Source organism: Dasypus novemcinctus, chromosome 10, assembly GCF_030445035.2.
Source record: "Dasypus novemcinctus isolate mDasNov1 chromosome 10, mDasNov1.1.hap2, whole genome shotgun sequence".
In the NCBI taxonomy this organism is placed as follows: domain Eukaryota; kingdom Metazoa; phylum Chordata; class Mammalia; order Cingulata; family Dasypodidae; genus Dasypus; species Dasypus novemcinctus.
Window position 1 is genome coordinate 52,842,184 of NC_080682.1, and position 72,089 is coordinate 52,914,272.

A 72,089-nucleotide genomic window follows, 5' to 3' on the forward strand; every position below is an offset into this window, starting at 1 on the left:
TTGACTTCCTCAAACCAAAGCTTTCTCGTTAGTATGATTCTTTGTTTGATAAAGAATAAACCTACTAACAAACACCTTACTTTGCTCAAGTATTTGAACCCCCCTTACTGTTGTAATAGTCTTTATTCACTAGTTAAGATTCGAAGAGAATCACAAAACTTTGATGAGAAAAGAGTATTGAAAGAAGTTTCCATAGAACCTTATGCAATTTTTTCAGTGTTCAAACCTGATAGAAAAATTTGGAAGTTGTGTTTTGCCAGATGTTATTTTCCAGATAACATTTTCTGATTGACTTCAATGTTGTGGCCAGTATTTCTTAATGGGCTTGAAATTTTTTAATGATTTGGTGACAAAAGTTTGTGTTCTTGTTCTTTCTTGTTTTTTCTATTTCTTAAAAGTTCTTGAATTGAAGTAAATGAATTGAATTATGTGATTTCTTACACTGTGTACTCTACCATCTGTGGTACATTTACCCAAATGAACTTAAGGGCAAAAATGAGCATAGCTTTTGTGGTAGCAGAAAGGACACTATCTCTATATTACGACTTTAATCTCAGATTTAACACCACCTTCTTTACATTGTAAGGAAAACTATTCTTTTTTTTTCTTCCCTGCCCCCTCCCCTGCCCTACTTTATTTGCTGTCTGTGTCCATTCGCTGTGTGATCTTCTGTATCTATTTCTATTTTTTTGTCTTCTCTTTTTTCTCCTCTAGGATTCACCAGGATTTGATCCTAGGGACCTCTGACGTGGAAAGAGGTTCCCTATCAATTGTGCCATCTCAGTTCATGGTCTCTGCTGTACTTCACCTTGATTCTCCCCTTGTCTCTCTGTTATTGCATCATCATCTTGCTAATGTCTCACTTGCACGGGCACTGGCTTACTGCATGGACACTCGGCTTACTGCGCAGGCACTCATGCTTGCTGAGCGTGTACTGACTCACCATATGAGCACTCACTCAGGCACTTGGCTCACCAAGCAGGCACTCATATAGGCACTCAGCTCACTGCATGGGCATTGGCTTGCTGTGCAGGCACCCATATGGGCACCTGGCTCTCCATGTGGGCAGTCATGCAGGCATTCAACTCACTGTGTGTGCACTCGGCTCACCAGGTGGACACTCAGCTCGCTGCACAGGCACCCACATGTGCACTCAGCTCAATGCACGGGCACTCAGCTCATCACATGGGCACTCAGCTCAGCACATGGGCACTGATTCACTGCACAGGCATGCTTTCTTTTCTTCTTTTTCACCAGGAGTCCCCAGGGATCAAACCCAGGTTCTCCCACATGGTAGGTGGAGGCCCCATCACTTAAGCCACATCTGCTTTCCGAAAACTACTTTTGATTCCACTGATAATTTCTCTCAGGAAGCTATTGTTTGTACAATGGCAATAACTAGAACCTTAAAATACTGAGTTCACAAAACACACATTATTTATTTGGTACGAGAAATGCACAGCCTAAGATTACATCCAAGTAAATGCCTAAAGGGTAACTATGAGCCATACAGTTGATTTGTATATCAAGGATTAATTTCTACATTATGTTCTTTTTAAATATTTTTATTTGTTTTAACAAATCAGTTTTACTGATGCATATTAATAAAGCATAAGTCTATCCAAAGTGTAAAATCAATGGTATTTGGTATAATCACATATTTGTGCTTTCACCACTTCAATCATTCTTAGAGCACTTAAATTATTCAAATAATTATAAAAAACAAAAAACAAACAAAACTCATCACCTCACAATCTTTCTGTGCTTCCGCTTACATACATAGCTGATATTCCAACTTTTTACCAATTCTGCACAGACTAGCCCTCAGCTTTCTATTCTCTACTGTCCTATTTTTTGGTGACCTATATTCTAATTATTAACTCCATGAGTTACACAATATGTTGAATTCGTAATAGTGCAATAATACAGTATTTGTTCTTTTGTGTCTGGCTTGCTTCACTCAACATAATGCCTTCAAGGTTCATCCAAGTTGTCATAAGCTTAATGACTTCATTTATTCTTACAGCTGCATAATATTCCATTGTGTGTATACATCACAGTTTGTTTATCCATTCTTCATTTGATGGACACCTGGGTTGCTTCCAGCTTTTGGTAATCATGAATAACACCACTGTTAACATAAGTGTTCAGATATCTGTTCGTGTCTCTGCTCTCAGTTCTTCTGGGTGTATACCTAGCAATGGTATTGCTGGATCACGTTAAGACTATATTTAACTTCCTTAGGAATTGTCAAACAGTCCTTCACAGTGACTGTACCATTCTACATTCCCATCAACAGTAAATAAGCAATTGTGTCTCTCCATTCTGCTCCAACATTTACAGTTTTCCAACTTTTTAATAATGGCCAGTATAATAGGTGTGAAATGATACCTCTTTACAGTTTTGACTTGCATTTCCCTAATTGCTAATGATGTTGAATATTTTTTCATGTGTTTTTTGACCATTTGTATTTCCTCTTTCAATAAATATCTATTTAAGTCTTTTGCCCATTTTTAAATTGGATTGCTGCTTTTTTATTGTTGAGTTGTATGATCTCTTTTTATATCATGGATATTAAATGCTTACCAGAAAAGAAAAACAAAAAAAAATGATTATCAGATATGTGATTGCCAAATATTTTCTCCCATTGAGTCAGCTGCCTTTTCACCCTTTTAACGAGGTTCTTCAAGATGCAAAATGTTGAATTTTGAGTAAGTCCCATTTATCGATTTTTTTGTTTGTTGCTCATGCTTTGGGTATAAGGTTTAAGAACTTATCACCTACCACATGATCATGAAGATGCTTTCTTTTATTTTCTTTTAGGGCTTTTGTGGTTGTTACTTTTATAGTTAGGTCCTTGATCCATTTTGAGTTAATTTTTGTATAAGGTACAATATAGAGGTCTTCTTTCTTTCTTTTGGATATGGATATCCAGTTTACCCAGCACCACTTGTTGAATAGCCTGTTCTGGCCCAGCTGGTAGTGCTTGCCTTGTCAAAAATCTCTTGACTGTAGATGTGAGGGTTTATTTCTGAGTTCTCTATTCCTATTCCATTGGTTATTGTGTCTGCCTTTATGCCAGTACCATGAAGTAATGTGCTTTAAAGTCCGAAGTGAGAGTCCTCCAACTTCATTCTTTTTTAAGATCTTTTTGGCCATTCGGGACCACTTACCCTTACAAATAAACTTGATAATTGTTTTTTTCAATTTCTGCAAAAAATGCTGTTGGGAATTTCGTTGGGATTGCATTGAATCTGGAGATCAGTTTGTTTAGAACTGGCATATTTAGCATTCTAATCCATGAGCACAGAATGTCCTTCCATTGATTTAAGTCTTCTTCAGTTCTTTCAGCAATGTTTGTAGTTTTCTGAATATAGATTCTTTATGTCATTGGTTAAGTTTATTCCTAAATATTTGATTGTTTTAGTTGCTATTATAAATGAATTTTTTTTCTGATTTCCTCCTCAGATTGCACATCAGTAGTGTATAGAAATGCTACTGATTTTTGTGTATTAATCTTGTATCCTACCACTTTCCTGAACTACTCTATTAGTTCTAATAGCTTTGCTGTAATTTTTTCAGGAGATTCTAAATATAGGTTCATATCCTAAATGAATAGTGAAAGTTTTACTTTTTTTCCTATTGGGTGACTTGTATACCTTTATCTAGCCTAATTGCTGTAGCTAGAACTTCTATCACAATATTAAACACAGTGGTGATAGTGGTCGTCCTTGTCTTGTTTCTGATCTCAGCAGGAAAGCTTTCAAATTTTCACCATTGAATACAATGCTAGCTGAAGGTTTTTCATATATGTACTTTACCGTATTGAAAAAGCTTCCTTCTATTCCTGTCTTTTGGAGAGTTTTTTTATCAAGAAAATGTGCTATATTTTGTCAAATACCTTTTCTGAGTATCATGTGATTTTCTTCAGTTTACCAATACAGTTTATTAAACTAATTGATTTTCTTGTGTTGAACCTCTCTTGCATACCTGGGATAAAAACCAACTTGATTGTGGTATACAATTCTTTTAATGTGCTTTTGAATTCTGTTTGCAAGTATTGTTTTGAGGATTTTTGCATCTATATTCATTAGAGATAATGGTCTGTAATTTTCTTTTTTTGTAGTATCTTTATCTGATTTTGGTATTAGGGTGCTACTGGCTTCATAAAATGAGATTGGTAGCATTCTTTTCTGTTCAATTTTTTGAAAGAGGTTGAGCAAGATTGGTATTAGATTGTCTTTGAATGATTGGTAAAATTCACCTGTGAAGCTGTTTCTGGCCTTTTAACCTTGGGGAGGTTTTTGATTTACAGTTTCAATCTCTTTAATTGTGACTTTTACTGCGGTCTTCTGTGTCATCTAGGGTCAATGTAAGTGGTTCATGTGTTGCTAGGAACATGTCCATCTCCTCTACATTGTCTAGTTTTTCAGCATATTTTGTTGAAATTACCCCCTTTTGATCTTTCTTATTTCTGCAGATTCAGTGGTAATGCCCCTTTCTCATTTCTGATTTTATGTGCATCTTCTTTTTTTCTTTGCAGTCTAGCTAAGGACTTGTCAATTTCGTTGATCTCAAAGAAGCAATTTTTGATTTTGTTGATTATTTTCATTGTTTTATTTATTTATTTATTTTTGTTCTCGATTTCATTTATCTCTGCTCTGATCTTTACTATTTCTTTCCTTCATCTTGGTTTCAGATTAGTTTGCTATGTTCTTTTACTAGTTCCTCCAGGTGTGCAGTTAGATCTTCAATTTTAGCTCTTTGTTCTTTTAAACTGTAAGCACTGAGGGCTCTAAATTTCACTCTCAGCAGTGCCTTTGCAGTGTCTCTAGGGTTTTGACATATTGTGTTCTTATTTTTGCTTATATCGAGATAAGATATTTGCAATTTCTCTTACAATTTCATCTTTGACCCACAGATTATTTAAGAGTGTGTTGTTTAATCTCCATATATTTATGAATTTTTCCTTGTTCTGTTCATTAGTGATTTCTAACTTCATTCTATTATGATCAAAAACTATTTTGTATAATTTCAATCTTTTAAAATGTGTTAAGGCTTGTCTTGTGACCCAACAAATAGACTATAATGGAGAAACTCTTGAACACTTGAAAAGGTTGTATATCCTGCTCCTTGGGGTGCAACACTCTATAAATGTCTGTTAGGTCTAGCTCATTTATCGTATTATTCAAGTTCTCTGTTTTTTGATTTACCTTCTGTCCAGATGTTCAATCCAATATTAAGAGTGGTGTAGTGGCAGGCCGCGGCGACGAGAGGCGGACGACGGAGCTGGGCCGGGCCACTGTAGCGAGCGGAGCCAGGCGGAGCCGGGTCGGGCCGCGGCGGCGTACGGAGCCGGGCGGGGCTGGTCCAGGCCACGGCGGCGGGAGGTGGACGCGGGAGCCGGCTGGGCCGCTGTAGCGAGCGGAGCCGGGCGAAGCTAGGCCAGGCCGCGGCGGCGTAAGGAGCCGGGCAGAGCCGGTCCAGGCCTCTGCGGCGGGCGGAGCCGGGCCTGCGGAGGGGTTTTTGTTCTTTGTGTTTTTTGTGGTTGTTGTTGTTTTTTTGTTATTGTTTTTTTTTTGGAGCATCTGCAGTACTGGGGAGTTCGTGGGCCCTGGGCAGCCTATTGGGGGTTTGTGGGAAGGGAGGTGCTTACAGACCCATTTGGGCAGACAGACGGGGGTTTTAGGGCAAAGCGGGGGGAAGTTGTTGTTTTAGATAGTGTTGCAATTGTGACACGTGTATACCTGTATCTCTCTTCCCCCTATCCGTTCCCCACCATTTGCCCATCCGCTTTTTCTTTCTTCCTTTCTTCTTGTCTTTTTTTTTTCTTTATTATAATTAGTTTTTTTTTTAGGTTTTCTCTTTCCCTCTTGTCCCTCATCTTCCACTTATTTTATTTTAATTCAAGTATACAATAGGTGATACAGGGAACACCTCACATTTGCTGGGTTTTCCCATTCTCCACTGCCTCATTTCTGTGTGAACTGATTTAGGCTACCTACACTATTCCCCTTTCCCTGCATCTTGTTATCCACTATCATCTACTGTCTCTCCTATATTCCACCCCCCACCTCCCGTTCTTTGATCCACAAAGTGTCTAACTCTTAATTTCTAATACCTTTGTTCTGTTTTCTGTCTGTTATCCACTCTTGAAACTATTACCTCTCTTTTCTTTTTCCCTCTCTCATGAAAACAATAGCTTTGTAGTTCATACCATATTCCTCCCATATTCAGTCATCTACTTCATAAAAGGTACTCTACCTACAGCCATAACTCTATACAATCTACATAAATCTAACCTCCATCCTCCCAGATCTCATATTCTTGCTTTGTTAACATACATCACCAATACTACCTTACACTTTTCCCTTGCTTACACAATTGCCTTTCCCCAACACTAATACTTTCCTCTAAAGTGAACTTAACCAACAACAAGTAACTAGAATAAGAAGAAAAAAGTGACAAAGAGAAGATATAACACCTATGCAAAAATAACAACTAATTAACCTCCAAGAGCAGACAAAGAAGCTAAGGAACTGATTAAATTCGTCAAAATAAAGAGATGACCAGAAAGCAATAAAAATCTACAAACCAAACCAATAATCAGGAAAACATGGCTGAATCCAACTAACAAACCAATTATCATGAAGGGGAGCAAAACTTGGCACAAGCAATGAAAGATCTCAGAATATTTATCACCGACAAATTTGATGCAGTAATGAAAGAGGTTAACAACATGAAGACATCACTTGGAGGGGAAATTGCAGACATACGCAAAAACATAACAGATATGATGGGAATGAACACCACAGTTCAGGAAATCAAAAATACACTTGCAGCAAATATCAGCAGACTAGAAGAGACAGAGCAGAGAATTAGTGATGTGGAAGACAGTACATCAGAAATCAAACAGATAGTAGAAGGGGTCAATAAGAAGATAGAAAAAATCCAATTACGATTTAGGGACCTGAATGACAATGCAAAACACTCAAACATACGTATTATAGGCATTCCAGAAGGTGAAGAGAGGGGAAAGGGGTCAGAAGGAGTGTTGCAGGAAATAATGGCTGAAAACTTCCCAAATCTACTGAAAGAGACAGATGTACATATCCAAGAAGCACAGCACACTCCACAAGTCATAAACCCCAACAGGCCCACCCCAAGACATATACTTGTCAAATTATCCAATGCTCAAGACAAAGAGAAAATCCTAAAAGCAGCAAGAGAAAAGAAAACCATCACATACAAGGGAAGCTCAATTAGATTAAGTGCTGATTTCTCTTCTGAAACCATGGAGGCAAGAAGACAGTGGTATGATACAGCCAAGGTACTAAAGGAAAAAAATTTCCAACCAAGAATACTCTATCCAGCTAAACTAGCATTCAAACATGATGGAGAGTTCAAAATATTTGCAGACAAACAGAAACTGAAAGAGTATACCAACAAGAAACCTCCCCTTCAAGAAATTCTAAAGGGAGTTCTGCAGGAAGAAAGGAAAAAACAGGAAAGGCAAAGTTGGAGGAGAGTATAAGACCAACAACAACAAAAAAAAAGACAAAAAAAAATATACAAACAAAATATGACAAACACAAATCCAATCAAAATATGGCTAACACAAATAATTCCTTGATAGTAATAACACTGAATGTCAACGGATTAAACTCACCTATCAAAAGATTCAGACTGGGACATTGGATAAGGAAATATGACCCATCCATATGCTGTCTACAAGAGACACATCTTAGACCCAGAGACGCATGGAGATTGAAAGTGAATGGCTGGAAAACAATCATACAAGCTAACAATAACCAAAAAAAGGCAGGAGTAGCTATATTAATATCAGACAAAATAGACTTTAAATGTGAAACAATTGTGAGAGACAAAGAAGGATACTACATTTTAGTGAAAGGGAAAATCTGTCAAGAAGATCGAACAATCATAAATATCTATGCCCCTAACAAGGGTGCCTCTAAATACGTCCAGCAAACGCTGGAAAAATTAAGTGAAAGAATAGATACATCTACAATTATAGTGGGGGATTTTAATACACCAGTATCAACTCTGGACAGAACATCTCAAAAGAGAATCACCAAAGAAACAAAACATCTGAATAGTATATTAGAGGAGCTGGATCTAATAGACATATATAGATCGCTACACCCAAACACAGCAGGATATACATTTTTCTCAAGCGCACATGGATCATTCTCCAAGATAGATCATATGCTAGGCCACAAAGAAAGGCTGAACGAATTCAGAAAGATTGAAATCATACAAAACATTATCTCTGACCACAGTGGAGTCAAGCTGGAGATTTGCAAGGGACAGAAGCCCAGATTTCACACCACAATTTGGAAATTAAACAGCACACTCTTAGAAAAATGGTGGGTCAAAGAGGAAATCTCAAAAGAAATCAATGACTACCTTGAAACAAATGATAATGATAACACAACATACCAAAATTTATGGGATGCAGCAAAAGCAGTACTGAGAGGGAAGTTTATAGCCATAAATTCACATATCAAAAAAGAAGAAAGAGCAAAAATTGAAGAACTAACTGCACATTTGAAGGAATTAGAAAAACAACAACAAAGTAACCCAACAGGAAGAAGAAGAAAGGAAATAACAAAGATAAGAGCAGAACTAAATGAAATAGAAAATAAGAAAGCACTTGAACAGATAAACAAGACCAAGAGCTGGTTTTTTGAGAAGATTAACAAAATTGACAAACCTTTAGCAACACTAACAAAGAAAAAAAGAGAGAAGATGCAAATACACAAAATAAGAAATGAGAAAGGCGATATCACTACTGACCTCACAGAAATAAAGACTATCATAAGAGGATATTTTGAAAAACTATATTCCAACAAAAATGACAATCTAGAGGAAATGGACAAATTCCTAGAAACACATAAGCAGCCCATATTGACAAAAGAAGAAATTGATGATCTTAACAAACCAATCACAAGCAGAGAGATAGAATCAGTTATTAAAAATCTCCCAACTAAGAAGAGCCCAGGGCCAGATGGCTTCACAGGTGAATTCTACAAAACATTCCGGAAAGAACTGACACCAATCCTGCTGAAACTATTCCAAAACATTCGAAACAGATAGAACATTACCCAACTCCTTCTATGATGCCAACATTACCCTAGTACCAAAGCCAAACAAAGACATCACAAGAAAGGAAAATTACAGACCAATTTCTCTAATGAACCTAGACACAAAAATACTTAACAAAATACTTGCTAATCGTATTCAACAACACATTAAACGTATTATACACCACGACCAAGTGGGATTCATCCCAGGTATGCAAGGATGATTCAACATAAAAAAATCAATCAACGTAATACACCATATAAACAGATTGAAGGAAAAAAATCACATGATTATATCTATTGATGCAGAAAAAGCATTTGACAAAATACAGCACCCTTTCTTGATAAAAACACTCCAAAAGATTGGAATACAAGGAAATTTTTTGAACATGATAAAGAGTATATATGAAAAACCTAAAGCCAATATTGTTTACAATGGAGAAATCCTAGACTCCTTCCCTCTAAACTCAGGAACAAGACAAGGATGCCCACTGTCTCCGCTCCTATTTAACATTGTCTTAGAAGTACTTGCTCGAGCACTGAGGCAAGAACCAGAAATAAAAGGCATTCAAATTGGAAAGGAAGAAGTCAAAATTTCATTATTTGCAGATGACATGATCCTATACATAGAAAACCCTGAGAGATCTACAACGAAGATTCTAGAACTCATAAATGAGTTTAGTAAAGTCGCAGGTTATAAGATCAATGCGCAAAAATCAGTAGCATTTCTGTACACCAATAATGAGCAAGATCAGGAGGAAATCAAGAAACAAATACCATTCACAATAGTAAATAAAAAAGTCAAATACTTAGGAATAAATTTAACTAAAGAGGTAAAGAACTTATACACCGAGAACTATACAAGATTGTTCAAGGAAATCAAAGAAGACCTGAATAAATGGAAGACTATTCCTTGTTCATGGATAGGAAGACTGAACATTTTTAAGATGTCTATCCTACCAAAACTGATCTACACATTCAATGCAATCCCAATAAAAATCAACGCAGCCTTCTTTAAGGAACTAGAAAAACTAACTATGAAATTTATTTGGAAAGGAAAGAGACCCCGAATAGCCAAAGACATACTGAAAAAGAAAAACGAATTTGGAGGAATCACATTACCTGACTTCAAAACATACTATAAATCTACGGTGGTGAAAACAGCATGGTATTGCCATAAGGAGAGACACATAGACCAATGGAATCGAATTGAAAGCTCTGATATAGAACCTCACATATACAACCACATAATATTCGATAAAGCCACCAAACCCTCTCAACTGGGAGTGAGTGGCCTATTCAACAAATGGTGTCTGGAGAACTGGTTAGCCATATGTAGAAGAATGAATGAGGATTACCATCTCACACCTTATACAAAGATCAACTCAAGATGGATCAAAGACCTAAATATAAGAGCCAAGACCATAAAAACCTTAGAAAGCAGTGTAGGGAAACATCTACAGGACCTTGTAATAGGAAATGGATTTATGAATATCTCACCAAAAGCATGAGCAGCAAAAGAACTAATAGATAAATGGGACTTCCTCAAAATTAAAGCCTTCTGCACCTCAAAGGAGTTTGTCAAGAAAGTAAAAAGGGAGCCCACACAGTGGGAGAAAATATTTGGCAATCATATATCTGATAAGAAACTTATAACTTGCATATATAAAGAACTCCTATATCTTGAAAATAAAAAGATAAACAACCCATTTAAAAAATGGGAAAAAGACTTAAACAGACACTTCTCCGAAGAAGAAATACAAATGGCAAGAAAGCACATGAAAAAATGTTCCAAATCTCTAGCTATCAGGGAAATGCAAATCAAAACTACAATGAGATACCATCTTACACCCATAAGATTGGCAGCTATGGAAAAAACAGAAGAATACAAGTGCTGGAGAGGATGTGAAGGAAGGGGAACACTCATCCACTGCTGGTGGGAATGCAGAAGGATCCAACCATTCTGGAGAACAGTATGGCGGTTTCTCAAAAAACTAGCCATAGATTTGCCATATGACCCAGCAATACCACTGCTGGGTATATACCCAGCAGAACTGAAAACAAGGACACAAACCGATATATGTACACCAATGTTCATAGCAGCATTGTTCACTATTGCCAAAAGTTGGAATCAACCCAAATGCCCATCAACAGACGAGTGGATCAATAAAATGTGGTATATACACACAATGGAATACTACTCGGCTGTAAGAACAAACACACTACAAACACATGTGATAACATGGATGAATCTTGAGAACCTTATGTTGAGTGAAGCAACCCAGACATTGAAGGACAAATACTACATGACCTCAATGATATGAAATAAACAAGCTGCCCTAGATAGCAAGAGACTGAACGATAGGCTTACAGGAAATCGGAGGGTGGAGGAAGGATATGAGCCGATTTCTGCAGGGGTGGAATTTAAGACGAGATGGTGCTATAAGTATGAACACAAAGAAAAGATAAAAGGGGGGCAAGGGGTTGCCTTTGGTTGGGGCTTTGCGGGTTTGAGGGTGGCTGGGGAGGGACGGATGGGTAACGTTGCCCAAAAGTGGGGGGAGGGAGGGGTAGCATACGAACACAGGAGAGGGTCAGGTGTTTGTGGAGAGTAAAATGCCGAGAAAATCATATCAAAATATAATAAAGAGGGTTACCTGTTTAGAATGCTCGGAGGGGAGGGTCTGATGCAGGAAGGGCTCCTGGGGAATGTCTAAATGCTCATTCTGCCAGAGTGGGTGACACCATGGGGTAGAAACCCAAGTAGTGAGAGTGGGGGTGGACCCACATCCTGGGGAGGTCTAATGCCATCAAATAGAGGGAACTGTATCCCTCGAGAGAAAGGGTGGCTCCCAGGGCATTGAGGCAGCTGAGCAAGTTAGGCCCTGAACACTATTCAATCTATCTCTGGAAGTGGCTCCTCAAGAAACGGAGGTTGGCTGTCACTGTGGGCACCAAGGTGGAAGGGAAAATGGACGTTAAATGTGTGGAACCAAAGTAAATAGGGGGTAAGAGAGGAGTTTCTTGAGAGTACACAAGGATGGATATAAAACATGTAATATTACACCATAACATATAGGAGATGACAGACTGATAATGTAAACCATAATGTAAAACATAGGATAACTAAAAATGTAAAGAACTGTGTATCCTAAAGTATGCACCACAATGTAAGCACAGATGTCACCTTGTTAGAAAGCTAATGTCTCAGACTCTGTACATCACTTTAAGTAAATATGATATGAATAGGGCGTAAGAGTATCACTGTGGAAGGGAAAAGGTTTTCTGGTGGATGTGTGGGAGTGCTGTATATTATATATATACATTGCTGTGGTCTAGGACTCCTGTGAAGAAAAGCTGAATAATTAGGGAGGGGGGGGGGAAAGAAAAAAAAAAGAAAAAGATAGGATGTGGAATTTTTTCAAGTCAACATTCTTTATCTAAGTTCTTTATCTAACTTTATCTAAGTTCTTTATATATCCTTTAAACCCATCGCTATATGCCATTCCCTAGTAAGGGACCATGACATTATATTGGGCTTCAAATTTCGGGGAGTTCTGGATCACAGAGTGTTTCAACAATGGCAATGGAGGGATACTGGTATGGGATACCAATGACAGGTGATATATGGCTGACAGGGAGCTGTACAGAACATATGTCCAGGGTGCATGGTAATGTATGGATATACTCATAGTGGCAACAATTAAAAACCACAGTAGGGGGGGGTACTGGGTTCCTGGCTAGTGGTGCTCTGTTGTGGTCCCTAGGGGAGCAGCGACAGTCTCCCAGGTACAGTGGCGGGGACCGGGAGGGAGTGAAGGTTCAACAGTGAGCCCCTGATGCTAATGACTATGCTTGTGAGCTGATAAACCTAAAATAAGAACAAGGCCTAGAGCAACATTGTGCCTGGGAATTCCCTCCTGTCAGCCTTCATGTTACTCAAATGTGGCCAGTCTCGAAGCCAAACTCAGCATGTAAATGCAATGCCTTCCCCCCAGCGTGGGACATGACACCCGGGGATGAGCCTCCCTGGCAACGAGGGACCACTATCAACTACCAACTGATGATGCAACTGGAAAATGACCTTATACGGAAGGTTCAATGTGGATCGGCAGAATATCCATGTCTACATAAAATACCATGACTTTAAAATGCTGTTTGACCTAAAATATTGGGGAAATGGAAAGGAGAAATGAGTTTATATGGCTACGAGTTTCTAAAAAAGAGTCTGGAGCCTGGCAGAAGGATTGCCCTCATGCACAACTGAGCAGAGTCAGAGAGACAGATAAAGCAGATACAACCCCCAGATATTGGTTCCTGTGAGGGCTAAAGAGACCCATGGGAGTTATGGTCATGGCCAATGGGGTTAACTACCAGGGCAGATGGCCCCTCTTTGGAAAGGGTGTTTATGTGTGATGAATCTGGACTCAGATGGGATCTCCCTTCATAAGACTTTCATGCTAATGTGCTGGATGTGCAGTTAATGTTGGGGTTTAAGATATATTTATGGGATTTGAATCTTTGGACTGACAATGTGATAGCCAGGTCCTGAGCCTCAACAGACTCCAGCACCTACAATCTGATCTATTGGACTTACCACACTCAGCTAAGATGGAGTTGAAGAAGGACAACCACCACACCATGGAGCCTAGAGTGATTACAACTGAAAATGGGAGGATTGCATCCAGCATCCATGTGGAATCTGAGCCTCCTCTTGACATAGAGGTGCAATGGACACAACCAATCCAATGTCCACATAGAAGAGGTGGCATTGGATTGGGAAAAGTGGACATGGTGGCTGATGGGTATGGGGAAAGGCAGGAAGAGATGAGAGGTGGAGGCATCTTTGGGACATGGAGCTGCCCTGGATGGTGCTTCAGAGGTAATCACCGGACATTGTAAATCCTCACAGGGCCCACTGGATGGAATGGAGGAGAGTATGGGCCATGATGTGGACCATTGACTATGAGGTGCAGAGGTACCCAAAGATGTACTTACCAAATCCAATGGATGTGTCATGATGATGGGAACAAGTGTTGTTGGGGGGGGGAGAGGGGGGGTGGGGGGTGGGGCTGAATGGGACCTCACATATATATTTTTAATGTAATATTATTACAAAGTCAATTAAAAAAAAAAAAAAGAGTGGTGTAGTGAGGTCTCCAACTATTACTGTAGAAACATCTATTTCTCCCTTCAGTTTTGCCAGTGTGTGCCTGATCATCTTGGGGCACTCAGGTTAGGTGCATAAATATTTAATATAGCATAGTTATTTCTTCTTGGTGAATTTATTAATATAAATAAATTAATATTTATTAATTTATCATTATAAATTAATTCTTCATCTCTTATAACAGTTTTACATTTGAAATCTATTTTGTTCAATATTAATATTGCTATTCCAGCTCTTTTTTTTTTTTTTTTTGGTTACTATTTGCATGGAATATTTTATCCAGCCTCTCACTTTTAACCTGGTTCTGTCCTTATGTCTGAGGTAGGTGTCTTATAGACAACATATAAATGGCTCATGGTTTTTAATCATTCTATCAGTCTGTGTCTTTTGATTGGGGAATTCAAGCCATTAACATTCAATGTTATTACTATAAAGGCATTACTTATTTCATACATTACGTCCTTCAGCTCTCTGTTGTCATATTGTTCTATTGTCTGTTTTCTGACTCTTTAGTTTACCCTTCCTAATAAAGTTCATTTCTATACTCTCCTCCAAATCTCTCACCCCCCTTTTTTTTTTCCTTTCAGGCTGTAGCATGCCACTTAATATATCTTGTAATTCTGGTCTTTGATAATACATTCTATCAGTTTTTGTTTGTCTGTGAAGATTGTGAACTCACCCTCATTTTTAAAGGACAGTTTTCCCAGATACAGAATTGTTGGCTGGCAGTTTTTCTCTTTCAGTATCTTTCATACATCATATCACTTTCTTCTTTCCTCCATGCTTTCTGATGAAAGGTTGACATTTAGTCTTATTGAATCTCCTTTGTATGTGTTGCTTTGCTGTTCTCTTGCTGCTTTCAGAATCCTCTTTATCTTTGATATTTGTCATTCTGAATAGTAGCTATTGGGGTAGGTCTGTTCAGATTTATTCTGTTCGGGGTACATTGTCCTTCTTGGATATTGGTATTTATGTCTTTCATAAAGATTGTGAAGTTTTTGGCCATTATTTCCTCAAATATTTTTCTCTCCCTTTTCCATTCTCTTCTCCTGGGACACTGATAATGCGAATATTTCTATGTTTCATTGTTGTAGTTCAGTTTCTTGAAACTGTTCTCTTTGTTCTCCTGTCTTTTCCAGTTCAGATGTTCTGTCTTTGAAATTGCTAATTCTGTCTTTGAGCAATTCTAATCTGCAATTATATGCCTCTAATATACTTTAAATCTCATCTATCATATCTTTAATTCCCATAAAATCTGTTACTTTTCATTGCAGGCTTTCAAATTGTCCTACATGTTCATCCAGTGTCTTCTTAATATCCTTAATCTCATTATTCATATTTTCTTTAAGTCTTTGAATTCATTTAGGAGAGTTGTGTGATTATCACTGATTAATTGTCTTAAATCCTGTATCTCTTTAGGATATTTGGTTTATTCCTTTGGCTGAGCCATGTCTTTCTGTTTCCTAGTATGACTTGTGGTTTTTTTGCTGATGTCTAGGTATCCCTAACCCTCTTTGTAGTTATGTAGCACTGTTCTAGTCTGCTGACCCCAAAAGGAGGTCCCTGGGATAGCTTTTGGCTCTTTCACCATTGTTTTTGTAAGAGCACTGAGCCTTGTTAGCCTGACGCCATCTTCCCACCCCTATGTTCTTTTTCACTATACTTCTACTTTTGTCTTTTCTTTGGTTGCCTTCAATTTTTATGACCTCAGTGATCAGCTCAAGTTTACCCTTTCTTCCTCCAAAATAAACCTGGCTAAAATTTTTTAAACCTTACAGAAAACCTGTGTTTTAAGCCAGATGAAGGTATAATGGGGCAACACATGGGAATTGCACAGATTTCTTTAGAGTTTCAGAGGTTTGTGATAGCTATCTTTGGATTCTAAATAGTCAATGTAATCAGCCTTTGTAAACTTGGAACTCTAGCTGAGGGTAATGCAATAGCAGCAGCAGACCTTAGTCGAGTAATTAATATGTGATGGGCAACTTGCTAAACATTTTTAATGAGTAATTTCATTTATGTCTCACAGTTGTAATTATCACCGCAGGAAATGAAGACTTGGAAGGCTTAGGATGCAAAACCAGCCCATAGATGGTAAGTGCTAGATCCAGATCTCCCAGAGGTTAAGTGTCCTAAATTACTGACCAGCTTGAATGCCCCACATTTGCAACACCTACTCCAGCTTTTGCAAATAAGCCTGTCAATTTAATTGAGGAATTCACATGGAATAGCAGAGAGATGCCCTGTAAATAGGAAAGGACCTTTGAGGCTAATTCTGGCATATCCTGAAATTGGGAATTGGGAGAATTGAAAATCTCCTCTTTTTTTTTCTTTTTTCTACAACTGAGGAGTCACTGGTACCTACATACCTGAGTATATGTGATCTCTCTCTAATGCACTATCAGTTTTCACTGGACATTTAAATATGTGTTGAATATGTAGCCCTAGTTTATATATGTGTGCTATAATACCCTTTATATTTTATAAAAGCTTATTTTCTAATACCTGTTAATACAATTTATCAAATAATGCACTAATATGATAATAGTATTATAATTAATATAATGTATGAGTTTCCTTTTTGTATTATTTTAGTTTAATATAATAATTTATGTTAGTTAAGGTCATATTTCCCTTGGGAAAGATCATATTTCTTTGTATAAGAAACTGAGCTACAAAATTATAGTGCCCAAAGCAATCTTGAGAGAAAATTCATAATGTATGGCTGTGTTGAGAATTGAGTCAAAAGAAATTGTCATCATTTACACAAATTAAACCCTACCTTACCAGTAGTATAATATATAATATTATATATAATCACATATATCAGTATATCATGTTATGATAATATGCAATATCGATATAATATATCCTAATATATTTTTGTGTCTTCTTATTTCTGTCTTTATAAGGGGTTCTAAACAAATAGAGACTCTTTGTTTAAAAGAGGTATTTAAAATTTGAGAAAAAAGATTCATTCTAATAGAATATAATGAAAGAATGCTTATAATTATTTCCTGATTTAATTTCCCAAGACAATTATTTCTGGTATACAACAAATGAATCAAAATGCAGGCAATATGAATGCTACCAAAATTGCTATTACATTTTTCATATAAATTGGTATCCTAACAAAATTGACTGAAATTAAAAAGTTCTTTCATTTTTATAACTCCTTCATCTTTGACTTCCTTACAGATTTTAGTTTTTATTGCTCTATTTTATTTTTTGTTATTATTGTTGTTATTATTTTGTTTTTCACATCTTATTCTCTTCAATGCTGCTGAACTGGAAAGGAAAATCTTAAAATAACACTTCTCTATTTCTTCTTTCAGTAGCTCTTGTTTCTTTCCTTCTACACCACCACATTCCTACCTATCACCCCATCTCACTAAAACATGGATATCCTTTTTGTGAAATTATATTAGATCTTTGTCCAGTGAACTTTATTTCTACTAGAAAAATTTCTCCAAGTGTACTATGTGTAAAATAAAAAAGAAAGAGCTGTCAAGTGACAGAGAGACATGACAGCAATGACTTTAAAAATGAATGTAGTTGGATTAAAGATTAAAACCTGAAAAGAAAAGGTAGCCAATAAAAGAGTGAATAAAGAGATTTGGTGAAAATTCACTTTGCTTCCAATCATAATTAGGGAGATAAACAAGAATGGAAAATATGCTGTTTCTGCTAAGGTATTTTAAGCATCTCAATGAAATTGGAAGCAGGATTATTTGAAGAATTTGCTTGTGAAATATTTAAAACTATGAAGAACTATCACTTTATTTCCTGGAGTCTCCCCAACACTGACTCATCCTCACTGACATAACAAAATGTCAGTTTGTGCCATTCAGGCTTTGTTACCCATTTTTCAGGCATATATAATCAAAAGTTGAAATCCAGTAAGGTTAAGAAGATGTCTTTCAAATATTCTTAGGATCTGCTAGAACACAGCCTAGTTTAAACTGACTCTAAAAAAAAAAAAGATACTTGAAAGACAAAATGAAGGTTAGAGAAGGTTACAGAAATTCAAGAGTAGAGGAAATTAAATTACAACCAAGTCAAAACTTATACAAGATCCCTTTATCACTAGATGATTACTTATTTTGTTTGTATTCTCAAATGTATAAAACAAAATAGATGGAAAATGAGATGGCTAGAGAAATAGAATTCTTTTATGTTGGTTCTTTAAGAGTATACATTGAACACTCAGTTAAGGCAAAGGGAAAAAAATGAAAGCAAGTGCTAGCCATATATATATATCCATCTAACCTATTTTATAAAAAGGCACGTTTAAATTCATGCTTGCTGATTCTCTTCTCCACCCCAAAGAATTTGCATCTGGAGGAAAGAAAATGTAGGGTTTTTTTTTTTAATTTTTAAAAATACATTCAATTTTCATACTCTGTGTATGAAACTAAAGGTTAATAATTGAGAAGATAATTTCACATATGCCTCACGCTTAGATGACTTTTCTATTCTTTTATCCTTTGTAGAAAACAAAAATATCAGATTTAGTTTTGCAAGTGTGGCATTTTAAATATGAGTATAAATTAGAAACTTAAAAAGTGAATCATGTATCATTTTCTTAAATTTGGACTGAATTGTAACTGCTTTGAGCAATAACATAGCAGAAAAGATGACACACCAATCTAGAACCATGACTTCAAAAATTCATCTAGTTGGTGCCTTGGTCTAGTGGAGCCCTGAGCCAAAATGAAGCTCTTTGACTATTCTGCCGAAGAGATCATTTGGAGAGGTCCTGGGACTGCATGGAGAGGATGAAGGGCCCCCTGTGTCCCTTCTCTCAGCTGTCCCTTCCAAGATGCTGTACGTGTGAGGAAAATAATATTGGACATTTCACATCAGCTCAGCCAATAGTTGAACTCCTCACATCACCCCAATTAATCCCATGTGAAGCAAAACCAAGACCTGTCTGAATTCCTGGCCCAATCAATTAGAAAATATGAGAAAAAATGTTGTTTAAGCCATTAAATTTTGGGTTAGTGTGTTATTTACCAAGCATGAATGGAGGAGTGGCACACAGACTTACTTTAAGCAAAGGCAACCATGCCTGTGAAGTTGTTTTCAGAGTCAAGGGAAAAAAAATGCTTTATCTAAAAATCCAACGCAAAACTGAAATGAAAACAAAATCATCCCTTCATCAATTTAATCCAGTTGGAATTCCTTTATCTCTGAAGTAAGAGGGATTGGCTCCTGTCAGAAATGAGGATAACAGGCAAATTTTAAACTTCATGTTTGAAAAAAACTCAAGATGATTCAAAATATGAATGCTTTTAAAATTGTAAAGGAGGTTACAGAAAGCAATTCTATATCATAGAGGTTTTGTAACAACTATATGGAAATGTATGCACATACCTAATAAATTATTTTGCAATATTAATTGACTTTCCAAGTGACCTTATGATATAATCAATATTACTAAATAGATAGGTAGCTAAATACTTTATAACTGTCCAAAGCATTATGGTACCCAAATATGTGACATTGTATTTCACTGAGTCTAATAGCTGCTCTTGTTTTTTAGTCTTCTCTACAATGATCATATGTTACTTGTATATACACAATAAAACAAATATAACTGAACACCTTCAGTAAGTACACTGAGAATATTGTGCTTAATTAAAGGTAAAATTGCATATGACTATTTTCTTTTAAATCAGGATAAATAGGAATGAGAATTGCTCAGGCTATCTCAAGAATAGAAAAGTGGCTTGAAAAGGGAAGGTTAAAAAAGAGACATTACTCATAAATCTTCCTAGTCCAACCCCAGAATACAGTAAAGCATTTTTATTTATAGCTATGATACACTAATGAACTTTGGGAGGTGGTTAGTTAGAAAAGAGTGTTAAAATCTCATTTAATGGACTAGTATAAAGAATCTCTGAGTACAAGTATTCCTATTAATATTTATATTCACACTTGATGTGAAGGAACAAATTTGGTGCAGCCAGGTCACTCATGCATATCAGAAGACTCCCATCTCATAAGAACAACTTCCCACCACAATCTGATCAACCTCAGTGACCTGGAGGTAATAAATGAGTTAGTGAACAAATAAACAACATATAAATAAATCAACTGCCAATAACACTCTGCCAAGCTGTCTAATCCCCTGGGATTGATATGTTTAATTAAGGAAAATAAGTTATGCTATGTTGAATCACTAATGATACTGTGAATCAAATGGTATTTCAATGATTTGTCTTGCAATATTTGTGCACTAATTATATCATTCAATACTATATGAGCAGGGGAGATAAAAGAAATAGAAATAAGACTCACTTTATCATATGGAGAATTCTGCTTAATTAAATAACCAGCAATTAACTACTTCTTGAATCTGAACAGGAAAAAGGGAATCATTAGAGCCCATAAAAATTGCTTTTGCTACATTCACATGCACAGTGGTGGATGTAGGGTGACATTTTGTAATGAGCTTCAGAGACTAATAAATTTGGTCATTATGGTGAATTCCTTCCATACTATCAGTGAATACATTGTGATTAAATTAGAATAACGTGTTCCACATGACTTACATAAACAAGCAGAAAAGAACAGGAAAAAAGTAACTAGACAACAAAAAACATAATAAGCCGTCTATTGGCTCATGTAAATAAAACTTGTAGAGGTTCATGGACGGCTTGACCAAATTAAACAATTTCTTATAGGAATTGTTTCCTTTCTGTGTTTTCTAAGACTTTCATCTGAAAGTCCATATGATGACCTCCTTTATAGGGTATATATTGTAACTTGTACTCTAGAATCAGGTGCCTATGTCTGAATCACTGTGTGGCTTTGGCTTCCTTGTTTAGGTCCCAGACTTTTCCTCTGTAAGAGGGGATAACAATATCATTGTGAGGTTTAATGAATAATATGTGTAAACCTCTCAGTGAAATGTCTGACAAAACAAGTTCTATAAAAGAGTAAGATTTGATTATTAGTTGTCATTACGGTCAGAAAATAGCTGAAATGGTTTGAGACTTCACATCTTCCTCAAATACCATCCACCAACAAGTCTGCAATTTTCTTCTAATAGCTCCCAGGATTTCTGAAATTTTACTTTTTTTCTTTGTCACAAACCAAACCCTGCTGGAAATTCTAAACTAATTTCTATAAATAGATTTTTTCCCCACAAGCTTAATCTCACCAGGACACACCTTTAGTGTTGGGAGTTGGATTAATCCAACCTAAAACAAAATATATCCCCCTGAAGTTCAAGTATGGTTTATGGGTACTTAGTATATTCCAATATCTGAACCTGAGAGCAGTCTCAGATTTATGAATTTAGATAATTCATGAGTATGTATGTGTGTGTTTATGTATAAACATTCAAAGCCCAAATATGTACCTTTTGGAAGGGAAGAAAGAATCATTTTTTTTTTATTTTTTCACATATTTGATAAGGTAAAAAATCGAGTATGCTTTGACTAGGTAGAAATTGGGAAAAATTTAAAAAGGAGAATAGATCAACAAGGATGACACAGGAATTGGGGGAAAAAATCATATGAGGATAGTGAGAACGTGTATGTGACTGCAATAGATAGTGAGTGTTAAAAATGGTAGAAAATAAAGATGAAGGAAAGATGTGTTTTACAGTCAAGACAAAGAAATTGGATTTCTTCCCCAAGTGGAGCCAAAATAAGTCCTTAAGGTCTTCACCAATATTATGAAACCCATGTTTCAGAAAGATCAGTCTGATTGAAATAGACAAAGACTAACTGAAGTTAAAGGAATCATATGGCAGATTATTGTTATCATTTAGCATTGAGGCAATAGAACAGTGAACTCAAAGGAGCAGCAGTGGGACAAGCAGAAAATAATCGAGGGCAGTCCTTAGTAAGAAACTGAATTTACAAGATGAAGGGAAAATGTCTAAATAAATATTATTTTGAGTTATTAATTTAGTAAAAAGAAAAATCATGGAAATGCTGACATGAAAAGGGGTATGGAGAAAAAGTCAGTATTCAGGAATTGATTCCAGTTTAATATCTGGGTTTTTATTTCTTGAAAGGAGAAATTTCAAGTGGAGAAAACCCAGCAACAATTGGGTATGCAGGAGCATGTTCATGTGAGAGGTCGCATCTGGGGTATTTCATCAGATTCACCAATATCTATACACATTTCCAAAAGCTAGACCAAGAGATACTACACTTTTGATTTTCAAACCAAGGAAAAGCTCATTTAAAGTGTCTCCTTTTGTTACATCTCCGTTTATTAAATCCTTTGAATTATCTAGTGAAAGACATCAAACTGTCTTTTCACAGAATGATTCGAACTCACACAATATTTATTCATTACTGCATTGCTGGTATTTATAGTCAAATTCAATAATTTATACTAGTAGTAGTAAATAAGAGTTTGTATCATCCAAAATGTATGTTTTGTAAAGTTTTTCTTAATTTTTCAGAGAGCCCAGCACATGGTCTAGCTTGTGGAATCAGCAAGTTTACTTTGAATTAAGAGAGAAATCAAAGTCACAATCCATTTAATGTCTTCTGCTGTCAGTAGTAAGCAAGAGGCACATCTTGCCGTATGGTGAATGCAAAACAGATGTTGTTCAGTGGGTTTGACCGTGGACTATTTCCATTTTTTATTTTTAAGACAACATTTAAAGATGCCAGATTGTTCCAATCACAAGTGTCAACCATTCATTAGTTTAATGGAAAAAGGTAACAGATTATGTATATAATAGTCACCCAGGGAGAAGATATACATTTACGACCCATAACACTTATGTAGATAGATTGTAGACATAATAATCTGCCACAGGAGGGAGAGAGACAAACAATTACTCTAATGGAAAGCAAGAGAATGTGATTAACATTAAACGCTACTGAAAGATATTTGTGGTGGGAATGACAGAGAGGCTAGCTGTCTTGCCTTTTGGGCAATAGAGATAGGGAGTGTAACAGATGTGTTGGGTTGTTTCAGTTGAAGAAACTCATACAGGTTTGCTCTTTATGCTTTGAAGGAATCTTTTTTTTTTTTTTTCCTGCTCCTAAAGATATCTCATCCTGTCTCATTTCCTGTGAACACTTCTTTCCCTGTGAATGTCATGATATACATCAACTCCATGTTATGTTATGTTGTGTTATGTGTCACAATTAACCTAAAGGGAGGATGATTGTGACAGTGGACCATATCTAATCATATGGTCTTATAAAAGAGAGAACTTTGTCTGATGGCAGAAGAGGAAGTCAGAGATATGTAAAGCATAAGAATTCAACATACCTTTCTGGGGTTGATAATAAGTGTTCCAGGTATAAAGAAATTTGTCAGTCTTGAGGAGCAGAGATAGACCTCTGGCTATTGTTGAAAGAAGCTGAACTCTGCCAATAACTAATATGAGCTTGAACTAGATCTCGAATCTCCAGATGAGAACACAGTTGGCCAACTCTTTGCTTTTGACCTTGCGAGACCTGAGAATAGAACCCATCTGAGCCTATCTGAATTTCTGACCTAAAGAGCTATAAGATAATAGATGGGTATTGTTTAAGCTATTAGTTTTGTGATGCTTTTTCTTTTTTACACAGCAATAAAAAATGAATATACTTAATATTTTTGTAGGTATCACTGACAGGGAGTGGTGTTAGTTGAATTCTGTTCCCCAGATTATATATTAAAGTTCTTACATCCGGCACTATGAATGTGACCTTATTTGGAAATAGAGTCTTTGCAGATGTAGTTAGTTAAGAAGAGGTCATACCGGATTAGGTTGGGACCAGAAGGAAATTTGGATACAGAAATTGACACACACACAGAGAAGACAGCCACGTAATAATGGAGTCAGAGATCACAGTTATGTTACCACAAACTAAAGGATGCCAGGACTGTTGGCAACCACCAGTAGCCAAAAGAGGTAAGGTAGGGTTCTTTCCAATGAGCATCAGAGGGAGCGCGACCCTGCTAACACCTTGATTTTGGTTTTCTGTCCTCCAAAACTGAGAAATAATAATTTTTTGTTTTTTTAAGCCACCCAGTTTGTGGTAATTTTATATGACAGTCCTAAGAAACTAATATGGGGAGAAGGGGAAGGAAGGAAAGAAGGGAGACAACTAGTTCTTTGCTAAGAAACAAGGAGGAAGGCACATTCAGGAGAGGCACATTCCTTTCAGTTTAGAAAAGGTAAATGTTGATTTTAAAAATTTATGATTTTATTAGAGCTGGAAAACCAAAAATTTCTCCATTAAATGTCTGAATTATCAAAATAAAAGAAAATCACATTCAAATATACAATGTAAATAGCCATGAATAAACAAAATGAAGACATGCCATCTTTCAATATTAGTTTAAAGGGGAGATAGTCAAGAAGAATGCAAAAACTGTTCATTTGGAATAATTGTTCATTTGGAATGCTGAATGTTAATTTGAAAACAGATAATTTCAAGAAAATATATTTCTGACTTCTATGAACTTATTTTTCAATGGGTGATGGAACTCAGTGTATCACTAAGTATAAATTTTGAGTTTGCCTTTTTTTGAACCATTACACCATATTATTAAGTATCTAATTTATTTGTACTTGTATGTGAGAGAAAATAAATTTTATTTTTGATCTGTAGTTGTTTCATGGTAAGTTTTCCTCTTAATAAAGGAGTTTTGACTGCAAGTGTGATTATAAGAGAAAATTAATATTTATTTCTACATTCAAGGATGTGCAATATTAGGTGTGCTATGGCAGAGGGCAATCTGGAGCTTTGTGAAGTGTCCTTGTGTTCTAACATATGCAGGAGATGAAGAATACAGTGGAAAAATCACTCAACTGTAAGAGAACATATCTTTGAGTCAAGATAATGAGGAATTTTGAGGTTTTAGTGACATATTATGATTTCCCCTCATCCTTGTTTCTTTTCTGAAAACTTTGTGCTTCCTGTAATTTTTGTCTCTCGTTTATTGCCATTCATGCCTAGGAAAACATATCTATTATTTCCTAAATTTGTAGTGGGAAATCATAATACCTTCAATTTCTTACCTCATCTTTTTTTTTTTTTTTTTTTTTTAAGATTTATTTATTTATTTAATTTCCCCCCCCTCCCCTGGTTGTCTGTTCTTGGTGTCTATTTGCTGTGTCTTGTTTCTTTGTCCGCTTCTGTTGTCGTCAGCGGCACGGGAAGTGTGGGCGGCGCCATTCCTGGGCAGGCTGCACTTTCTTTTCACGCTGGGCGGCTTTTCCTCACGGGCGCACTCCTTGCGCGTGGGGCTCCCCCACGCGGGGGACACCCTTGCGTGGCACGGCACTCCTTGCGCGCATCAGCGCTGCGCATGGCCAGCTCCACACGGGTCAAGGAGGCCTGGGGTTTGAACCGCGGACCTCCCATATGGTAGACGGACGCCCTAACCACTGGGCCAAAGTCCGTTTCCCTCATCTTTTTCTTTCCCCTTTCTTCCTTGCCAAATTATAAAGTTTTGTGAGTCTGTTGGTTGTGAATGTTTTTCTATATTACTATACTGGTGAACATAAACAATATTAACATTAGCTTTTCTTTTGCTATGTTATGGTTGTTCATTTTAACAGCCTTAATAAAAGTGATTACTGTTTAAAATGACAATTATAAAGAAATAGATGTGACTTGGTCTCTATTAGATTGTACAAAAGAATCATGAAAATTATTCTGTATGACTTCTAGATGGCCAAATTAAAAATCAAAGAAACAAATTTTAAATTGCTATGAAGCTGATAAGCTGTTCTCAGTTCACTTTCTCTATTTTCTCACTTCTCAATGAACTCCAATTTGGCTACCTCCTATAACATTATAGGTAAGCAAATCTCAGTAAGATAAAAAATCTGTGTGGCTAAAGCCAAAATACATTTTTGATCCCTTTCTTATGTAACCTTCTGTCATTTGATACTATTGACCATACCTTCTGTCTTTAATCTCTTTACCTCTGAATATCCTGTTTGTTTGTTTTGCTTTGTTTGTTTAATTATCCATCTCACTCCTCAGTAGTTCCTTGAACTCTGCAATAAAATCTGATACCAACTATAAAACAGTTCTCACTTGGCTGAAGATAGGTCAGTCAGCAGAGGTTAAGGTCACACTTCCAAGTCTGCCCTCATTTCAGACACTAGCGGTAAGCTTGAGGGCTTGTAGGTCACTCAAAATTCTGACCAGTTGGTTACAATTACAGAAGTTTCCACCACCCACTCAAGTTCGATAATTCGCTAAGACGACTCACAGAACTCCTTAAAAGTACTTAGAATTATCTTTTCTGTTTGTTTGTTTGTTTTACAGCAAATAGTTAAGAATGTGATGGATCCAGAATAGATACATAGGGCAAGGACTGGGAGGGCCATCAGATGCAGCGCTTCCATGTGCTCTCCCCATAGATTTAGAACACCTTTCCCAGTATGTCAATGTATAAGGGAAGCTCATCCAAACTTCTTATCAGAGTTTGGATTGAGGTTTCATTTCATAGGATGATTGAGGAATCAGTGGCCGTGTTGTTGAACTTAATGTCCAGTTTCTCCCCTCCCAAGAGGTCAGATTTATGTCATATGCATCAAACCCCTAATCCCTTATGCATATGATTGGTATTTCTGGTGTGGCTGGCCCCATATTGGTGACCTCATTAGCATAAACCATCAAGTGTGGTCTAGGTCCCACCAGGAATAACAAGACATGTAGATCATGAGAAATTCCAAGAATTTAGAAGTTACTTCTCAGGAGCCAGGACCAAAGCTCTTTTAGGAAGTAAAATTCCTTACTATACTTACTCCTATCCTCTTCTCCACAGCCATTAAACATTGAAGTCCCCAAAGCCTTCTCACAGGCCTAATTTTTTGTCATTCTCTATACCCCCTTTAGGTGATCTCAACTACAATTATGTTTACAATCCCACTATTTTGCATATCTAACCCAGAACTCTCTCCTCTGAACTCCAAGTGGGTGTATCTAACTGCCAATCTGTAATCTCCTCTTGAATCCTTGACAGCATCCAGAACTCAGTATGCTCCAAACCAAATTTACAGACTACCTAATTATGTTAATAATCTACTCTTGAGTAACAAATTATATCAAAAAATGACAGCTAACACAAAATAAATATTTGTTATTTCTCGAAGTTTCTCTTGGTCAGGAATGTGGGAGTAACTTGATTAGGGCTTGAGTTCTCTCATGAGGTTTATTCAGATGTTGTCCAAGACTGCATACATTTAAAGACTTGACTGGGGCTGGAGGATAGAATTCTAAATTATCCTATTCATGTAGGTGGTATACCAGTACTGGCAGTTAGCATAGGTGTAGTTCCTCTCCACATAGGTGTATCCTGAGAATTGCTTGAGTGTCCTCACAACAATATGGATGACCTCCCTCACAGCAAACAATTCAAGAGACCAAGAAGGATGCTACAATGTCATTTCTACAGTACTTTTTTGATTATTCAGGTCAGTCATGGCTCAGTTTTGGGATGATACAATGATGTGACTACCACATGACAAGGAAGATTGAGGCCCATTTGGAACCTTCCTACATAACTGCATAAGCTTATATTCTTCCAGTTTTTAATGTACCTGTCTTAGTTTATCAAAGGCTGCTAATGCAAAGCTCCAGAAATGGGTTGGCTTCTATAGTGGGAAATTTAAGAGGGGTAAACTCTTAGAGTTTTAAGTCTGTGAAAATGTCCAAATCCAGGTACCATCAAAGATCTTTCTCACCAAAGTCAGCTACTGGTGATCCTGGTGTTCTGTTATGTGATGAGGCAAGATGGTAGGCAATCTCTGCTGAGGTCTTGACTTTCCCTTCAAGGCTAACTATCTTTAGGAACTCAGCTGTGGGCAATCAGGAATATGGCTTATTTCTTTCCAGGACTCCTCTGTCAGCCTTGGCTGAGCCACTTTCTCCCTAAGCCAACCTGTGGGTGATCAAGCATACAGCTAGTCTCTTCAGCCTTGAGCTGCTCCATGAGCCTAGCTTTGTGTAGGCTTTGTGCCTCAGCTTTGGCTTCTAGTGATCCTCAAGTTCTCTCTCACATGGCAGGATCAAAATGTCACCTTCCTTTCTCTGTGTGTCTCCATTTATATAAGGTTCCAGTAAGAGGTAAGAAGGCAGAGACCCAACTTGAGTCAAGCTTCTCTGATGTAGTCCAGTCAAAAGCAATCTACTCAAGTGAGCTAATTAAGTTCTTTTAATTGAATCTAATACAATAATAGGGCCTCACACCCAAAGGAATGGATTAGTTCAAAACAATATTTTTCTTTTTTTTGATTCACTGAATTCAAACTGTCATAGCACCTCTGTCTTTATAAATGTCTGCTGAAGTTAAAGTCAAGAATAGGAAGATGGGAATATCAAGAGTTGTTTTGTTTTTGTTTTTCCTCATTAGGATAAAGCTGAATATCAGTATATCAAGAGATATTTATCAAATAACAATCACAAACTGGTATTACGGTGGATATTAAGAAATTAAATAAAAGTTATGATGGCTACTTCATGTTGAATAGGTCAGCATAACCATGGAATAATCAGGCTTTGGTAAAGACTCAGTCAAATGTGCCACAGCTCAAGATTACTTTATGAGTGAGAGGACCTGCTACATCAGCCTTGTATTCCTGTGATAAAATTCTAAAAATGCAACATAGTTAATTTAATTTTTTTGTTCTTTGGTCATAATTGTACAATACCATATCAATATTTCTGGTTGATTCAGACTATTTGGTAAAAAATATTGTTTTAGTTTCTTAACTGCTAAAACATACACAATAGAACAGGATGTCTTAACAAAAGTAATTTATTGGTTCATGGTTTCAGAGACTAGAAAGTTTGCTTCCTCCTGGATTTGTTATCTTCTGGATGGCTGGCAATATTTGGGGTTTCCTGGCTTTATTCATCACATGTAATGTACATGACTATGTCTTCTCCTTTCTCTTTGAGATTCCATTGACTTCCAACTTCTGGTGGCTCCCGGTGGCTTTTCCTTCTCTGTCCAATTTCCTTTGTTTATAAGGACTTCAACCATATTGAATTAAGGCTTACCCTCATTGAGCCACCTTAATTAATAACATTTTCAAAGTCCTACTTACAAATGGGTCCACACCCACAGGAGGAATGATTGGGATTTGATCATGTCTTTTATAGGGATCAGGGTTCAATCTCAGCACCTACTGACAAGAATAAAAAGAAGTCTTCCAACTGATAAATAAAATCTAGGAGGTCCAATATGGAGACACCAGTGCTAAGCCTCACGTTAGCAAAATCAAAATCTAAGTTTCTGTATTAGTCAGTCAAAGGGGTGCTGATGCAAAATACCAGAAATTAGTTGTTTTTTTATTTGGGGTAGGAGCTTACAGATGCCAGGCCATAAAGCATAAGTTACTTCCCTCACCAAAGTCTAATTTCATATGTTGGAGCAAGATGGCTGCCAATGGCTGTGAGGGTTCAGGCTTCCTGAGTTCCTCCCTTCCAGGTTTATCTTTCTCTGGGTTCAAGTTTCCTTTCTTCCTGGGGCTGGCTTCTCTTTCCTCTGTGAACTTAATTCTTGGGGCTCCAGCTTAAGACTTCAGCATCAAACTCCAACATCAAAACTCCAACATCAAAAGCCCTCAACTCTGTCATTTGCCATGACACCAAGGGGTGGGAACTCAGTGCCCTAATGTTGTGACCCAATCAAAGCCCCATCATAATTCAATCATGCCCAGGTATGGACCACATTGCAAACATAATCCAATATCTATTTTTTGGAATTCATAACCATATCAAACTGCTACAGTTTCTATTAATGTAAATGCCTCACTTGCTCAGAAAACATAATTTAAATCTGTTTTATTCTATCTCTAACTTCCTCTTCTTATGCCAGCTCACTCCCTCTTTGCTAAGCAACTGCCTATACTAACTGTATTAGCAAAAGTAGTCTGTATTAACCATTGAAAATTTCCTTCCAATGTGTCTATAAAATCCTGTTGCTCTTTTTATTCAGTGGAAATCCTTTCTACCTCGTGGTGATTGGAATCTTCCCAATTATTGAATTGATTCAATAAATCTCTGACATCTATCCAAATTTCACTCAAGTTTTTATTTTAACCCAACCCACAGTTAAAAGCAACCATCTAGCTATATAAATATTTGACCTAGTGAATTCATTAGTCAAGTATTTCAAAGCAGCAAACTAATCCTATGAAAACGTTCAACTCATACACATTTAAGTGTCTGGCACATGTGATACACTATGCTATGTGTTGAGTTGCATAAATGACCAAATGTATTTATTCAAGTTGCTTAAAGTTTATCTAGGAAGAAAAATAGGGACACAGCTAACTATAATATAAATTAAATTGTGCAAATTGTCCTAATGTAGCAGAAGATGTCTTCCATAAGCTCTAAAATACAGTTTTGTGAAAGGTGTGTTTTTTTTCAGACTTGTCACATAGCTTCTGCTATTTTAGCAATTCACTAATGCCATAATTGTTGTTATACAAAGGCAAAATAGAAAAAAAATTCTGAGTCAAGTGCTCGATTCTATTAAAATGTCATAGTAACTGTGCTGACAAGAAAGTCACAGAGTGATATTTGACCCTGGAACTCTCAGCCCCCAAATCCTAAAGTCAAGTTAAATACCCTGCTTGAAGCCTGCTATTGTGTGAATTTTCCTAGGCAACCTCTTGACCTATCTCTCTAGGACAAAGATGTCTCCAGCATCGTGGGATGGTTTTTTTTCACTAAATGATTATCATGAAACTTGTACTTTACTTACTTCTTCCTTTACCCCATAAAGTGGAAATTGCTGCAATTCTGTTGGAATAAAATGCATCTACTTCTTTTTAATATAAGTATGTCAGATTTTGTAGTTTGAGTTTCCTGAAAAATAAAGGAGAGGATAGAATGCTTGCCAATTTGTGAAGCACATTTAAGGGAGCTCCCTGACAAACATAAGTTTCATCAGAAATTTTAGGCAAACAAAGGGAAGAAAGAATGAGGGAATCAACAGGAGAAACTGAGGGAATTGAGTGACTGATGGTATAATTTCAAATGGATGAGGAAAGGCTGCCTGGAAGAAATGGTATGGGAACAATAACAATGGATTTTCTGTGAACATAGACATTGTTGGAAGGAGTTACAGGCAAGGGGAATAGGATGAACAAAGCAGTGAGCTAGAAAAGTGCCAGGTGTATTTGAAAAACAATATCAGTCTCAACTTGGTCTCTAGAGAATTTGGTTCATGGCAGCATAGAGCAGAGAAAACATTGTAAATATAAGTTATTGTCAGATCATATCATGTATAAGCATCCAATTTTGTTCTGTAGGCAATATATTCAGTTTTTCATTAGGAATATTTGGCTAGAATTTATATTCTGAATCCAAAATCACACCATTTTTTACATAAATCTTTTGGTTACTACTACTTTCCAAAAAAAAAATAATATATAATAATAAGTAGGTATGTTTAAATTGAATTTTTCTGAATTTTAAAAATAAAACCTACCAAAGCTAATATTCACAAGAAATCAATCTGTTGTCATATTTAGGTGAAATACACCTTGGTTTCTTCTTTGGTCATAAGGAAAGACTAGAGGAAGTCGCTAAAGTAAAGAATGCTTCATTGAAGTGTGTCAACACCTCTTCTTCAATTCATCCATCCCTTCTTAGCACAGAATAATAGCCTCACCTGTCTTCTCAGAACTCCTTTGCTGTGTAGTCACATATTGTTAAATTCCTGGAGATTTATAACAGCTAATGCTAAAATTAATCTTCTTTTTAGTATTCTAAACATTTTATCTCCAATCAAAAGAGCACCTGTTTTACCTTGGTTGAAACACATGTACAAACCAAATGTAAAATGTGAAGGAAAGGTTGACAGTACCTCATTGATATCTTGAGAAGACCTTAAATGCCACTATGACCAATCAATGACATCAAATGTCACACATTCTTTCTTGGTTTATCTTTAGATACTTTCCAGCTAAGTCTGTATCTGCCTATCTGAAATGCTTTGTGAATCTCAGGTAATTAGAAGCTGATTAATCAAATATGTAGTACCACATTTTTTTTTAAAGATTTATTTATTCATTTATTTCTCTCCTTTTCCCCCTCCTACTCCGGTTGTCTGTTCTCTGTGTCTATTTGCTGCATCTTCTTTGTCCGCTTCTGTTGTTGTCAGCGGCACGGGAATCTGTGTTTTTCTTTTTGTTGCGTCATCTTGCTGTGTCAGCTCTCTGTGTGTGCGGTGCCATTCCTGGGCAGGCTGCACTTTCTTTCACGCTGGGCGGCTCTACTTATGGGGCGCACTGCTTGTGCGTGGGGCTCCCCTGCGTGGGGGACACCCCTGCATGGCAGGGCACTCCTTGCACACATCAGCACTGCGCATGGGCCAGCTCCACATGGGTCAAGGAGGCCCGGGGTTTGAACCGTGGAATTCCTATGTGATAGGCGGACATCCTAACCACTGGGCCAAGTCCGCCGCCATGTAGTACCACATTTTGTTGATTTTTTTTTCTCACAGCTGAAATGGATTCTGCCTTTAACTAATGGATGATTGTGTTGATAACAGAGGACATTTTAATCACTGTGCTCTGGTGAAAGATGGTCATTCCACTTAATCAAATGTTATTTGACAGAGCACTGTCTTTGGGGTTTGCATAGGTAGCAATCCAGAAGTAGGAGTCATGTGGTAGAGCAGAGGAAACATGTTCTGTCTGTTTAATAATGTCATTATTCCATGACATGAAAAATGAGACGGAATCTTATAAAAGGGATTTTCTAAACCAACACTTAATATTTGTTAAAATGAACTATGCTTAAAAAATCTTATGAGAAACACTTAATGTAAAAATTATATGCTTGAATAGCTTTTTTAAAACAAGGTACATTTTTTTTCTTTATTTAAATCCAAACATATGGTAAGAGATTGGCTGACATATTACTTATTCACTTACCCTTCTGTCATAACTAATTTTTGGAAGGGTTTTAAAAATATGTATTTAAAATAGATTCCTGGTATGAAGTCTTTCCCTTGAAAACTGAACATTTTAAGTACACAAGGTATACAATTTGCTGAGTAGACCTTGTTTCATATTTGAGACTTCTTTTAAATATGTTTTATGGTCCTTTTCATAAACAAAGAAATATAGAAGTTACACCTCCTTAAAAATAAATGTAGGGTGAAACAGCTGTGGCCCAATCAGTTGCGCTCCCATCTACCCTATGGGAAGCCTTGGGTTCGAGTCCTTGTGAAGGCAGGCTCACCCACATACTGGAGTGCCGCGGACCCATAAGCACCACGAAGTGCCGCAGGCCTACAGGCGCTGCGGGGAGCCGACTCAGCAAGGTAACACAACAAAAAGGGAGACAAGCCAAAAAACACAGAAGAGCACACAGCAAATGGACACAGAGAGCAGACAGCAAGCAAGCCACAAGCAGGGGGGAATAAAAATAAATATAGAAACAGAAGAATGCACAGCAAATGGACACAGAGAGCAAACAGCATGCAAAAAGCCTCAAGGTGGGGGGGATAAAAAAATAAATAAATGTAGGGCTACTTGTTTAATATGGTAGAGCAAATTCAGAGTTCACAACTTCTAAAATAGTCAATTATAAATAAGCATCTACAATTCAAATTAGTAGCTAACACAAGAAAGAATGATAGCATGTGGAAGAGAAAGGATATTTAGAGACTGGCTTTTTGTGGCCAAGAGAAATATGCAGTAGCATTGATCCAAGTTTTACAGAAGTTTGCCCTTGCCACAATATGCGGGACAAATAGGCACCTCAAAAAATCAGACATAAAACAATATGCATTAATTTTGCTCATGATTTTGCAGTTCAAGTATTTAGGCTGCTCTTGCTTGGGTAGCTCATCATGTCTGAAGACCTTCACATATTATACTGTCAGCTGGCTGTAGCCTGGACAATAGAGAAGGGGAGAATTGGGGTCTCTTGGCTCTCATTCTCCAGCAGGATAGCCAGGAATTTTCTCATTTTCATGGCAGAGCACAAGAGCATGTAATCTCAACCACACAAGCCCTTTTCAAAGATATTGCCTGGATTAGGCTGGCCAATATCCTGACAGGCTGGGAAAAGACAACAAAGTTACATGGCCAAAGTCATATAAGGTGGGAAAGTTTCCAGACCATTAATGCACTCAGTCTACCTCAATCACTTATCAGGTGTCTAGCAACTTGCTAAAAGATACTTAGCAAAATCACAGTAAAAATATAATAATGGCTGTGCTTTTCTACTCCCTATTTTCCCTGCCTTACTCTCTCAGGTACAGGAAAACCAGTGAAATTTATATCTGGTATCTCTCTTTGTATTGCCCTGATGAATATATTTGAGTCTTAGATAATGTGTGAGCTGAATAAAGAAAAACCCTCTGAACATTATGAAAATAGATGAACTAGACATTGCTGTCTTCAATCAACATGGTCATGAGTTTACGGCAGGGGCTTAGTATCTGGGGAAAAAAATAACATTCTTTATGGTAAGAAAAATAACATATGTGCAAAAGAAGTATCAGAAATGTACAGTGGAAAAATATAAACAAATAAAAAGATTATTCTTTACCCATAAGTTAATAAAATATACTTTCTCATTTAAAAATTATTGAAATAGTCATACATGAATATAGATAATAAATAAATGTATAGTAAAAACTATGAACTTATAAAATAAGTATGCATATCACCATAACAACTCAAAAATGTATAAAAATAAATTTTTGAGGGTAGATTGAAATAAAAAATGTCACAAACTTTTGGGTTGACAATTTGGTATGTAATAAATTTCTTGAAAACAGCATTATGTTTTTACCCAGAAATTATACATCTTAGGAATTACAAGAAGGAAATAATATGATTAATGTACAAAGATATATATGCAAGCACATTTGTAAACACATGTGCTTATTTTTAGGTAACTGGGTAAATGCATGAGACAGCATGTACTCAGAGAATTGCATTATAGTCATTAGAAATATACTTGACATTGTATAGTAAAAAGACCACTGCACCTCAATGCCTGATACTTACAAAATAATTAATAAGACTTAGTAAATATTATAATTATTACTAGTATTGATATTTAAAGATACTATAGTACTTTATTTTTAGAATTAATTTACATACAATAAGCTTTACAAATTTTAAATAAGCAATATGATTAGTTTTGACAAGTACTGTATAGCACAGATGTGTAACAATCACTGCAATCAAATAGAACATTCCTTCTCCCTTTAACATTTTTCTCATGCCCTCATATTAAATCCATGGCAACAACTGATCTGCTTTCTGTCTATGTACTTTTGACTTTTTAAAATATTCAAATAAATGCATTCTAAGTTATGCAGTCTTCTGTCCCTGGCTTCTTAGACTTGGTATAATGCTTTTGAAATTCATCTATGTATATCAGTAGTTTTTATATAGTTATTATTAGTAGTAGTAGTACAGATAGTATTTTATTGTATGGATATATCAAAATTTGTTTGTCCATACACCATTTTGAGGGACATTTGAATTGTTTCCAGTTTGACACTATAATGAGTAAAGTTGCTTTAAACTTTCAAGTACAAGTTTTGTGTTGTCTTATTCTTTCATTTCTTTGGGTAAATAACTAGGAGTGAGATCACTGGGTTAAAGGTGTATTCAACTTCATAAAATTTGATCATTCCATTTTCCATACCAACAAGCAATATTTGAGAACTCCAGTTACTACAATCTCTGCTAATGCTTGCTATTATCAATCTTTTACTTTTAACATTCTTACTAATGTAAGAGTCATCTGAATTTCCCTAATGACAAAGGATGTTGAGCATATGTCTTATGATGACTTACAATACATGTCTTTGATAAAGTGTATATGCAAAATTCTTCCTCTTTTTAAAAAATGAGCTGTTTCTCTTAAATAGAGTTGTATGAGATTTTTATATATTCTGAGTCCAAGTCGTGCTAAAAATATATGTGTTGGAGAAAATACGGTGCTTACTGGTACACGGAGACTAAAATGACTATAAACAAAGAATGATTTATTGAGAAGCTTTCCTAACAAAGGGGGTCTGAGGAACAGACTTCAGCCTCCTCACCAGCATGGTGGGGGCCTGAAGAGAGAGTATAGTCCACTCCTGGAAGGGGAGGACTTGAATTTATACAGAACTTTTCTAGGGGGGGGATGATGGTGAGAGGGGGTTGAGGGTCTGAGTGAAGGCAGGGGCCAATGGGAAGCCCTAGAGATGAAAAGTTTCCCTGATAGTGACTGGAAGATAGTGGGTTAGGGAGTTATGGTTTCTTGGAATGCCGCAGGAGCAGATGTTTCTTTGTTCTGTAGGAATTTTATCTCCCTCCGATATATAGGTAAGGGAAGGTTTCCATTTCCCATTACTCCCATCTCTATGTGGTTTCTTTATTTAACCTGTGGGGAAATGCTGTGCACTTGGATTAACAAATCTTTGCCTAACCCAAGGTCACCAAGATTTTCTCCTATATTTTCTTCTAGAAGCTTTATAGTTTTAATTCATCTATTAATATTTTTATCTATTATCCATTTCATGTAAATTCTTATATAGGTTGTAAGGTAATAGATAGGATTCTTTTTTCCCCATATAACTATTCAAATGTTCCAGCATGTTAAAAAGAATATATTTCCCATTATATTACTTGCCATCTATATAAAAAAAAGTCTATTTACATTGTTTATAAATACTGTACTCCAGTTGGTAAATTTGACTTTCACTGGGTCTAGGTTAGCAATTATGAATTTACTTCAAATGTTTTAGGATTGAACAAATAAGCAAATATATTGTGGATAATGAGATCCAGTTTTCTGAAAGTCCAGGGAAAATGTAAAAAAATAAAATAAAAACAGAACAAAAGCAAATGGAGAAGCCTAGAATGAACTATGTGGGGCTGGGTTAGAATTGGAGATAGTATAAATGCCTGTTTTGTTTTGTTTTCATTAATATACAGACAGATACAGAAATAATAATAGATACATACATGTGGCAATTTGAGATTGTTTATGAATTCCAAAAAAAGAAGGATTATGTTTGTAAACTAATTTATTCCTCTGGGTGTGACACCCTTTGATTGTATTAAATTCAGTTGAGGACCTTTGATTAAGAATCTTTGATAAGATCAATTAAGGGTTTTTATTTGGGTTACATCAGTGATATGTACTCAGGTTGGGCCTTGCCCCCTTGCTGGGTCTGATATAAATGGACCCTTACAGACACATAGCAGGAGAGAGCTCTGTCATTTTTTATCTGGTCACATGACAGAAGAAGGTTCAAACAGCTAAAGCCCTGGGAAGAGATGAAGCATTTTGCTGATAGCTTACGATTGACCTTGGGAAGAGAGCCAAGACAGACACAAGAAATCCCAAGAGACAAGCCCTATGCCAGGAGAGAGGGGACTTTCCTTAAGCAGGAAACGTTAAGAGGCTGGGTCCAGGGAGACTGAAGAGGATGCCAAGAGCAGAAAGCAGAAACCAGAGATCGGTGACAATCTTGCTTCAACATGTGACAACTGATTTTGGTGTGAAATAAACCTTGAGTTGGACTTTATTAGACCTCAGGAATCTAAGTTTTTATCCCAAATAAATACCCTTTATAAAAGCTAACAAATTTCTGCTACTCTTCATTGGCAGTCCTTTGGCAGACTAAAACAACACATATCTTTTCTAGCTCTGTCCATTGAAAGGGCCTAGAAACAGTGGCATACCAGTAGCAACTGGCATGCATAGCATCTAGACCTTAGTTTCTTAAATACTATTTTAAATAAAAGGAAACAGAGCTCTGTGGAGAGGTGACCATCTCTAGGACAAGGGCATAGAAAATATGAGATGGCCTGAAGCATCTTATAGTATAAAGCATGAGAGCACTCAAAATAAAAAGTGGTTAGGTGAGATATGTTAAAAGAACATAAAACTTCCAATGACCAAATACTGAAAATTTGAGCAATAAAATAACTAGCAATAGTATTGGTTGTAACCCAAAGAAAAAAAATAATATCCATGAGTTCATACTGAAATAAATGATTACATTAATTAATTAATTAATTAATTAGTTTTGAAAGGAGATATGGACAAACTTTCCTTGCAGAAAATTCCAAATAATATAAGTAACATGTAGAATTACAGTTATGGAAATATCTATTTTAATTTGAATCATTTTAATATCTATTGAATCAACCTGAAAATTTGAATAGTTGACATTGGAAAGTTTCATAGAGAATAGTGAAATTAGTATACCAAGCTTTAAGGAAAAGTGGGCTATTTACATAACTTCAAAAGATTTTCTTCCAAAAATATTAACTAAGATGGTGGCTTTAACATATAAACAAAACTTATTTGATCATCCTCTTCTTATGAGTGTGGTGAACTTACTGGTTCACTATTAATGAAAAGAGAACAAGATATACCATCTAAACCAAGGGATCAAGGTTAATATTATCAGTAGTAAATCAGGCTGATTTCATGTACTCCCAATACGGTGCTGCTAAAAGGACCCTACATCTTTGTGGTATTATTCATAAAATTCAGATCTCTCGACTAATCATAAGCAAGCTTTAAACAAATCCAAATTGAGGGACATTTTTAAAAACAACTGCCTAGTATTCTTCAAAACTTCAAGGTTATGACAAACAGAAATATTTAAAAAAACTGTTACAGATTGGAAAAAAATCAAAGAAGACACGATGACTAAATGCAATGTGACATTCTGTAACATAGAATGGGTAAAAGACATTAGTGGAAAGTATGGTGACATTTGAATTAAGTCCACAGTTTTGCTTATGCTATTGATTTTTTTTTTTTTGATAAATGTCCCATGGTTATTTAAGATATTAGCAATAAGGGAATCTAAAATTCAGAAAGAAGAATGAAGGAAAATTTTCAAAGAATGTAAGAGATGTAGGAAAATTTCTAGAATAATTGAAATTGGAATTTGGAATAAGAGAAAGAGGAGAAAACAATGGGGCTGATGCAATATTTGAAGTGAGAGATTTAAAAAACTCATGCAAAAAATTACTCTATATATTCAGGAAGTTCTGTGAATCCCAAGCAGAATAAATACAATGGGGACCAGACTGAGGCAATTCTTAATCAATCTATGTAAAACCAAAGAGAAAATCTTAAAACAAGAGAAGAGAAATGACGTAATAACTTCAAAGGAAGAGCAACAAGACTAAACAGAAATGACAAAAGCTAAAAATAGTGGACAATTAAAAAATTTAGAGCAATATCTGCCATGATATACTTCTATACCCAGTGAAAATATCAAAACAGAAGGCAATATTAAGTTTCTTTAATACAAAATAAAACTGTGATCATTTGACGTATTCATGCCTGCATTACAGTTAATTCAAAGAGAATTATAAAGCCCTGGATTACAGCAAGGAATAAACACAAGAAAGGGTGATTATATGAGTAAATATAGATGTATACTTACTATAGAATGCAATGTTAGTAATGTCTTATGGAATATTAAAAGTATATTAATATTAAAATATATGAAAACAAAGATATTAAAAGTGGTGTATTAGTCAGTCAAATGGGTGCCGATGGAAAATACCAGAAATTGGTTGGTTTTTATAAAGGGTATTTATTTGGGGTAGGAGTTTACAGATACCAGGCCATAAGCATAAGTTACTTCCCTCACCAAAGTCTATTTTCATGTGTTGGAGCAAGATGACTGCCAACATTTGTGAGGGTTCTGGCTTCCTGGGTTCCTTCCTTCCAAGGTCTTGCTTCTCTTTCCTCTGTATTATTACTTCCTGGGGCTCCAGCTTAAGACTTCAGCATCAAACTCCAACATCAAAAACCCTCAAATCTGTCCGTTGCCATGCCTTTTATCCATGAGTCCCTACCTACAAAGGGGTGGGGACTCAACACCCTAATGATGTGGCCCAGTCAAAGCCCCAATCATAAGTTAATCATGCCCAGTTTCAGACCAGTTTACAAACATAATCGAATATATATTTTTGGAATTCATAACTATGTCAAACTGCTATATCCACCCTCCACCCTCTGAATTCCAAAAAGACATTACAATATTTAAAAAACCCTTAAACCAGTAATAATGCAAGCACTAAATTGTATCACAATCAAATTAAAGAAATACTGTTTGTCTGGGGGCAAAGTCCCACCTACTATAGACCTCTGAAACTTACAAAACAATTTATCTGCTTCTAACACACAAAAGGACAGACAAAGGATAAACATTTCATTACAATAAGGAGAAATTGGGAAGGAAACAGGAGTCACAAGTCCACTACAGTTCAGAAAACCTGCAGGGCATCCTCCATTCTATTTCAGTCTGAGAGTCATTCTTAAAGTGATGCTTTCTTCTTCTTGGTACCTTATGGGAACCCACATTTTCCACATGCTTGCCCAACAGCCATTTTCTTGGTTCCACCCTCATCAAGGATCTGGGTGTTAACCAAGCTCCAGAACTCACCCTAAAAGACTGTTGGGGTGATTGCCACATCTTACCCAATCTTTGAGCCTTAACCACCCTAGTACAGTGATGTGAGGGCAACATTCCCCCTAACATTTGGCAAACAGGCTCAAGTCACTCAAGCACTCAGAGTTGACCACCTGGCCTTCCCTAACCTTTGGCATGCAGGCTCAACTCTCTCAGAGCAATGACTTGACCAACTGGCCTTCCCTATTCCATGGGGGACAGGTCCACCCCTCTCAGACCTGTGGGGTACTTACTTTAGCCACCAAAATCTTTGGGAAATGTGATCCACCCTCTCTGTACTCTAGGGTGGAAAAACTCTCCCAGACTATTGGGTGGGAACAACCACCCTCTTCAACTGCTGATACACACTCACCCACTCTGTACACATGGGTGGGGTTACTCTCTTGGCCCAAGGTGATGTCTTAATTCCAGATCTCAGCTTCCATAATTTTCCTCTTAAAGCTATTTCTCCTTCAGTCTCTCCTTTCCACGTTCCTTTTAGTCCAAGCTGACAGTGGTTTTGTTCGTACAGTTATCTCAAAACCCTTTTTGGTTTAGCATGCAAGAAGCAGGAGTCCAAGCCATCAGACAGTAAGACTTTCCAAAAATCTTTCCAAGATAACTGCATCTTCAATCCTTATTTACAAGTACCAAATTTAGTTAAGTTCTCCAATGGGGCACTTTCTTCTGGGAGCTTGATTTCCAGAGGCTTGGAATTTCCAGAATCAGTTTCTGCTTTCTTTGTGCCTGACAGTTCAGTCCTCAGTATATCTCTCTCATCTAACATTTTGCTATAAGCTGCAAGCAGAAGCCAAGCTGTATTCTCCAGATTTATTCTGGAAATTTCTTCAGCTAAATGCCCAGGCTTGCCATTTTCAAATTCTGCCTTCCATAAAACACCAGGAGCTAATCTTTCTTAGTTCTCTGCTACTTTAAAACACAAATGGCCTTTCCTCCAGTTTCCAATAATAGTTTCATCATTTACTTCTAAGGCATCATAAAAAGTCTCTTTAGCATATATATTGCTATCAACAATCCCTTCAAAGCACCATAGGCCTTTTTTCAAACATCTCACAATTCCACCCAAAAAATACCCTTTACCCATTAAAAAAAAAACTATTCCAGCATTTTGGTCATTGCAAAAGCACTTTTCCATTCCTCAGTACCAAATTCTGTATTAGTCAGCCAAAGGTATGCTGATGCAAAATACCGGAAATTGGGTGATTTTTATAAAGGGTATTTTGGGGTAGGGGTTTACAGATCCCAGGCCATAAAGCATAAGTTACTTCACTCACCAAAGTCTATTTTTATGTGTTAGATCAAGATGACTGATGACATTTGTGAGGGTTCAGTCTTCTCTTTCCTCTGTGTATTTACTTCTTGGGGCTCCAGTTTAGGACTTCAGCATCAAACTCCAACATCAAAACTCCAACAGCAAAAACCCTCAACTCTGACCTTTGCCCTGCCTTTTATCTGTGACTCCCTACCCACCAAGGTGTGGGGACAAAATGCCCTAATGATGTGGGTCAATCAAAGCCCAAATCATAACTTAATTATGCCCAGGTTCAGACCAGTTTATAAACATAATTGAATATCTATTTTTGCAATTCATAACTATATCAATCTTCTACAGGTGGGAAGGGATTAAGTTAAGGAAAAGTGTTCTAAAATTCTAGAATTATTAAGGAGTAAATTTTACTATTATGAAAAAGCATGCATGTTTGAGTCACCAGGGTAACTACTGAAAAGAAAATTAAAGAATGTCACCTTAGAAGTTAGCAGAGGAAAAATGAAATAATAAAAATAGATCAAATTTTAAAATGGTCAAAAGATTTAACAAAATGAAAAAAGGTTCATATAAAATTTGGGTTGGGTGTGGTTTGAAAATCACATTGACAGTAGGGACCAACTTCCTTCCAACCAGATCAGGTTGAAGCCCTAGCCTAGGCTCTACCTTCACCTCCGGGAGGGAAGAAGCTGGCAAAAACTTCAACAGCCACTCCAGGTATCTGCAGGTGTTTTTGGCTGGCACCAACTGAATAGTGTGACAGTTGGGGCTTCTTCTCACACCCTAATAAGATAGGAAGGAATCTGTGTTTCCTTGGTCTTTCTGGGCAACTGCAGGCATTTTTAGTCTGCACAAATGGGCTTGTTGAACACTTTCAATTCCCTCTTCACCCTACCCTCCGTAGCCATAGGATAGGAGAGAGCTACTGTTTCCTCAGCCTATTTGGGTAACTTCAGGGGCTTTTGGCCTGCCCAAAAATGAATGTTGGGTGCCTGTGGCTTCACCCCCACCCTTCATAGGACAAGAGGGGAGATGGTGTTTCCCTGGCCTCTCTGGGTAACTACAGGTACTTTTGACCAACACAAACAGAAAAGTTGGACACCTGTGGATATATCCCCACCCCCAAGCAAGGATAGGAAGGTAGCTATGTTTCCTCAGTCTTTCCAGGCAATTACCTGCACAGACTAGACTGTTGAGCAACTGTGGATCCACCCACATCCCCCAATAGGATAGGAGGGGGCGGGGATAGGAGGGAGGATTTTCTCAGCCTCTTTGGGCAATGGCAGGTACCTTCAGCCTACAGGGTCTGAATTGTTGGGCACCTGTGGATCCACCCCAACTCCCTAAAGGGCAGAAGGGATAGTATTTCTTTAGCTTCTCAGGGCAACTGTAGGTGCATTTGACCTACATGGACTAGATTGTTGGGCAATGTAGAGGGTCTATCCCCGCCTCTGGCAGGAAAGGAGGGGCCTGGTGCTATATCAACCTACCTAGGCAAATTCAATAATTTTGGACCCACATGGCATAGATTTTTGTCCACACATGCCCCTCCATCCATGCCTCAGATAGGGAGGAAGTAGCATGAAGATTCATCAGTCTCTCTGTGTACCTGCAGATGATCTTTGTTTGCATGGCTTGGATTAATACACATAGCTGCAGTTCTGTCCTTACCCCTGACAAAAGAGAAAGGTGGGAAAAGCTTCACTGGATCATGGGGCAATGCAAGCAGCTTCAGCCTGCTCAGGTTTCTGTACCAATTACGTCCTTGGCTTCTACTACATAACCAGAAAGGATGAAACGGCATGAAAGCACTAAATGTAAGAGAGAAACTGTGTCCACAATATATACACCAAGTAATGCAGATGCCAAAAAAACAACAAAAATTTACAATCCACACATAGAAACAGGAAGATATGACCCATTAAAGGAATAATAAAAGACTCCAGATGATATAAGAGTTGACACAACTAATCATAGATGCTCAAAATCTTAATAAATTCAATTAGATGGCTAAATAAGATTAAGAATATTAAGAAGACACTGGGTGAGCACAAGAAGAATTTGAAAGCCTACATAGAAACATAGCAGATCTTATAAGAATGAAAGACAAAATAAATGAAATTAAAAATACACAGGAAGTATATAACAGCAGATTGTAGGAGGCAGAAGTAGGGATTGGTGAGCTGAAGACATGCTCTCCAGTGGCAAACACACAAAAGAACAGATGAAGAAAAGAATGGGGGAAAAAATGGAATGGGGTCTCAGGGAACTAAAAAACTGCAAGAGTTGTGCAAACATAGCTGTCACAGATATCCCAGAAGGAGAAGAGAAGGGAAAAGGGGCAGAAAGAATAGTTGAAGAAATCATGGTGGAAAATTTTGCATTCCTATTTAAGTACATAGATAACTGTATCCAAAAAGCACAGTGTAGTCCCATCCAAATAATTCTGAATAGAACAAATCGGAGACACATACTAATGAGTATGTCAAATGCCAAATTAAAGAGAGAACTCCGAGAGCAGCAGGAGAATAGTGATGCTAGCATACAGGTATACCCAATAAGTTTAAGTACCACGGAAGAAACCACGGAGGCAAGAAGGCAGTGGTATGACATATTTAAGATACTGCAAGAAAAAAACTGCCAGTCAAGAATCTTATATCCAGCAAACTGAGTTTCAAAAATGAGGGTCAGTTTAAAATAATCACAGATAAACAGAAACTGAGAGAGTTTGTAACCAAGAGACTGGCTTTGCAGGAAATATTAAAGGGAGTGCTACAGCCTGAAAAGAAATGACAGAAGAGACAGGCTTGGAAGAGAGTCTAGAAATGAAGATTATTCAGTAACAGTAACTAAAAGTGTCAAAAGTGTGGTGAAAATAAAATATGTCAAGTAAAACCTAAAGGATGAAATGACAAAATAAGAACTGCCTTTACAGTAATAACATTGAATGTTAATGAGTTAAACTCCCATTCAAAAGACACAGCCTGGCGGAGTGGATAAGAATCTATGAGTCATCTATATGCTATCTACAAGAGTCTTACCTCTGACCCAAGGATACCAATAGATTCTAAGTGAAAGGCTGGAAAAATATATTAAACAATGCTGTAATCAAAAATAAGCTAGAGTAGATATTGAGAGCAAGAAAGTGTTGGTTTAAGTGTGCACTCACATCTCTCTCACAAATAATGTATGAGTAGGGGCAAGATCCTGCCCAAGTGAGCTTTTCTGGGAAACCACAGAGCAGGAGGCATTGGGCATCTATCTGGAGATAGATGGACAAGGAGATAAATTGCTCAAGGTAAAACCCTAAGTTTTCAGCCACTGAAAATGAAAATTGGGATGGCTAAACCCCTCCCTTAAGGTAGAAAGCCACGGCTAGCCCTGACTTCAGCCAGTCACTCAGCATGAGGAAGTGCTTTCTGAATGGTCTCTGAGAGTGGGAAGGTTCTGGCAAAGGGTGGAAAGGAGATTCCTTTCTGTGGGTTTTATTGCCTGCCCCACCTTTGAGCTTTGAGGAGCATACCAGCTGCCTTGAGGAGGCACCAAGAAGAGGGGAGAGGTAAATCTTCTGAGGTAGCCTGATTTACCTAGTCAGCCTGGGAGAGAGGAACTTGACCTGGGAGAGGGTGGAGTCAGGCAATTTACTAGTCTCATTGAAGCTGGTTAGTAAGATAGGGAATCAATAGATGATGTTAAGCTGACAAAAAGTCCATGGGAGTATCAATATCCCAAGAGGGCTTCTGGAAGATCCCCCATAATATTATGTCATCCAGAAAAAGATTTCCTCTGGAAGTCAGGAGAAGCCCCAGATATTCCCCAAGGACTTTATCATGAGGGGTTGATGGGAGGGGTAATCAACCAAACAGCAAAGAGCTGGAACTTCTCCCTTGCCAAAGGTGCAAAATAATTAATAGTTCTCAGGATGGAGGAGTAAAATATGGATTAGAGTGGACTTACTGGTATTCTGCTATAGAATTATTTTCACTCTGGCAATGGAAGAAAGTATATTATTGATGTGAATACAGTGGCTACAGGAGTTGCCAAGAGCAGGGAGAGGGAAGAAGAGGTGTGATATGGGGACTTGGATTTGTTCTGAATGATATTGCAGTGACAGATGTAAGACATTATATATCCTGCATTAACCCACTGAATGGACTGTGAGAGAGTGTAAACTACAATGTAAACTATAATCCATGCTGTGTAGCAGTGCTCTAAAATGTATTCATCAAATGCAATGAATGTACCACACTAATGAAAGAGATTGTTGATATGAGAGGAGTGTGGGGTGGGTGGGGATTCAACACCATAATTGTAACTCAATCATGCCCAAGTACAGATCAGATTGCAAACATAATCCAATATTTCTTTTTGGAATTCATCAGTAATATCAAACTGCTACAAGGTGCAAAATGTTTTAATTTAGAGTATGTCATATTTATCTAGTTTTTTCTTTTGTTGCTTGTGCTTTGGGTGTGAAAGCCATGGGGAGGTGGGGAGTGGGAGTATATGGGAACCTCATATTTTTAATGTAACATTTTTTGTGATATATGTATCTTTTTAAAAAAAGATAATAAAAAAGCAAGCTCCAAGCTTTTTTCCCTCTTGCCTTTGTCCTGTCCCATTCCCTGATCTTGTGGTGGTACATGTGCTTGTTCCTGCCATCTGCACCCTGCTCTTGCTGTGTTTTTCCTGCCATGGTCACCATGCAAGTAAAACCTGGGCATTTATCATGAATAATAGGAAATTGTAGTCTGTAAATCAGCCCACTTTATTACTTCTCAGCCCCCTCCTCTCTACCTGGGACCCATGACCTGTTATTTTCTCCATTTCTCTTCCCTCCCTACCTTAATACTTTACTGTCCTCTCACCTGATGTGCTCTTGAAATTCATTTCTGCATCATGGTCAAGAACCTAGACAAAACCCAGTTATACCATGTTGAAAACTATCAAAATTTCTACTCCCCTAGCAGAGGCAGGCAGTAGGAAGGGCTTAATAAACTTCCAAGAGCCTATTTAAGGTCTCCTGGGAGATGGGGGTGGTCTGGAAGAGGGTTGAGAGTCATTTTTCTGCAGTGACTTCAGTCCCTAGGGACCCATTTGAATTTCAAAAGGAAACTAAACCTGATCTGTAGAGGTGAGAGGAATTCCCTCACACAGGCTACCACATCCTGCTGTCCTGGGAGAAAAAGCAATAACAATAGAAAAGGGGCAGGGACAGACTCCTAATCATCAGGAAATCTATCCTGCAAACAGTCAAACCTACACAACCAACAGAGAATGACTGGATAGCTTTCTGAAGAGCTAACTGACTCAATGAAAATTTAGCTCCGTGGAGAACTTTCCACATTGAATATATGAGGTCCCTAATTCAATTCCTGGCTCCCCTTAGAGCAGTGATCCACTGGGATATCAAATACCCAGCTGATAATTTAGGACAGGGAAAACATAGACATTATTTTTGTATTAGCTTCTCTTGGGTCTCTTACATTTCCCAGAAAAGAGATCACATCTTAAAAAACCTTAACTTAGTTTACTCACTAAAACCTGCTTTAAAACTTGCATAGGGAAGGCTTCAGGGTAATTGATGTATACCTGCTGCAAATACACAAAATAAGAAATGAGGAAGGAGATATCACCACTGGCCCCACAGAAATAAAAAGTATCATAAGAGGGTATTTTGAAAGCTTATGTGCCAACAAGATGGATAATTTAGAGGAAATGGATAAATTCCTAGAAACACACAAGCAGCCTACATTGACAAAAGAAGAAAGCAATTATCTCAACATACCAATCACAAGTAATGAGATAGAATCAGTTATCAAAAACCTCCCAACTAAGAAGAGCCACAGGTGAATTCTAACAAACTTTCCAGAAAGAACTAGCACAAATTCTTCAAGTCTTTCAAAAAACAGGAGTAGAACGAACATTGCCTAACTCATTCTATTATTGTAGAAGTTAAGAGAGATTCAATTATTTGTGTATAGAAAGCCCAGGACTCAGGAATTATTTTGAGAAGGAAAAAATGATTTATTGATGGCTGGCCAGACTTGGGAGCTTTCTGTTTCAAACCTGAGCCCTGAACAAGATTTTTGAGTTTTTTTTATACAGAGAGGAAGGACCAAATTTTTTGTTTGTTTGTTTGTTTCAGTGCTCAATAGGCTTGAATTAGCATATATCTTTTACAACATATGTAAGCTTTTAGCATGGACTTTATACATTCTAGATAAGCTTTTAGCACATTTGGTTTGCATTTTTATAGAGTTTGCATTGCTAAATTGTTTCTCTGTGACTGGAGTTGTTATAGTTATTAAGGGCAGAGCTGCAGTTCTCACGGTGTGGTCCTAAATGGACCACAAAGAAAACATACCACTCAGATTATTTATGAATATATGAACAGCCCCCTTCCACCCATAGCCTACATAATTTCCTCCTTTATGTTGAAGCTTAACTTGTTAAGCTTTGTTGTAATTATTGTTGGAGGTATGAGGTGGGTGGCTGTTTTGATTGATTATTTTACTTATTAATTTTAGTGAGGATTTAAAGACAAAGTTTCTGTTAGAGCATCGAGGGTTTATTCTGTTTTTAGAAGTTTTCATCCTGGACTGTAGAATCTTGGGGGCAGGCCCCCAGCAGTCATTCTGGGGGCCACTGACACTTCCATGCATTTTCAGTCAGGCTCCAGATCCATTTATTACTTTTATTTTATTTTTAAAGAGTTTACATTTTTAATTTTAAAGGGGTGCTGAAGGGAGATGATTTTTTTTTTTTTCTGTAACTGCTTTTTGCTGGCTATGGGCTGTAGTACTGCTTAACAAAGTATAAAATTTTTATTTTATTTTAACTGGAGGAAGATGGATCTGGCATTTTGTAAGAAGCTGTATGAAGTTTTTATATGGTTAATAAGATGTTTATTTTGAAAGAAATAAACTTAATTAAAATTTTGGAATATCCATTTTTAAAAGATGATATTGGATTACAGAGGTAGACAAGGTTAGGTGCTTATAAAGATGGCACCCCCTTTTTTTTAAAGCTGGTGGAACAGTATATATATATATATATATATATATATACATATATATATATAACAGTATATATATATATGTATATATATATATATATATAAAGTTATTTATTTTTTAGAGAGAAATTGCAACAGATACTTGGCTTTGTTTTGAAGACGCATTTTAGGCTGTTTAATGTTTGGCACTCATGTATTCTGTCAGATGCTCTGGCTGAACTGGCATTTTTTGGACAGTTGGTTTTATTCAGGATTAGTGCACTAAGTTGGAAATGTTCTTAGTTTTTAGCTGTGGGAGTGATCAGAATTACAAAATAAAGTGTTTTTTTTTACATTTTGGTTTTAATTGTACAATTTCTGGTAATTTTGACTGTTCAATAGGTGACTTATTATAAGCAAGCAAGCTTTATTTTTGTTATACAGTAGAGTACAGTAGAATAGTAGGTTGGCTGAGCCTGGTACTAATTAACCAGCTACTTGCAATCTACTGGTAGCTTTTTTATTTTTCAGTTAAGATTGTTATTTTATTTTAAAGATATCTTTATTAACTATTTAGGAAAATGAAGTTACCAGGAATTTAACATGTTTAATATATTTTTGTACCTGATCTAGAATAGAAAAGATAATATTATAATTATTAGGCATTTATTTAGTACAGGGTAAAAGGACAGCACTTAATATTAATTAATGTATTACTTAATGTATAGGGATTTTGAGTTGCAATTAATAGTTTTAAGTTTTAGATTTGTAATAATTTTTAGGTTTTTTTTAATGGGAGCAGGCTATAATGCTAATTGTGTTTAAGTTTTACTTACAGTATTCTGGTAATCATGGCTTTACTTAGCATGTTTTTTACACAGTGAACAAGTTGCAGCATTGTTGATTTTAGAGAGTTTCCAGTATTTTACCAGCCTGGTGCATAGTGCTTTCTGGCACTATGGAACAGTGCCAGTCTAGAGGCGATATCCATTGTACACTTGGCTGTACCAAGTCATTATTGGCTGCTGTAGGAGCTTGAAATGGCAACGTAGTTTTTGTTGACTTTAGGAGTATAATCAGAGGCTGATATAGCAAATATTTTTATTTGAGGGGTCAGTGACTAGCTTAGCCAATAATTCACATGGAGAGGCAAGCTATAATGTATTTAAGGCCTGATTTGAATGTACAAAAGAGTTTGACAATATTAAATTTTATTTTTGGTTTTTGTATATTTTAAGCATTTTAATGCAACACATTATATATTAAATGACTTTGTTTATTTATATAATTTTACCATGAAGATAATAGTAGGTATTTTACTTTAGTAATAGAGGGGGAAAAAGCATTTTTTATTGTTAAAATGAAAATGGAAGATTTTTAATAGAATTAAGATAATTTTTATTATTATTTATTTAAATATGCACTTTGTGGTGGTCTTCAGATGGGTTTTATTATTACAAAGTTGTTTTTTGTTGCTAATACTAATCCCGGTTTTTAGTTAATAATGACTTTTAGAACTAGAACTATTTAAACATTTCTAGTTTGGAATATGTTTTTATAAACTTATTTTATAATTAACCACAACTACATAGACTAGTTATTTTACATTTAAATAAAATTATTAAATTATAATTACTAACCAAATAAATTTACTTTATTTATTTTAGAGAGCATATTTACAATTTTTAGCTTAATTTTATTAACATGAATTTACAATTTTTATTATTTCAAAGATTTTGTACTTATAATGTTAATTTATTTAATGGGTATTTTTAAACTAAGGTAGATTACACTTAAGCTAAATAAAACTGAAACTATTATAGTTTATGCAAAGAATGCTCTTTCTGTTTTTTTATGGGAAGCCAAAACTTTTTTTTTTTAAGTTCTGAAACTGTGGATAATTTAAAAGTATATTAACTACTAGGTTCTGAAACACATTACAATTGCATAATTTGTTTAATCATAATCCAGGAAATATCTTTCCATAGCTTTTATGGACTTTTTTTTTCTTACTGAAATTTGGCAATAGAACCACTAGCCACCGTTATTTTAAGGCTGTTAAAAGGTTTAAATTAGGAAATTACTGGGTAAACTGATTTTTAATTACTTAGCCTAATAGATAGGTTTAATCTGCTACACTTAGTTCTGCTCTCAAAGTTATTGCAAAGAGAAGGCTTTTTTGTAATAGTTTTTATAATCAGATTTTTATATGACTTTTTTCATCCTGCTTAGTTTAATTTGGGCTCCAGGAATATTTATTTACATATAATACTGCATATTTAATTTTTAACAATTTGAATAGAGCTTTTTAAAGAATTTTTATTTGCTAATTTGATGTTATCTTGATGTATGAAGATATATAATAGGCAAATGGGCAGCCACAAATAGATTTAGACACAGAAACACAACTCATTGATGTTACTTATAATTTGCATTATTTTATATACTGTTTAGTTTAATTTGGGTTCCAGAAATATGTATTATTTATATAACTGTGTATTTAACCTCAACAATTTGAGCAAATAGGGAGACATGAATAGTTTGACACAGAAACATAATTTAGTTACTTAAAACTTTTATTTTTATAAAATAAGTGTGACTGCAAAACATTTTAAAGACTCCTGAAAGGTTTTTTTTTTTTTAATTTGTACTATGACCATGCAGTTTTGCACAATTTTGTTTCTTAATTAATGGCTTGTAATCAAAATGTTTCCAATTCTTTCACACAATATTTTCTTGTTTCAGAACTTTATATTTTACTTTGAATTTAGCAGAATTTTGGATGAGCAACAAGACTAATTTTATGTATATTTACTGAGGCTATTGAAACTTCAGGGAGACTGGTTTTTCTCATGAATTGCTACTTTTAGGAACCCTGACAGTTAAGTTAGGAGGCCTTTATTTTTCTAGTCCTTGGAGATAATAAAACTCCAGTGGTCATTTAACCCTGAGGGTTAAGAATTTCACCAGGAAGCAATTTAGTTTATACTTGGAATCATGAGAAAAAGTAGTAGTCCTACTAATATTAGTAGGACAGGAGAGAGGAATGTGTCATGTCCACTTTTTCCTGGATTATAGGGGCAGAAGCTGTTATGAAATAACCATAAGCAAAGGCAAGGAATGAGGCTAGGCTTGTAGTGACCATAAACAAAGATAAGTTTTGTTTAGAATTTACACTTACAATAATAGTTTTAGGCTAAATTTACCCAGGTATAATTTCAGTTATTATTTTTTTGTTGTTTTATAATATAAATGCATCTATAAATGATCTTACCTCTTAGTTATAGTTTTTATTAAGTTTTAACTTTAAGGTGAGTTGGATACTTTTATTAATTAAGCTACAAGAATTTTATTAGTAACAATTCTGTGAAGTTCTGCTTTATTTTTAGTAATGGAATAAATTTTCATCTGCGAGTTATGCATTTAATTTACCAGCAAGATAGTATTTGCATTTAAATATATATTTTTAAATTACTTTTTTACCATGAATTCTTAGGCACCAGCAACTGACAAAAGCCAAATACAGATTTTTTTCTCAGTAGTTTTACAACCCTGATGTTTCTAGCCAGACCATTAAAAATGTTATCAAGTGATTAGAAGTCTATTTTTTCAAGTGATAGCCTCCTTTTTTTAGACAAGTTTACAGTTCTAAAACATTTCAAAACATTTTTACACAGTTTTACAGAGAGAGAGAGATTTGGAAAGATAGAAGAACCTGGGCAGAATGCAAATTTATTTTGGCCTTTGACACTCTAGGGAAGGAACTTTATTGCATTTATTTTGATCCTGCTTTTCATCCCCTTCACCTTCCCTTTTCTAGGCAGTTGGATGCACAGCAATCAAATAGGAATATGGTTTATGAATAGAAGGTGTGGACTCACTGGAAAGGGGCAAGCCGCTCCTCCCTTTCCAGCTTTCTACCAAAATGGGCAGAAAGAACCTACTCAAATTTGGTGCCTTTCCTGGGGACCCCTTGTCCTGGCAGGGCTATGACTTAAGTTACTTACTCTATCAGCTACCCTGACTGGGCCAGCTCCAACAAACCTGGGTTGAAGGGGCAGACATGGACATAGGCAATCCCTGAGTCCCTGCAAATGAGGCCGACCCAGGGACGCAAAACAGCAGAGCATGTGTGCATACACTCACACTGTGGTTTGTTTTACAAACTACAATCAACTTTACTAATGGCAAGGGAGGGTTCCAGCTCAACAATATTCCACTACTTTACATAACTAGACAATTCCAACACCAGCATTGAGTTTATACAGATTAAAGCACAAAACTTATTAATCTGACTGACAAGTTTATGTATATTTTTTTCAGCATGGCTACCCCTGCAGCCATTACAAAATTTAGAGAGAACATTTAATATTAACATCTGGTATAAGGTGAATTCATTTGCAATTCAGCACCACAACAAAAGATTTCAGCTAGACTTTTTTTCACTGTTTAACTTTACACTCAGACCAAGCTTCACTAGAAAAACTGATTTATTTTTATGTAACTAAGTTTTTCAAAATCCAAACTAATTTCCAGAATGTTAGGACTTGAACCTATAAACATCTTTTCTTATTATAATTAAACCTCCATTTTTTCAGCAGATACAAGACTAGTTACTAGATTCTAACATGCGGTTAGACAAACCTGAAACACAAGGCTTTTTTCCTTTTTTTCTTCTTTTACCAGACTTGAAGAGAATGGGTTCCTCCTAAATTTCTGGAGGCACTAAGGTTTTCTCTCAGGAAGTGATCAGGCCCCCTCTGCAGCAATTAAAGCTAGGGTTTTCCCCAAGTATGGTTTCCCAGAGAATTTTACCTTGTTCCACGTCTGGAGTTCTTTTTCGTTCTTAGAATCTTTCTCTTCAGACTTTCTTTTTTTTTTTTTTAAGATTTATTTATTTATTCATTTCTCTCCCCTTCTCCCCCTCCCCCTGCCCACTCTGGTTGTCTGTTCTCTGTATCTATTCACTATGTCTTCTTCTTTGTCTGCTTCTGTTGTCAGTGGCACCAGAATCTGTGTTTCTTTTTGTTGCATCATCTTGTTGTGTCAGCTCTCCATGTGTGCGGTGCCATTCCTGGGCAGGCTGCGCTTTCTTTCATGCTGGGCAGCTCTCCTTACAGGGTGCACTTCTTGCGCATGGGGCTCCCCTACAGAGGGGACACCCCTGCATGGCATGGCACTCCTTGTGCACATCAGCACTGCACATGGGCCAGCTCCAGACAGGTCAAGAGGCCAGGGATTTGAACTGTAGACCTCTCATGTGGTAAGCAGATGCCCTAACCATTGGGCCAAGTCTGCCACCCTCTTCAGACTTTCTATTGCCCTCAATTTTCATCAGAAAGATTCTGGTGGAGCCCACATCTTTTCTCAATTAAATTTAATCCAGGGGCACTCAGATTTGGTGTTACCTGAGTTTTCCTGGCTTCTTCAGGGATTTAGAAAGGGCAGCAAAATGCTACTGTTTCTGGTTTTTTTTGCAATCTGGATGAGCCACCAAAAATGTTGTAGAAGTCAAAAGGGTTCAATTATTTGCATATAGAAAGGCCAGGACTCAGGAATGATTTTGAGAAGGAAAAAAATGATTTATTGACAGCTGGCCAGTCTTGGGAGCTTTCTGTTTCAACCCCAAACCCTGAACAAGGTTTTTGAGTATTTATTTATACAGAGAGGAAGGGTCAAATGGTTTTTTGGTTTCAGTGCTCAATAGGCTTGAATTAGCACATATCTTTTACATCCTAGGTAAGCTTTTAGCATGGACTTTATACATTCTAGATAAGCTTTTAGCACATTTGATTTGCATTTTTATAGAGTTCGCATTGCTAAATTGTTTCTCTGGGACTGGAGTTATTGTTATAGTTATTAAGGGCAGAGCTGCAGTTCTCACTGTCCTAAACACACTGCACAGAAAACATACCACTCAAGTTATTTATGAATATATGAATAGTGCTTCCACCCACAACCTATATCACTATGATGCCAATATTAATATTACCCTAACACCAAAGCCAAACAAAGGCACCAAAAGAAAGTAAAATTACAGACCAATTTTTCTAATGAAACTAGATGTTAAATTCCTCAACAATATACTTGCTAATCATATTCAATAGCACAACAAATGAATTACACACCATGGTCTCCTCAAAATTAAAACCTTTTGCACCTTGTAGCAGTTTGATATTATTAATGAGTTCCAAAAAGAAATATTGGATTATGTTTGCAATCTGATCTGTACTTGGGCATGATTGAGTTTGATTAGGGTATTGAATCCCTGTCCACCAAGTGGTAGGGGCTAACAGATAAATGTCATGGCAAAAACAGAGTTGAGGGTTTCTGATGTTGTAGTTAGATGTTGAAGACTTAAGCTGGAGCCCTGGGAAGTCAGCTCACAGAGGAAAGAGAAGCTAGCCTCTGGAAGAAAGGAAACTTGAACCCAGAGAAAGGCAAGCCCCAGGAATGTAGGAACCCAGAAAACCTGAGCGCTAGCAGATATCAGCAGACATCTTGCTCCAGATAGATTTTGGTGAGAGAAGTTACTTATGCTTTATGGCCCATTATCTGTAAGCTCCTAACCCAAATAAATGCCCTTTATAAAAACCAACCAATTTCTGGTGTTTTGTATCACCACCCCTTTGGTTGATTAATACATATTTCAAAGGATTTTGTCAAGAAAGTGAAAAGAGCCGACCCAATGAGAGCAAATATTTGGTAACCTTATATCTGATAGGGCCTAATATCCAGCATATATAAATAAATCCTATGTCTTGAAAATAAAAAGGCAAACAACTCATTGAAAAAATAGACAAGTGATTTGAGCAGACATTTCTCCAAAGAAGAAATGCAAATGGCTAAAAAGCACATGAAAATGCTCAGCATCACTAGCTATTAGGGAAATGCAAGTCAACACTGAAATGAGATATCACACCCATGATACTGGTGGTCATTAAGAAACAGAGTAATACAAGTGTTGGAAAGGATGTTGAGGAATGTGAATACTGACCCACTGCTGGTGGGAATGTAGAATGGTCCAGCCATTGTGGAGTACAGTCTGGCAGTTCCTCAAAAAACTAAATATAGATCTGCCATATGACCCAGAAATTCCACTGCTGGGTATACGCAGAAGAATTGAAAACAAGGACAAGAACAGATATATGCACACCAATGTTCATTGTGGCATTATTCACTATTCCCAAAAGTTAATCAACCCAAATGCCCATCAACAGATCAATGTGTGGTATCCACACATACACACATACAATAGAATATTACTTAGCTGTAAGAAGTAATACTGTAATAACCCATGGGATAACATGAATGAATCTTGACGACCATATGCTGAATGAAGCAAGCCAGGCATTGAAGGAAAATATTACATGACCTCTCTGATATGAATTAAGCAAGCCATGCTAACTCAGAGAGCTAGAGTCTGGAAGATAGGTTTACAGGAAACAGAAAGAAAGAAGGTTGGGAGCCAATGTCCATACGTGTGAAATCTATGATATGATAGAAAAGAGTAGTTGTGCAGTGAAGGAATATGACAGAGGTGTAGGGATCTTATTTGGTTGGGTGATGGCAAGCTTGACAGGGAGTTAGGGTGGGGAGGATGTGTGGGGCAGTCCATGGAACTGAGTAGAGGGTTGTGTGAGGGACCAGGTGGACACTGGGGATTGGCAGGCACATGGTTGAAACAACAATTTGAGAAAACTCTTTGGATCTTATGATAAGGATGGTTACTGTTTTAGTATATTGGACGAGGGGACATTTGGGACAGGGCACACCTGGGGCAGTCTTCTAGAGAATGTGTAAATGATCATTTTGTCATGGTGTGTTGTTCAGTGGAGTGAGACTCATGTAATGATTGGGAAAGAATTATACTCCCATACTGGGAAGGCCCAATATGTTCTCAGAAGGAATGGTGTCTCTCGAGAGCATGAGTGGTTCCTAATAGGGAAGGACTGTCTAGTGTGTCAGCCCTCAGCATTCTTGCAATTATCTATGAATCTTGTCCTTCAGTGAGTGAAGCCTGGTAGTCACCATTGGTCCCAAGTGGAGGGGGAAGAAGGAATAGAATAGATGGAAGTGGGGTATTTAGGAGGCAATGGAAGTCTTCTGCATGATCTTGCAATGATAGATACAGGCCATGTTAAATTTCATCAAAAATTTATCAAAGTGAATGGTCTAAAATGTAAAACATAATGTAAACCATTGACCATGGTTAGTAGCCATATTTAAATATTTGTACATCAGTTGTAACAAATATACCTTCCATATGTAAAAAGGTTATTAATAGGGAAGGGGGAAAACGGAGAGGATATTGGGTATATAGGAGTCCCCTATATTCTGTATATGATTTTACTGTGACCTAAAATGTTTTTGAAGACAAAATGAAAACAGTAAGATGCTGGGGAAGATATGGGGAAAAAATGTCTTTGTACATACAGGACAACAGATATTACAGTGATGAAAGGCAAAAGTAAAAAAAAAAAAAAAATTAATACTTTTCATTTTTAATACCCCAAATATTTTAGTTTATTTTAGTTTTACTTTTTCTAAATTACTATGTATTTTATTTCTTATGTTTAAAGCTATCATTATTATTTAATTTTCTTATTAATTGAATTTGGCAGTATTCTTGGCATCATTTTTGAAGAAGTTTTAAATCACCAAAGGGTTACAACTATGGCAGGGGATGATCATCAGTGTGGGGTGTCAGTGATGGGTGATACATGAGAGGAAATTCACCTGGGCATACACATAAGGTACATAAATATGTTCAAATGTTCATGGGACATTGCCACAGTAGGTAGAGATTCACACAACAACTGAAAGATTATTGGATTCCCATCCTAGGGAGTTCTGCCACATTCTCTAATGGCATAGAAAAAATCCCCCAAGTACAGAGGCAATAACTAGTGAAAAAGGATGGTCCATTGATGAGCTCTTGATATTGACAACTATGCTTATGAGACTTTTGCTCTTGAAATTGCGACTTAGCCTAGTGTTGTAGGGTGCCTAAGAGTTACCTCCTGAGAGCCTCCTCATTGCTCAAATGTGGTCTCTCTCTAAGCTAAACTCAGTATGGGACATGACTCCCAGGGATGAGCCTCCCTGGAACTAAGGGACTATTACCAAGCACCAGGTTGTGATGCAAATGGAAAAAGACCTTGAATAAAAGGGGGATAAGGTAAAGACAAGGAAGAAAATTTTATATTAATAAAATAGGTCATTCACCAGGAAGAAATAACAATCAAGGCTAAGAGACTTCAAAGTGAATTGGGAGGTCATCAGAGAGAAAACACTTATGCATATCTCAGCAGGATCTCATAAACAGCCAAAGTAGACACTATCCCAACAGTGGGACTCCTGAGGGCTACAGAGATACCCAGGCCCTGTGATCATGGAAGTTTGGTGCCTAGCCAGTGGGCTCTATATTGGAGTATTTGCTCCCAAGTATGACAGAGATGGACTCAGATGTGACTTCTCTACACATGCCTCTTCTGTCTCTTTTACTTGAATCTATAGTTGGTGTTGGAGTTGGTAGGTGTATATCTAAGAGACTTGAATCTCTGGGCTATCCATGTGCCAGCTAGGTTCTGAGCCTAGTGGAGCTGCAGCACCTACTCACCAGTTCATTAGACCCACCCAGGACAACTAACAATGATGATGGAAAACCACCACACCAAGGAAATGAGAAAGTATACAACTGCAAGCAAAAGAGTCCCATCCACCAACCATATGGGATCAAAGCTCTCTTTCAATTAGAGGTGGAGTGGACATCATCATCCCAGTACCCTCAGGAATGGGAATTAAATATGGACTAGAGTGGACTTATGGTATTCTACTCTACATTTATTGTGATTCTAGCAATGGAAGAAATTTTATTATTGATGTGGAGAGAGTGCCACTGGAGATGTTGAAGGCAAGGAGAGGGAAATAGAGGTGTAATTATGGGGGCATTTTCAGGACTTGGAATTGTCCTGATAGCCATTGCAATGACAGATAATGGTCATATATCCTGCCATAACCTACAGCATTGAGTGTAAGAGAGTGTAAACTACAATGTAAACTACAATCCATGCTTAGGGTCAATGCTCCAAAATGTGCTCATCAGTTGCAATGAATGTATCACACTAATGAAATAAGTTGTTAATTTGGTGAAAAATGGGAGGTGTGGGGAGTGGGACATAGGGAATCCCACATATTTTTTGATGTATCATTTTATGCAATAAAAGTATTTTTTAAAAATAAGTAAAATAAATTAAAAATGGATATTGACAGAAATAAAATAAGGTGGAGTAGCTATACTTATATCAGATAAGATAGACTTTAAAAGTAAAGCTGTTATTAGAGACAAGGGAGGACATTTTATAATAATAAAATGGGTAATTCACCAGGAAGAAACAACAATCATAAATAACAATAAATAACATAAATAACAATCCCTAATCAGGATGCCCCAAAGTACTTGAGGCAACCACTGGCAAAACTGAAGGGAGAAATAGATGTCCTGACAATAACAGTTGAATAGTTAAATACCGAATTCTTTCATTGGCTAGAACATCTGAGCATAGGATAAATAATGAAAAAAATTAGCTTTAATATTGCTCCCCAAAACAACAGGATTTACATTCTTCTCAAGTGCTCATTGATATTTCTACAGGATAGGTCATATATTGGGTCACAAAGCAGATCTCAATAAATTCAGCAAGATTGAAATTATACAAAGGATGTCCTCTGATCACTATGAAAAAAAGTTAGAAATCAACAAAAAAGTGGAAAAAGAGAAAATTCACAAATATATGAAGATTAAGCAACATGCTCTTATATAACCAGTGGGTCAAATAGAAATTGTGAGAGAAATCATTTAATATCTTGAGACCAATGAAAATGAGACCAACACATATCATAATCTATGGATGCAGTGAAAGCAGGTAGGGAAATTTATAGCACTCAATGCCTTACATTAAGAAAGAAGAACTAACTAAAATAAATGACCTAACTTAATAGCTAGAGGAACTAGAAAAAGAATGGCAAAATATTCTAAATGCAAGTAATAGGGATAAAATAACAAAGATCAAAGCAGAAATAAATGAAATTAAGAACAATAAAAAAACAGAGGAAATTAACAAAACCAAAAGGCAGTTCTCTGAGATGATTAACAAAATCGACAAACCCTTAACTAGACTGACAAAGAAAAAAGAAGAGAAAGAGAAGATGCAAATAAATAAATAAATAATGAAAACAAGGCCATTATTACTGACCCAACAGAAATAAAAAATATCATAAGAGAATACTATGAAAAAGTGTACGCCAACAAACTAGAAAATATAAACAAAATGGAAAAATTCCTAGTAATGTTTGAATAGCCTACACTCCCCCTAGAAGAAATAGAAGACCTCAATAAATCAATCATAAATAAAGAGATTGAACTAGTAATCAAACAACTTCCCAAAATGGAAAGACCAGGACCAGATGTTATTATCACAGTTCTATTCCACCAAATAGTCAAAGAAAATTTAACACAAATCTTATCCAAACTCTTCCAAAAAATTGAACAAGAAGGAAGTCCACTAAATTCAATCATTAGCCAATATTGCCCTAATACCAAAAACAGATAAAGCTATTATGAAAAAAGAAAATTACAGACACATTTCTTTAATGAATATGGATCCAAAAATCCCCAACAAAATATTTGCTAATCAAATTCAATATCACATTAAAAGAATTATTAATCATGATCAAGTGGGTTTTACACCAGTCATGCAAGGGTGGTTCTACACAAGAAGATCAATCACCTTAATACACCACATTAATAAATCTAAGAAGAAAAACCACATGATCTTCTTGACTGTTGCAGAAAAGGCATTTGAAAAATACAGCATCCTTTCTTGATAAAAATTCTAGAAAATAAGTGAATTGAAGAAAACCTTCTCAACCTGGTAAAGGTCATATATGAAAAACCAACAGTTAACATTGTATTCAATGTTGAAAGCCTGAAAGTTTTCCTGTTGAGATCAAGAACACGGCAAGGATATCCACCAGCAGCACTGTTGTTCAATATTGTGCTAGAAGTTCTAGCTAGAGCAGTCAGGCAAGAAAAAGAAATAAAACACATTCAAATCTGAAAAGAAAAGTAAAATTTTTGTTATTCACAGATGATATGATACCTAGAAAGTCTGGGGAAATCTACAAAAAAAGCTGCTAGAGCTAATGAATGATTTCATTAGTAGAATGTCAGGATACAAGATCAATACACAAAAATCAGTGATGTTTCTATATACTAGCATGTACAATCTGAAGAATAAGTCAGAAAAAAATTCCATTTAGGAAGTTTAATTAGGAATAAACTTAAAAAAGGATCGAAGTAATTGTATTAAAAAAACTACAATGCTTTGCTAAAAGAAATTTTTAAAAAGGTCTAAATAATTGGAAGAATAGTCCATGTTCATGGTTAGAAGACTAAATATCATTAAGATGTCACTTCTACCCAGATTGATATACAGATTCAATACAATTCTGATAAAAATTCCACCAGCAATAAACAAATGGAAGACACCATTATCAAATTCATTTGGAATGGTAATTGGCCAAAAACAGCCAAAAAATCTAAAAAAGGAAAAGAAAAGTTGGAGGACTCTCACTTCTGGACTTTAAATCATATTACCTAGCTACAGTAGTAAAAACAGCATGGTCCTGGCATAAACATAGACACATAGACCACTGGAAACAAATTATTGGTTCAGAAACAGACCTTCCCATGTATGGTCAAATAATTTTTCACATGCCTGTCAAACCTACCCAGCTGGGACAGAACTGTCTATCCAAAAATTGGTGCTGGGATTACTGGGATATCAATAACTAAAGGAAACAAAGAGGATCCCATCTCACATCTTATATAAAAATTAACTCAAAATGGAATAAAGACCTAAATATAAAAGCTAGCATCATAAAACTCCTAGAAGAAAATGTAGGAAAACATCTTCAAGAAGTGGTGGTAAGTGATGGGTTCTTATACCTTACACTGAAAGCACAAGCAGGAAAGAAAATATAGATAAACAGTACCTCCTCAACTTAAACAGTTTTGTGATTCAAAGGACATCATTAAGAAGGTGAAAAAGCAACCCAATGGGAGAAAATATTTGGAAACCACATATCTGATAAGGGTTTGATTTCCAATGTATATAAAGAGATCATACAACACAGTACTAAAAGAGCAAGCAATCCATTTTTTTTTAATGGGCAAAAGACTTAAACAGATATTTCTCCCAAGAGGAAACACAAATGGCAAAAAAGCACATGAAAAAATATTCAAATCACTATCTATTATCAAAATGCAAATCAAAATGACAACGAAGATATCATCATACTACATAGAATGGCCATTATTTAAAAAACACTGGAAACAATAAATGCTGGAGAGGATGTGGAGAAATAGGAACACTCCTCTACTGTTGGTGGGATTATAATATAGTGCAGCCTCTGTGGAAGACAGTTTGGTAATTCCTCAGGAAGTTAAACATAGAACTGCTATATGATCCAGCAATTCCTCTACTAGGAATATATCTAGAAGAACTGAAAATTGTGACATGAACAAATATTTGCACACTAATGTTCATAGCAGCATTATTCACAATTGCCCAAAGATGAAAATAACCCATGTCCATCAACCAATGAAGAGATAAACTAAATATGATATATATATATATGATGGAATATTATGCTGTAGTAAGTAGAAATGAAATTGCGACACATATGACAACATGGATGAATCTTGAAGACATTATGCTGAGTGAAACAAGCCAGACATAAAAGTACAAATATTGCAAGGTCTCACTAATATGAATTAAATAAATTCATGGAGTTGAAACCTAGAGTATAGGTTATTAGGAGATAAAAGGAGGGCTGCAAAGGAGTATTAATGCTTAATGTAGATAGAAGTTTTAATTAACTTGACTGTAAAAGTATGGAAAGGTATAGAGTTGAGGGTAATGCATTACAGTGAGTAACTGGTTTATAAACGGAATTGTGGCTGAAAAGGGTAGTCTAGGGATATAAATGTTAATTGAAAGAAAACTAGAGAATAATCTAGGGACTGCCTAACACAGTGAACCCGGAGGTGGATGAGAATTGTGGTTAATAGTACAAATGCAAAATTGTCCTTTTGTGAACTAGAACTGATGTTTCTCACTATTGCAGGTTGGTCAGAATGTGAAAAACTATGGGGAAAATACAATTAATGTAACCTATGAGCTGTACTTAAAAACAATACTGTAATATTCTTGCATCAATGCCAAAGGTGTACTGTGTTAATATTAGGAGTATATGGAAAAAATATGTCAAACATACACTATGGACCATAATTAGTGGTAATAGACTGATGATGTTATTTCATAATCTGTAGCAAATATTTCACAACAGCGTTGTGTGTTGATGAAGGACATTGTACAGGAATTCCACACATGTGCATGATTGTTTTGTAAGTTCACAACTTTTGTAATAAAAAAAATTGGGTCACATTGATAAAAAATAGTGAGATGAATGATATTTTATTGGTAATTACATTAAATGTAAATTAGTAAAAGTAAAAGAACAAAATTGCCAGATTGGCAAAACATAAAACCCAATCACACGCTACCATAAAAAGGGATTTTAAACATAAGAATATACAAGCTGAATTTAAAAAAAGATGTAGAATGATAATCCATGCAACAGTACTCCCAGAAAAGCTGGTGTTTCTATAGATGTATTATATAAAGTAATGTTTAAGGTGAGGAGAATTAATATTGTCAAAGGGGCCTTTCCACAATGATAAAGGGGCCAATGTGACAATTCTAAAGTATATATGCAGAAAATAACACAGCTCATAGGCTATAGAATATAGAACAGAAATAGAGAAATAAAAATCCAAAAGAAACAAAAGGAAAAAGAAATAAATCCACAATCAAAATTAAGTAATATAAAGCAATTCTCTAAGTTAAAGAAAGAACAAGCTGACAAAAATCTGAAAGGACACTGAATATTGGAAGTACAAAATTAGCATGGTCATTCTAAATGAATTCTATAGAATTCCGAAAGCATAAATATCATAATCTACATACTTTTCTTGTGCAAATAAAAGCATACCAAAATTAACAATATGCTAGTTCATAAAGCAAGCTTCAATACTTTTCAAAGGATTGGAATCATTCAGAGAATCATCTGTGATGACTGCAAAATTAAGTTTAAATCAATTGAGGAAAGACATCAAGAAAAATGCCAGTATATTTTGGAATTTAGCAATATACTTTTAAATAAGCCAGGAGTCAAAAATAAAAGCAAAACAAATCAGAAGAAATCACAAGAGAAATTAGAAAATATTTTAAATTGAATAATAAATGTTTGATATAAGAAAACGTGATGGATGGACAAAAATCAGTAATTAGGCAGAAATTTGTAGCCATAAATTAATATGGCATAAAATAAAACTTCTGGAAAATTTATAATCTAAGCATATTAGTATAGCTCAAATTAGAAAAAGAGGAGCAAATAAAACCCTCATCAGTGTTAGACAGAAAATATTAATAAATTGGAAAAATGATTAAAATGTAAAATGAGTAGTGGAGAAAATTAGTAAAGCCAATTTTTCCCTTTATGTATTAATTGAAATAAAACCACTAACAAGAAAGATCAAGAAAAAATGTTAGAAAACGAATTAACAGTAGAAGGAATGAAAAAGGGAAATCACTAGAAGAGATGTAGACATTAAAAAGTAAAGAGAAGATATTAAGAATAAGGATTTGACCAGCAAACAAAATGGACAATGTTTTGAAAAAAGAAGACATCAAAACTAATGCATGGAAGAATAGAAAATTGGAATATTACTAAATCTAGTTTTAAAATGTCAATTCGTTATTTAATATGTTCACATACAATATATTCCAGGCTTCCCTGTCTGTCTGTAAATTCTGCCAAATATTCACAAAAGTAGTAACACCTGTCTTACACAAGCTCTTACAGCATATAAAAATAGACGAGTGCTGTGAAAGTCGTTTTATGGTGCCAGCATTACATCAGTTCCAAAACTTGCAAGGTCATCACAAAAAAAGATAATTATAATTTATTCTATCTCACGAATATAAATGCAAATCTCTAATTGAAATCATATCAAATCCACAACCAATAATGTATTTCATGATCAGGTGCAGTTTATTTCCTCATTACTAGTGTTTCATATTCAATAAAGTTTATTGCCTAAAAAAAAAGGATATCCTATGAATTTCCCCAGTGTGCACAAAACATATTATAATATTTAACTTTAATTCATGATCTTTTCAATATAGGGGTCAATTGAGTAACCAAATGAAAATATCTAAGTCTTATCATTTACTTACCATCATAAACAAAAACCAATTCCAAATGGATTGTGGATCTAAACATGAAGGTAAAATACAGAAGAGAATCTCAGAGAACACCTTTACGATATTATGTTAGGATAACATATAAGACACATAATTGAAATAGAATGCCATAAAATAAGACTGTGTGCCTGTCTCCAAAATATAGTCCAATTACCTAATTTTTGTGTTGTTGGCCTGTACAAAATGTTTACAGAATGCTTGAGGGAGGGATTATAAAGTCTACCTGGAAGAAGGAGAGAGAGCTAGGGAAGACAGCAGAGATCAGTTTATATTTGAATGGGAATGAAAATATGAGCAAATATTCAGAAGATGAGAAAGAAGAGAAGGGACATTCCAGGTAGACAGAATAATGTGAACATATACATATATTTTGAGATTAGTGAATAAATTAGAATCACTGAAAAGTAAAATAAATTGAGAGTATGTCGTCAAACCAGTTTTTCATGAAACCATTTGATTATATAAATTATCTGTATTAATGTAGATTTGATTAAGTTAAAACAAATTTAGAAATACATCAGACAAACCACTGCATGAAACCATTTTCTTTTACTATATGCTAACCAGGTCAGTATATGAAATGATAGCAAAGAAATATCATGATTTATTTGTGACATGCCATTATTATATATAAAAAAAATTATTAATCTTTACTTTTTATAAAATTATCTTTAAATGCTAACTGAAGGATTTAAGAGTGAATTTATATGATGTCTGAGATTTCCTGCAAAATATTCCACAGCAGAGAGAAAGACAAAGGAAAATGAAAGAAGGAGAGGAGTGGGCAGAGGACAGGAGAAAAGAGAGAGAAAGAGAGTGGAGGAGGGTAGTGGAATTATGAAAAATTATGACAGATATAATGGGTGGGAGTCACATGGAGATTTGCTGTCCTTTCTGGTATATGGTTGGAATGTTTAATAATGAAAACTAAAACCTATTATGGAAAAACATGACAAAGGAGGAGAAATATTTTATGAACTGTTCTAAGCATTCTATTGCTTCACTCTTCATTAATCAGAGAATTTCTAAAGATACAAATCTCAATTTATAATTTCATTTTTATAAAAAGCAAGTGAATCTCATAGTGTTTATTTCTTAAAAAATAGAATGAATTCTGTGATCAGAAATTTTAAATTAAATTAAGTTAAATTGTTTTTTAATGAATTACATATGCTTCTCCTGAGACAACTTCATATAATCTATTTCTTTTGTGCATTCCAGGTAAATCATTAGGAAAAAACTACCTACTATTTTCTAATTCTCCTTCACAGAATTCCACCCATTTATCAGTGTTGTTGAGTATATGCCAGACATATTCCTTAACTCTTGGGTTTATGACTTGTTACACAGAAAATACTCAGATATTTCAAACTCAGAAAGTCCCTTGGAAATCCTTCAAACCTTGAATTGCTTCTGAAAGCTACCCTGGGAAAAGTTTTTAAAATTCGGTTAAACTTGAAAAGCAAGAAGTGGTCTTTAGGAATTCATAATAATAGAACTATGAGGATAAAAAGTACTTAGAGGTATTATTTAACATATTCTTAGTGATTAAATTAAAGTTTAAATTATCCCTAGACTCCATCTTCTTCATTTTCATGAAAGTATGGTTTTCACCCAGGTCGGAACCATTACCCTCCCCACCCCATCCCACACCCAGAGACAGATACAGCCACAACCACAAACAAGCACTCACACACACACATAGAGAATATGAGGATGTTCGAACTATCTAAATGACTCTAGGGTGAGATTACAAAAATTTAAAGCTGTTTTGGATAAGGAGTTACATAATTAAGCTTTTCTAGTAAGTGATCTTGAGAAATACCTTTATTCCCTTTCTCCAAAACTTTAAGTGTGTTTGTTTAATGTGTATGTGTGTTGCAAAGCAGCTTTTTTCCATTTTTATATTCAAGAATAATTAAACATTGCTTTAGATTCCGAAGAAGATGAGCCAGCTGCAGTTAACTGAGAAGTTTTAGATTGATTCTGTGAAGTTCATTAGATCCAAACAGTAAGAAATGCTTGATTAAAGGGCATAGAATCTAGAGAGGAAGTGAGCTAAATTTTACAATTAATTTAGGGATTTATTTGGTAGGTGTGATCATTTTCTACCTCGTGAATTGAAATCAGGGAGGAACTGAGCAAGAATGGGAACAATTTCCCAAACTCCTTATATCATATGCTCTCAAATCAAACCAAAAATAATATGGGGATTGTCACATAATTCATAAGCATTCAGACCACTTCATCATACAGCTGAACGTACACCTATGTAACAATGTCCAAAACTCCAAAGATATATTTTACTTGCTCTAATATTAGCTTTTCTCACATTTACAAAGTGACATATTCAATTTCAGGGCTATTTGCATGTATGTTACTATATAGTTCAATGCAACAAAAATCTAAAATTCACATCATAACTGCCATTTCTCGAGCAATCTGTACATGAGCATTTTAAAAACTACACAGCATTCACATGTCCTAGCCCAGTATCTACTGGGCAAATGCACCCGGGAAAAGAACGGGAACCGGGGGTAAGTTTTTCATCTTCTTCCTGCCAAGCTCATCCAAGCACAAAGCTTCCTTTTGAAGACAGTGGGAGCTTTGTGCTTGGATCTGCTCTGCAGGGAAATGGGGCCAGAGAACTGAAGTCAATAGATGCTGTGTGTAGTTGGGACTGCAGGATGCCCTCCCTAACAGGTGTCACATTTCAATGGAATGAATTCTTTCAGGTGATTCTCAATAGTGTTCTGTGCACATTCTCTGTGGCTCACTCAACTTTTCTCTCGAAGAATAAAAAAAGAAAAAAAAAAAATCTCCCGCTCAAGAGAAAAAAAAATAAAATTTAATACCAGGGAACTTAAGACACAAGTTGATAGAAAGGGATCCACAGTGGCTACAGGGAGATTAGGATTTGGCAGAGAATATAGGTATTTTAGTATTATTATCTACTTTTATAGTTTAATTGTCAATTGAGCAACAAATATTCTTGAAGGAGCTGTTATGATTTTTTTTATCTTGCAGCCCCAAGCCCTTTCCCTTGTCTAAATTTCTGGTCCCCAAGTCAAGTTTTCAACCTAGATCTACATTTTACATGTCTTAACTTAAAGCTATTCTGCTCTGATAATGGTTACTAAAAAGTATAATTGTTTACTGAGTGTCATGTTCTTTCTGGGGACCTTATATTTATTATAAAACTATATGAATTAACTGAGAACATGGAGATCAAGTAACTTGCAAAAGTTACATTATTTTGTAAGTTGTAGATTGCAGACGTTCTGACTCTAGAATTCATTCTCTTAAACCACCACATCTTGCAGCTAATATAGATAACATGGTATTAGCACAATTCTTAGATTTACATTAGTGAATTTGATCATGTAAGATCTGTGATTTATATAAGTAATAAACTTGTAAGTAGAAAAATCATTCATGACTTCTCAATAACTAATTTTAATGTATGAATTAGTTCATTTTCCAAATCCAGTCCCACTGAACTGCCCAGTCTTTGTGTAAGCCACCAAAGATACTGAGATAAAAGGAGCTGCCAATTCATGCCTCTCAGCAAGTCAGTCTATTTAATTATTTGCCCCCAAACATTGCACTAGGTAACACCATTGCCAATCATATTTATGTAGCTAGTCTGGATAAATGAAAATAATGGGCAGACATGAGATAACTTAAAACTTATGAATTTCTTTCAGAGTATAAAGGACTTAGCCCAAGCAGGTGTTGATGCCAGAAGGTTCTGAGAGGAAAATATCTTGTTTAGATACACACGCTGAGAGAAGTCAGACAGTTGTAACTAGTGTACTGGCTGTTCCTCATAAACAGCAGCAGAGAACAAAGCTGGAATGCAAAGCAGATTAGTGCTATTCATATGTCAGTGGAAACCAGAGCAGAGGAGGAGAAAGAGCACACTAAAGGAAAACAGAACTGTTCAGAACTGATTTGGAATTTATGATCAAGCAAACAACAAGGATTTAATATTACTCAGAGTTACCAAACCCAAAACACAATTCCTCTCGTCATACCTTCCCACATTTCTAAGGCAGGAAAGCCCTACATAGATCACAGCAGTAGGTCCTAGATGAGTCAGTAAAAGAGAGTTTCAGAAAAAAAGAAGAAAAATAAAAAAGAGAAGGAGGAGAAGGAGGAAACTTTACAGGAGAATAAAGCAAGTATATAAATTATGTTCGACCTGTCAATTAAAATAACCCTAGTGAAAAGGTAAAGGTGGGAAAGGGTCGGGTGTCTTTACAGAAAGGAACTTTTGGATATTTTGAACTTTGCGTAGCTACATATACCTCTATGTGATATAAATGCCATAGGTATTAGTTTGCTAAATGTTGCTGGGAGCAGTATACCAGAAATGGGTTAGCTTTTATAATGGGAATTTATTGTATTAACTTAAAAGCTTACAGTTCATCAGGAGATGCTGTCTCACCAAGCTGCAGCTATGGGAGATCAGGCACATAGCAGGCCTAATGGTGGCTCTGCATGTCTCTGCCTTCTTCTCCAGACTTTCTTTCTCCCTGAGCTTAGCAGTTGGTGATGAGGTACATGGCTCATCTCTCCCCTCTCCTCCTGGGCTTGTCTCTTTCAGCCTCTCAGGGGCCTCCTTCTGTGCCACTGTGCCCTGCTGGTTCCAGCCTCAGGCCTCCAGGACCTCTCTCTCAGCCTCTTGCGGTTCTCTGTCTCTGCAACTTTTTCCCTGTGTCTGCTGCTTTAGTGCTCCATTTATAAAGGACTCCAATAAGAGGATTAAGGTTTACATGTATGTAAAAGGATTAAAGTTTACGTGGAATGGATTAGAATAACAGGAATAGATTAACTCTAAGGACATGATTTTTTCTGGGATCCACAAAAAGCTCCAAGCTGTCGCTCTCCACACTTTGATTCCCAAAAAGATGTTCTTTTCCATATGCAAAGTATGTTGTTCCATCACGATATTTCAAAAAACCTTAAAACAGTTCAGTAAAAATGCTAAGTACAAAAATCTCACCAAAATCAGTTATAGGCATGCAGTCTCTCTTGGGGCAAAATTCCCCTCCAATTGTAGATCTGTGAAACTTGCAAACCTCTGGTAGCTCAGAATTTCCAAATCATTAATTTCTTGTTGCTTTGTGCCAAGGAGTTCCATTCTCAGCTTACCCCTTTGCTCTCACAATTTGCTATAAGTTGCAAGGAGAAGCCAGGTCATGCTTTCTACATTTTGTTCAGAAATCTCCTCAACTAAATATCCAAGCTCATCATTTTCAAATTTTGTCTTCCATCTAACATCATGTATCAACTCCCAATCTCCAGTTCTTCAGGCCTTACCCTGGACAACTAACAAAATGATGATGATAGACTAGCCTCATCTCAAAACAAGGAGTATATTCAATTGTAAGCAAAATTATTCTATTACTCTGCCCATATCTATGTTCTTTCTCAGCTTGAAGCAGTCAGAGGGGACATCATCCCAGATCCCTCGAGATTGAGAACTAGTAAATATGAGGAGGAAGTATAACTGCTAACTAAAGCAAATTTATTGTTATTTTAGTTATTAAAATATATTGAGTTAACTGAGTAATTTGTGACATTGATATAAAATATTTAAATTAAAAAGTGAGTTTGATTACTGGCTCTAAAATTTAGCAGCAGTATGAAATCTATTAAATTAATTAATATCTTTGGGCTTCAGTGCTGCCATTGGTAAAATGGGGTAATAATACTTGCTTCATGAATTTGTTATGAGGCTAAAATCAGATAATAGATACAAACTAGTTAGACCAGTGTCAGACATAATAAGCAATTCATAATTTTTTGTTGTTTTTAATTGTAAAATTTGGTTGGGGACAGCAAGAGAAATGTGGTGATGGATGGATATAAAAATCACTTTTCCTGAAAAGTGATGACTTTTAGAATCTCTTCTGTTAATATATGTTCTATTAGGCCTATTCTGACAGTTTAATGGTTACATTTATTTAATTTTAACTTCTTGGCCCTTGGTACTTTGTGTTGCAGGGACATCTCAAGTTGCGTATTTCCTAACTGCTTATAGTTATTTCCTCATTGATAAAGCAAGGGTCTTTAAAGCTCTAATATTTTAAACTTTTGAAAATTACATAATAGGGGTTAAAAATTCTATCTACAAGTAGAATAAGAATCCAAAATGATTTCATGGAAGAGCTGGGAAAATGGATAGGGTTTTGATAGACAATATAGAGGAAGAAACAGCTTAATCAAAGGCATGTGAGTTTAACTCTTAAGTATCTGTGTGCTATCCATTTAATTGTGATGTGGGCTATGGGTGGGAGACTCTTTGTCTCTTCAGAGATAACCTTAACCTAAGCTGTCTGTCCTGACTTGTGGTTGTGGGATGGTGAGAGGCTGCAGTCCTGCCCTTGGTGACCATGGCAACAACTCCAGTCCTGGAGAAACAGTTAAGCAATGCAAACTCTATAAATTTTAAATATTCAGGAAAAATGCAAACCAAATGTGCTAAAAGCTTATCTAGAATGTATGAAGTCCATGCGAAAAGCTTACCTAGGATGTGGAAGATATATGCTAATTCAAACCTATTGAGCACTGAAACGAAGAACGATTTAGCCCTTCCTCTGTATAAAAGGAACTCAAAATTCTTGTTTGGGGCTCGGGTTTGAAACAGAAGCTCCCGAGTCCAGTCAGCCATCAATAAATCATTTTTCCTTCTCAAAATCATTCCTGAGTCCTGGCCTTTCTATACGCA